This window comes from Bos taurus, chromosome 6, assembly GCF_002263795.3.
Source record: "Bos taurus isolate L1 Dominette 01449 registration number 42190680 breed Hereford chromosome 6, ARS-UCD2.0, whole genome shotgun sequence".
Lineage (NCBI taxonomy): Eukaryota > Metazoa > Chordata > Mammalia > Artiodactyla > Bovidae > Bos > Bos taurus.
Genome location: NC_037333.1, coordinates 70560883 through 70632971, shown reverse-complemented (window position 1 = coordinate 70632971; position 72089 = coordinate 70560883). Strand labels below are relative to the sequence as shown.

Sequence of the window (72089 nt, the reverse complement as noted above, 5' to 3'; positions counted from 1 at the left end):
AAGCCAACTTTTTCACTCTCCTCTTTCACTTTCATCAAGAGACTCTTTAGTTCTTCTTCACTTTCTGCCATAAGGGTGGTGTCATCCGCATGTCTGAGGTTATTGATATTTCTCCCAGCAATCTTTATTCCAGCTTATGCTTCATCCAGTCCAGCATGTCTCACTATGTACTCTGCATATAAGTTAAATAAGCAGGGTGACAATATACAGCCTTGATGTACTTCTTTTTCTATTTGGAACCAGTCTATTGTTCCATGTCCAGTTCTAACTGTTGCTTCCTGATCGCATACAGATTTCTCAAGAGGCAGATCAGGTGATCTGGTATTCCCATCTCTTTCAGAATTTTCCACAGTTTATTCTGATCCACCCAGTCTTTGGCATAGTCAATAAAGCAGAAATAGATGTTTTTCTGGAACTCTCTTGCTTTTTCCATGATCCAGCGGATGTTGGCAATTTGATCTCTGGTTCCTCTGCCTTTTCTAAAACCAGCTTGAACATCTGGAAGTTCACGGTTCATGTATTGCTGAAACCTGGCTTGGAGAATTTTGAGCATTACTTTACTAGCATGTAAGATGAGTGCAACTGTGTGGTAGTTTGAGCATTCTTTGGTATTGCCTTTCTTTGGGATTGGAATGAAAACTGATCTTTCCCAGTTCTGTGGCCACTGCTGAGTTTTCCAAATTTGCTGGCATATTGAGTGCAGCACTTTCACAGCATCATCTTTTAGGATTTGAAACAGCTCCACTGGAATTCCATCACCTCCACTAGCTTTGTTCATAGTGAGGCTTTCTAAGGCCCACTTGACTTCACATTCCAGGATACTGGACTATAAAATTTCAATGGCAAGGCCAATGCATTAATATGTATCCTTGTATCTCCAGAGGCTAGCAAAAGACCTGGTACATGGTTAATATTCAAAGTTTGCCAAAACAGAACAAACAAAATTTAGAGTCATTGAAGCTTTGATCTAAATAATATTCTACTTGGATTGGACTCAGGGTTTAAACTGTGAGAAAATTGGAATTGCTTAAATCTGAGGCTTTATATTAAAGGAGAAGTTCTTTTGTGGTTGTTGGGTCAACATCATCATTATCACCCGGGAACTTGTTAGAAATGTAGATTTGGGGGCTCTCCCCCACATCTATTGCATGAAAAGTTCTGAGGATAGAGTCTAACAACCTGTGTTTTTGTTGTTGGTTTTTAATTAGACTCTAAGATTCACCACAAAATTGGGCAGAAAATACAGAGAGTTGCTATAAAGAGTTGGACACAACTGAGCGACTGATCTGATCTGATCTGATCCAGCCTACTCCCCTATCAATAGCCCCCACCAGAGTGGTACATGTATTATAGTCAATGAAACTGCATTGACACATCATTACCACCCAAGGTCCCTAGTTTACATTAGTCTCATTCTTGGTGCTGTATAGTCCATGGTTTTTGACAAATGTATGACATGGATCCACCATGCCAGTATCACAAGAATAGTTTCACTGCCTTAAACAATCTGTGTTTTAAGAAGCCCTCTAGGTGATTCTCATGTACATTAGATTTTGAAACCATTGAGTTACAGAATAGAATTTTTCAAAGCTAAATGGGAGAAACAGCCAAGAAATTAAGACTTTTAAATCCTACGTCTAAACTGAAGCTGTAATTGATTTATCCTACTCTCCTCTTAGTGCACATTTGGGTGTTCATGATCAGTGCAGTCTTTAAAAGGACCTGGAAACTCTCAGTGTCTGAGCTTCTGCTTCACTTTTTGCTGAAACTGTGGGGCACCCTTTTGTCTAGCATAGTCATTGGAAAGTAGGGGAGAGCTGTGGAAAGGACACATTTATTTCTAAGAGAAAATATTTTATTATCGAAAATTTCAAACATATACAGAGGAGCAAAGTTTAGTAAATCCTTACATACCCATTGCTAAGCTTCAGTAATTATCAACTCCTGGCCTACCTCACTTCATCCATATTCACATTCATCCCTCCCTTCCTTCCAAATTACTTTTAAGCAAATCCAAGATAATGGTATCATTTCACCTGTAAATATATATGGTCCAGGAAAATAGAAGAGAAGGGAACACTTTTCAACTAATTTTATGAAGCTACTATTACCATGATTAAAAAAACAAAAAAAATACTCAGAAACTGTCATTACAAGCAAAGTAAATTATAGACAAATATCCCTCCTAAAATTGGGTTTTAAGCATCCTTATTATCAAACCAAATCTAGCAAAATATGGAAAAGGTAACATCATGTCCAAGTGAATGCAAGGAACTGCATTTTTATCCAAGGAATGCAAGTTTGGGTCAACATTCAAAAAAATCCATAAATGCGATTTACCAGAATAACCATAGGATTGTCTCAACAGATTCAGAAAAAGCATTTGACAGCATTCAGCATTCATATTAACTTCTAATAAATTAGGACTAGAAGGAAACGTCTTCAGCCTGATGAAAGGAATCTATGCAAAACTTACAATTTCACAGTAATGTGACTGTGCTTTCTGCTTGCTTTCTTCTCAAGCATGGACTTGAGGCAAGGATGTCTACCCTCATCACTTCTATTTGACAGTATATTGGAGATTCTAGCCTATATGAGAAGCCAACAAATTAAAAACATACAGATTAAAAAGGAAAAAAACAAAATTGTTTTTACTCACAGAAATATTATCTACTAGGAAAAAGAAAATCCCAAAGAATCTACCAAAAAGCTACTTAGAACTTCTGTGTGAGTCTAGCAAGGGCAGAGGTTACTAGGACAATACAATTAATTGTATTTTTATATAATGGTGAAAACCGATTGGAAGTTAGAACTTAAAATGGCATCAATGAACATGAAAAGCTTTGGGGAAAATCTGTTAAAATATGGTCAAGATTTGAATGCTGAAAACGATGCAACACTAATAGAAATTATAGCCAAATCCTTAATGATCCCCAGTGACCCCTGTCTACTGTATTTAATCCCTGTATTAATGGCCTCAGACTGTGAATAGGGTTGAACTGCTTAATAGAATATTGTGGACGTGATCATGTATGACTTTCAGTTCCAGGTCACGGTAGACTCTGGGGCTTCCACCTTGCTATCTTGGATCACTTGCTCTAGGAAAGCCAGCCTCCTTGTCTGAGGACACAAGTAGCCCTATGGAGACTCCCAACTTTCAGTGAGGATCTGACTCCTTCGCTGTAGTCATGTGAGTTTTTTTTTATCCCCAGTCAAGCCTTCACATGACTGCATCCCAGGCCGACATCTTGCCTGTAACCTTATGAGCGACCTGAAACTGGAACAACTGAGCTAAATTGCTCCCACGCTCCAGAACCACAGAAACTCTGCAACAATAAATGCCTATTGTTTGAAGCCATTAGCCTTTGGAATAATTGGTTATGTGGTAACAGAAAACTAGCATAGCTTTTGGTACCTGGAAGTGAGGTGTTGCCACAACAAACATTTAAAAATGTGGGAGTGGCTTTCAAATGCGGCAGCTGGAAGAGGCTGTCAGGATTTTGAGAAGCTTGTTAGTGAAAACCTAAGGGATATTGAAGAGATGATCTTGTGATTTTCATCCTTCATTCTGTCAATATGGTGTATCACATTAATTGATTTTCATATGTTGAGCCACCCATGCATCTGAGGGATAAATCCCACTTGGTTCTGGTGTATGATCCTTTTGATGTGCTGTTGAGTTGAGTTTCCTAGTATTTTGTTGAGGATTTGTGTATCAATGTTCATCAGGGATATGGTCCTTCAGTTTTCTTTTTTTGTCTGACTTTGGTATCAGAGTTAGGCTGACTTCACAAAAGAAGTTTGGAAATGTTCCCTCCTCTACATCTTTTGGGGAAAAGTTTAGTGTTAATGCTGCTGTAAGTGTTTGGCAGAATTAAGTTTAAGTTATGCAAGATGAATAAATTCTAGAGATCTGCGGTACAACATGGTGCCTGTAGATAATAGTACTATATTTTATTATGAAGAGGATAGAGCTCATGTTAAGTGTTCTTACCACAATAACATTTTTAAAGTAGAATAAAATTTAAAAAAGAAAACTGGGGTTGAGCACAGTTAAAATTGCTCACGTAGCAGAGCTGAGATTATAATCTTGGTTCATCTGGCGCCAAAGCTCCCACTCCTCCACTACATCATTGTACTTCCCCTTCAAACAAATATGGGAAACTGCAAGAGGGAAATATCTTTAGAACAAGCCCTTTGAAACTAAATACAGTATGTTACTCCATAGGAAATCGATGAAAAGAAACAATGGCAGCCTTTACACATAAGGTATTATTATATATATTATATATATGTTCATGAAAAATCACCTATTGTATTTTAAGGAGTCTCCCCCCTTCACAGTTATGGGAGATGTATTTTGAAGGATTTCCCCCTTTTCAGTCATGAGGATCATTATTTAGGAGCTTATTATGAGGAAAGGACCTAGGCTGAAGAATTGAACAGGGATCAAAACTTGCAATCAGTCAATGTAAAAGTTTTAAAAAGTAATATGGACCAAACCTAGTATCTTGAAACTTCTCTACAAAAAAAATTTTTTAACTGTTACAATATGTATGTGTGGGAGGAATTATATATGTAAAAAATAATATTGAAGTTGCTAGCAAAAGCATGATGACATTTGAGAAGCCTGCTGGTGAGGGCTAGAAGGAAAATATCACTGAACACTGGAGGCAGCAAGTTTAGCAGAAAGACCGAAGGTATTCGGGATTATTCAGTCAAACAGTTGAGTTTCTAAGAAACTTGGGGCCGTTGTCCCCCAGCCTTGTCAGCAGAAGCCCAAGGTAGAGAGACACTTGCCTCAAAGAGATTTATGGTTGTGGACTTTGACTCATGGAGTCAAGAAGAGTTGTAGGAGAACTACAAAGTTTTAAGGAGGGTTATAGTAACAGAAATGTTACCAACTTAGGCAGATATCCACTTACTGTTCAAATTTCCTCATTGTCTCACAATTCTAATTTCTCTCTATTTTAGGACACTGGTTTGTGAAGCCAGAAAGATGTAGATGTACACTTTTTATTTATTTATTCACTTTATTATTATTATTTTTGGCTGCACTGGGTCTCTGTTGCTGCACAGGCTTTTCTGTAGTTGTGAACAGCAGGGGCTACTCTCCAGTTGCAGTGCATGGGTTTCTCATTGCGGTGGCTTCTCTTGTTGCGGAGCATGGACTCTAGGGTGTGTGGGCTTTAGCAGTTGTGGTTCTCAGGCTCTAGAGCACAGGTTTAATAGTTGTGGTGCATGGGCTTAGTTGCTCCGCAGCATGTGGGATCTTCCCGGACCAGGGATCAAACTCATGTCTCTTGCATTGGCAGGAAGATTCTTTACCACTGAGCTACCAGGAAGGCCCATAAAGATAGAGATTTAAATCCTGGCTCTTCCATTTACTATTGGTGTGGGCTGTCAAAGATACCTAAAATTTCTGAGTCTCATAGGATTGTTTTGAAGAGAAAATGAGATAATGTGTAAGAAACATTTTGTATAGCAGGTACTTAATACATTTGAGCTCTTAATTATTATCGATAAGTTAGGGCTTTTCTGAGATCAAGCTCCTGCTTTGGCACCTCCATGAAACCCACGAGGAAGCAGGGAGTATTCCAGGAGAATTGCTCCATGCTCTCTAAGCAGGAGAGAGAAGTGCAAGCACTTCTGTTCACATCCTCTTATCCACATGGGCAAATGAGATGCTAACAAAGACACTTATAAATTACAGAGGATGAGGATTGCCTTTAAGAGCTTTCTGAGAACTCAACACTTGTTGTGTTTATTATTATTTAAATTATGATTCTAAATTATCAATGAAAATACTAAAAAACACAAAAGAGGATAAAGTAATACATGTAACTGCTTCTATCTACCATTCCCATCCTTGTCCTCAGGAGTTATTATTTTTAAGTTTCATATGTGTCCTTCATCAGTTTTCTTTTCTGCATATATGAGTAAAAAGTACTCTGTGATTCCTGAAGATCATTTAAGTTCTCCATATTTTTTATTGAATAACCTCTGTTAAACTCAGAGGTTATTCAAGTTTTCAGTCTGTTTTCTGTATGCAAACACACACATACATTTTCCAACTTTTTGAGTTTGTTAAGAATAATTTTGTTCTCCTAAAGCACAAGCTGGAATCAAGATTGCAGGGAAAATTATCAATAACCTCAGATATGGAGATAACACCTCCCTTATGGCAGAAAGGGAAGAGGAACTAAAGAGGCTTTTGATCAAAGTGAAAGAGGCGAGTGAAAAAGCTGGCTTAAAACTCAACATTCAAAAACCTAAGACCATGGCATCTGGTCCCATCATTTCATGACAAATAGATGGGGAAACAATGGAAACAGTGGCTGACTTTATTTTGGGGGGCTCCAAAATCACTGCAGATGGTGACTGCAGCCATGAAATTAAAAGATGCTTGCTCCTTGGAAGAAAAGCCATGACCAACCTAGATAGCATATTAAAAAGCAGAGACATTACTTTGCCAACAAAGATCCATATAGTCAAAGCTATGGTTTTTCCAGTAGTCATGTATGGATGTGAGAGTTGGACTATAAAGAAAGCTGAGTGCCGAAGAATTGATGCTTTTGAACTGTGGTGTTGGAGAAGACTCTTGAGAATCCCTTGGACTGCAAGGAGATCCAACCAGTCCATTCTAAAGGAGATCAGTCCTGAATATTCATTGGAAGGATTGATGTTGCAGCTGAAACTCCAATACTTTGGCCACCTGATGCGAAGAGCTGACTCATTGGAAAAGACCCTGATGCTGGGAAAGATTGAAGGCGGGAGAAGAAGGGGATGACAGAGAATGAGATGGTTGGATGGCATCACCGACTTGATGGACATGAGTTTGAGCAAGCTCTGGGAGTTGGTGATGGACAGGGAACCCTGGTGTGCTGCAGTCCATGGGGTCGCAAAGAGTCAGACACAACTGAGTGAGTGAACTGAACTGAACTGAAAGCTCCTGAAGAATCTGAGAGATGTTTGTAGTCCAGTGTCCTCATTTTAGACCCTGAAGAATTCTTGTAACTGGTTATCAGAACTAGTGCTCCGTAGTACTCCAGTTCTTTGGAATCTAACTTTTGATTTTAGGAGTTAAAGAAGAGTGAAAAATGACATCACAAACTGCATTGTGTTCAACAGTGTTTCTAGATCAGAGAAAGTGATTTAGATAATTCATCTTTCTTGAAACTCCATTTTGGTGTCTTCCTCCTTTACAACCTCCCCCAAGCAGTTCTTTGTCTCAGAATACCACTTATCAAAAAACATAACTCAGAAAGAATGGAAGAATTGCCTCAATAAACATAAAAATCTTATCTTCTGTTTAAAGCTATTATTCTTTGTATCAAAATGAATGGTTGTTACCATACTGTTGACTTCAGACTCTTTTACTTCCTTGATATTTTCTTCAGCAGTAGATAAGAACATTTCAAGCTCTAAATACTGAATTCTAATTTGAAATACTCTATTAAGGAGGATTTAAGGTCTCTTTATGTTGTAAATGCTCTTACTTTTGGAAGATGCACCAAATCTGGAATCATGGCAAATACATTCAAAGGTACTGCCATCTCACATTAGATTTTTTTGGTTGAAAAATATTTAAAAGTCTTAATAATTTTGAGTTTGCTAAGAATAATTTCATTCTTATGAGTTATACTGTTAAAATTTCTCACAAATTTTTGTACCCTTTGGAAAGCTCACTATGACTGTAGTATCCAGTGCATGAAATAGTCCTGGAGCTATAATGTGCTAATTTCAGAGTTTTGGGGTCTTTTCTGTTCTCATGAACAAGAGTTTAACATGATGTTTCTCTACTCTGGTTACATATTAGAATCACATTAAAACATACAAAAAATCGGTTGGTCAGGTTTTATTCCCAGAGATTCTGACTGAACTGATGTAAGATGATTCTAGGTACTGGTAGTTTTTCAAAGCTCCCCAGACCCAGGATATTCTAATGTGTAGTCAGGATTGAGAACCACTGTTTTGTTGTTAATAAATGAATTTTCTAATAAATAAAAATGTAATTTAAATAATGTAATTTAAAAACAAATGTAAGAACTATACAATAAAGCCTCTAATAAAAAACATGAACTGTATATGTAGTTCAATTACTTTTAAAAAGTCTAAAATTCCGGTGTTTACATATATATGTCATAATTCCCTTGCTATGAAAAAGGAAATGAATAATTTGCTGAATGAATAGGGATTGCCCAGAAGTCTGCCATCTGTACTCAAGGAGCAGACCTCTGGTACTAAAGTGGGTTTCTGGGTACAGAGTGTGAGGTGAGACCTTATGGTGTTGACGTCTTGGGAAGACTCTGTCGCTGTCACATGATAGAGAAGGTTCTGTGCTGCTGAGTGTGGTGATAGAGAATCTTTTCAATACTTCTTCAAGAGGGAACTAATCAAGACCTGTCTTGAGTGGCTAATGGCTGTTGACTGAAGACAGGAGACTGAGTTAAGTAATCTAATAAGGGCCCCTATAATTCTGAGTTCCATTTCATGGGAGGGACAGCATCAAGGAGTTAGTTGATAGGCAGTCTCATAAGAATTATTGTCAGAAGCAACTCCAAATATAACCCAACATCAGTTCCTTACGCTACATGATTATGAGGTAGCATGCTACCTACATGATTATGAGGTAGCACTACATGCTACATGATAATGAGAAAAATATTAGCTATTTGATATTGGAGATCAAGTCAGAAAGAAGAGTGTAAAGACTAGGAGGATAGTTTGGGGTCAACATACGAGATTGATTTTCAAATATATTATTCTAAAAGTTGAGGCAAGATATGGTTAGAACTTGATGGTCAGCTTAATATAAGAGTAAGTTACAAAGAACCAATATGTTAGGAAAGAAGAATTGGCAATATTGAGTGATGCTTGGAATGGGAGGGCTGAAAGACAAGAAATAGCTTTTTAGTGACTGTTTTATCAAGAGGTGTATTTTACTGAGAGATGAACTAGCACAAATCTGCGTTATTAACTTTTGAAAAAATATTTATTTATTTGACGGCGTCAGGTCTGAGTTGCGTCTTGTGCAGTCTTTCCTTGCAGTGCACGGGCTCTCTAGTTGTGGCTTGCAGCCTTGGTAGTTACAGCCTGCTCCAGCTTAGTTGCTCCATGGCTTAGTTCTCCAGGTTCTTAGTTCTCAGTTCTCCAAACAGTGATCGAACTCAATTCCACTGCATTGCAAAGTAGATTCTTAACCACTGGACCATCCCATGAATCTGCTTTAGAGTACAGCTTTAGATTCATCCTGCCTTGGCTCATATCCTGGCTCCACCACATGCAAACTACGTGGCAATGGGCAAGTTACTTAACCTCTCTGAGTCTTAGTTTCCACATCTATGAAGTGAAGATAATAATAGTACCTACTTTGTAAGACACTAGTGACGATTAAGGGAGTCAACACATATAAAGTGTACACAAGAAGACCTGATTTAATAAATTTTAATTAGTTATATTTATGATGCATTTTGATGATAACATTGGAAGACAGTGGAATATTTCAGAGGAAGACTAAAAAAGCTTGTGTTCAATTAATTGGAAGGTTAGAGAAAATAGCTATGAAAACTACATTAAACTTGTCCTCAGTCTCACGATTAAATGAAAACAAATACGGACCCAATAAATAGATATAAAGCAGAGTATCATATGTGCTACAACAGATATAGAATAATGGAGTATGGAAAATATAATAATAATATATTATTATAAATAATAATTGGAGTATGGAGAATATAGTAGTTCTTGGTTGGTTGTCCCCTTAACATTCATATCCCCTTACTTTCTACAAAAACCTTTAGATTTTTCTTTGAGAAATAGTCCCTACCCCATTTCAGAGTTGTGGTTTTGATGTTATCAACCCCACTCTTAATTGCATGGGCTTCCCTGGTGTCTCAGATGGTAAAGAATCTGCCTGCAATGCAGGAGACCCAGGTTTGATTCCTGGATTGGGAAGATCCCCTGGAGAAGGGAATGGTTACCCAATCCAGTATTCTTGTCTGGAAAATTTCATAGACAGAGGAGCTTGGTGGGCTACAGTCCTTGGGGTTGCAAAGAATCAGACATGACCGAGTGACTAACACACTACCACTACCAGGCTCTGATTAACCTCACCCTATTGGCATCCTTCCTGGTCTGAATGTTTGTGACCTCCCCAAAGGGATTAATATTAAATGATTAATATTTTGAAGTCATAACCCCCAAAGATGATGTATGAGTAGATGGAGCCTTTGATAGGTGCTTAGGTCATGAGAGTAGAGCCCTCATGAATGGGATTGAAAGTGAAAGTGAAGTCGCTCAGTCGTGTCCGACTCTTTGCGACCCCGTAGACTGTAGCCTACCAGGGATTTTCCAGGCAAGACTACTGGAGTGGTTGCCATTTCCCTCTCCAAGAGATCTTCCCAACCCAGGGACTGAACCCAGGTCTCCCACATTGTAGGCAGAGGCTTTACCATCTGAGCCACCAGGCAAATCTAGTGTTCTTTTAAAAGAAACCTCACAGAACCCCCCAGCCTTTTCTGCCCTGTGAGGACACAGTGAGAAACCCCCAAAAGGGTCCTCACCCTTATCTCAGACCTCTAGCCTCCAGAATTGTAAGAAACAAATTTCTGTTGTTGGAATGCTCCCCAGCCTTTGGTGTCTTATTATAGAAATCCAAATGGACTAAGACACTGCCTCCTTGTAAGTGCTATAGGGATGAGCAAATGAGATGCAAAAGATTTTTGCTGAAGACAAAGAGTCTTTCTCATTTTTTTTTTTCTCAAGAGATCCTGGCAAAGAATTTTTTGTGTATACTGTGGTATGGAGATGTACAGCTATTTTCTTTTAACAGTAAGGAGAGCCTGATGACAGAATTGAGCAAATTATACAGAAAAATAGCAGGATGACACACTGAGATTCTAGATAAAATTATCTGAAGTCAGCCCATAACTTATAGCAACATGATCTGATACATTTAATCCAGATTGAGTTGGTTTATTTCTTTTTTTTTTAATTTTATTTTTAAACTTTACGTAATTGTATTAGTTTTGCCAAATATCAAAATGAATCCATCACAGGTATACATGTGCTATTGCTCACAATCCAAGGGGGCTTCCCTGGTGGCCAGCCATAAAGAACCCGCCTGCTAGAGAAGACATGGGTTCGATCCCTGGGTGAAGAAGATCCCCTGGAGGAGGAAAAGGCAACTGACTCTAGTATCATTGCCTGGGAAATCTCAGGGACAGAGGGACCCGGTAGACTACATCCACGGGGATGGAAAGAGTTGGACACGACTTAGCGACTCATCAACAATGTACATACAATCCAAGGACTTCTGACTATTGCAGGTAGGGATCGAATAATTTAGTTGGATGGGGGTGCAGCAGTAGGAGTTGAGGAGACTTCTTAGTGCCTGGTTTTGAAGGGAGGCCAGCCTCCTATAGGCAGACTTTGAAACAAAGTATATTCTAAGCAAAGAGAACTAACATTGGGCAAAAGCCTGGAGACCAGAGAGTATATTGCATTTCTTTGTAAGTGATCAGTGGACTCTGTATTGCTGGATATAGAGTATGTCTATGGTATACTAGAAGATAAGCTGGAAAAACAGGAAGCAGACAAAGAATGAAGCTTTGAGCACCAGGCTTAGTATTTGGGACTTTATGTTGAATGCAAGTGCCAACAGTCAAAGATAAAGGACAGATGAACCTGGTGTTTTAGGAAGATAACTTTGGCAGCAGAGTGATGGATGGATTGGAAAATTCCAGAACAAAGGCAAATGGTCATGAATCAGGGCAGTTTGTGAAGCAAAATAGGGGTTAGATATGAGAGATATAAAGAAAGTAGACAAGATTGGTTTGGGTGGAAGAAAAAAGGCAGGGGGGTAGCAAGGCTGAAGGTATGGAGTACAAGCATTTAGATGGACTCTGCGCTTGAGAAGCCTGCACGAGGCAGTGCAGGAGTGCAGAGACAAGTGTTCAGTTTTGTATACTTTGAATTTAAAAGACTGGTGGGACATACACGTGGATATATCCAGGACAGATTGGAATTAGAGTCTGGATCTAGAGTAGATGTCAGAGTTGGAAAGCACAACTTTGCATGTTATCCCCATAAAGAAGAGAGTTGAAAGCACAAGGGAAAATGAGATTCCTGAGAAATTCACGGGAGAGGAAAAGGGATGACAGCCAAGAATGATTTGGGGATTCCCTATGTCTAGAGTCGGAGAAGGCAATGGCACCCCACTCCAGTACTCTTGCCTGGAAAATCCCATGGACGGAGGAGCCTGGTGGGCTGCAGTCCATTGGGTCACTAAGAGTCGGACACGACTGAGCAACTTCATTTTCACTTTTCATTTTACTGCATTGGAGAAAGAAATGGCAACCCACTCCAGTGTTCTTGCCTGGAGAATCCCAGGGACGGGGGAGCCTGGTGGGCTGCCGTCTATGGGGTCGCACAGAGTCGGACACGACTGAAGCGATTTAGCAGCAGCAGCAGTAGCAGTATGTCTAGAGTTGAGCAAGGGCTTCCCTCGTATCTCAGTCGGTAAAGAATCTGCCAGCAGTGCAGGAGACCCAGATTCAATCCCTGGTTTGGGAAGATCCCCTGAAGAAGGAAATGGCAACCCACCCCAGTAACCTTGCCTAAAAAATCCCATGGACAAAGGAGCCAGCTGGGCTGCAGTCCATGGGGTCGCAAAGAGTCAGGCATGACTGAGCAACTAACACTTCACTTCAGAGTTGAGCAAAGGAGCTTAAGCTGATGAAAGGCATGGGCTGGAGAGGTAGGCACATACAGTGTAATGAGGCTCAAGCAAACACAGAGCTTCAAGATGGGCTTGACAATGAATAGATGTGCTCGAGGTGCTGCTGCTGCTGCTAAGTTGCTTCAGTCGTGTCCGACTCTGTGCGACCCCAGAGATGGCAGCCCATCAGGCTCCCCCATCCCTGGGAATCTCCAGGCAAGAATATTGGAGTGGGTCACCATTTCCTTCTCCAATGCATGATAGTGAAAAGTGAAAGTGAAGTCGCTCAGTTGTGTCCGACTCTTTGCGCCCCATGGACTGTAGCCTACCAGGCAGCTGGGCAGAGTCAAGTCTGAGAAGAAGCTACTGTGTTTGAGAAGAGAAGATGAGGGATGGCCTTTCTCTTTCCAGAAGTTTTAGATGAGGAAAGGTTAAAGTAACCAACAACCAAGTAGCCTTAGGGAGACTCAAGGTCACAGTCCTTATTCCTTAGGATAAGGAAATGTAAGTGTTTTTGTATACAATCCAAAGATCATTTTGTCTAATATTTTCGATGTGTTGCTTTGTTACTAGACTCATTTTCTCCACATCTGGAACTTCTATTTATATTATGTGGTCAGATGCGTGAAATGACTCCCTTATGGCCTTTCATCTGCCTATAACCAGCCTGACCAATTTGGGGATGATTATCAGTTAGATCTGAAGTTATACTTTTTATTTTATTTAAAACTTTCCCTCTGTGTGAGGTGTTCCTTGCTGAGTTGTTCCACTTGGTTTTATTACGTATACCAAACAGTGACATGTGAGAAATGAATGTTCAGAAACACACGGAAAGAAAATTTTTATTTGTGCCTCAAGGGATTCCTCACCAGTGTTTTGGAAACTCTGGGGACTAAATTTATATACAAAGAACGTAAAACTTTTCTGCTTTCATTGATTAGCTCTCATTGCTGGTGAAGCAACATTACTGGGAAACGCTGTCTTTATTCTGTAGAAATGTGAAAAGCACTGAAAACTAATACAACTAACCTGGAAGTGGGTATATTCTTCCTGTGAGGGATGAGTGACTTATAATTATTCTCTAGGAGACAAAGCAATTGTTTTTGCGCTATTTAGTTCTTTGAAAGCTTGATAAGCTTTTAAGGGGAGATGGCATTAATTCACTGGAAAATGGTTACAATCTGCAAAGGGCACAGACATGAGATTTGGGGCACACATTTTTTGTATAGCACATGCAAATCTTATAATGCTTTTTTTGTTACTCAAAAAACAAAACTCCAATATTCACTGATTAATAAATTGAGAACTTTTTCACTCTGTGTCTGTTGATGTTGTGTAGTTCTATTTATTCCAGGAAGTTGCTTTCTGTAAAGGTAATTGTGATGGATACCCAAGAGACACATAATTCTGAGGAGGGAAAAAAGTGAAGAAACAAAGAAGAGCAGAAAACAAAATAATAAAAATAGTTTGAGCTTCATCAGTGTATTAAGGAAGGATACACAGAGATTGTGCTAGGCATCGAAAATGCAAAATAGATTTGACTTGATTCCTGCTTTTGAGGGAGAAACATTCACATGAACATAGTCATATTATCATACATTGTGTAAGTGCTATGTGTATATAAGAAAAAGAAAGTAATTTCTTAGCTCTGTGCATAACAAAATAGTCCAAACTAACTTGTTCTAGGGTAAAGTATAAATTCAGTATAGCTTTGGATATATTTATATTTTTATATGACTATTTTATAAATGTGAATTTAAGAATGATTTGTAAGGTACATTTTATATAGCTAGCACATATAATTTGAACCCCACAGTATTTTTGACAATAGCTCTATTTAATCGGACATAACATGATAAGTATGTAATGTACAGGGTACATTTTATTAAATAAGCATCAACATCATGCATTTCATCATCCTTATTATTCCTTAATAACCATCCTGCTAAACTCAGCTACCTGCTCAGGTAAGATTTAACCTCCGCCTATTTCTTTGGGGAAGATCTCAGTTGAAGAAGGCAGTTGAATAAAGAACTAAACCATTACTTGGGAAGGTCATTTGAACTGGGTATTGAAGGACAAATAGAAGTCCTGGAGACTAAAGAACCCCTCCAAAACCATGGTAGAGAACAAATGCTCCAAATGCACAAGTAATTATGTATACAGGAGTACCTGCTTTTACCTGAAGGGTAAAGTGAAGATCCAGTTGGGATGGGGTTTCTGGAATGGGAGGTGGAGAGATCTAGTGATGTGTCCTTATTCTGCCTTGACCGTTCACCCAGAGTGATTCTCCTAGTCACCCTTGGCCTTCCATCCACCCAGCAAAACGGAAGCCATCATCATGGAGAGGCTGAGGAAGCCAATGACACCTACTGACTCAGCCTCATCCCCTGAAGGAGACCAGTCCTTCAAGAAACTGTATGTATTTGGAAGAGTGCTTCTTGTATATTTACTGCCTCTCTGCTTTGAAGTCCTGATTCTACCACTTATAGTTGTGGGACTTTGGAAAATTTCTTAAACATGCAAATCTCTTGCCCCTACTCCCATATGAAAATAATTATCGTATCTTCTCCACTGAGTTATTGTAAACATTACAATAAGATAATTCAAGGAAAATACCTAGCACATATAAAGTGCTCCAAAAATTGACTTACTGTTATTATTTTTATTTTTAAAAAGCAACGAGTCTCTTGGCCTTTAGCCAATCATTAACTAATTGTAAGAAAACTATGCATGGATTGTTTGCAGAGAGATGAAACAACTTCTTTTCTGTTTTGGAAAACTTTGAGGAAGGCAAAGGAACATTTATTTAAGGATGGTGATTTTTTGTCACTTCTTCACTGAGAATTGCTAACAGTGCCTGCTGCCTTCATGGGATGTTGCAGCAATGAAGTGAGAGATGCAGTGAAGCATTCACAACAGTACCTGCTCACAGAGTGTACTCAGTGAATGTTGGCTGCTATTATTATTTTCTAACATCCTCTGGTGCCATGTGGATTTTCAGTTGATTATTTAAATTCTCTGCATGCTTTCCACTTTTTAAAATTGTTACATTGATCCTTGTGTGATATAACAAGAAACTATATGGGTGAGCTTGGGGAAGGCACATAGGCATGCATATTTATAGTAATTGAGATTTTTCCTATGCAGGTGGCAAGTAGTGAAGTCTGTTTCATAAATATATTGCAAACTCCCCAAAAGGATAGGGGACTTTATGAATGAAACCAAACACTGATAGAAATATCCAAGGCAAGCCTGGCTTTGTGGTGAAAATCTTCTTTTTCTTGAACATACAAATATGTTTTAAATTTAAGTTAAAAATAAGTCACACAGAGAGTAAAATACACATGGGTGTGTAAGGAAGATGGATAAGGAGAGATAAAGGGTGCTCGTGATCTCCCAGTGCATAAGTGTCATGAGTACAATGGGCTGTGAAGTGCAGCCAACATCTGGCAAGGTAGTCAGGGCTCTGGTAGGTTAGAGCAAAAACAAATATTGGAAACAAATTAAGTGAAGTAAACAGGGGAAAGTGACATGCAAATATGTAATCAACAAATGGCGATAGCTGAAAAATATAACAGCTGCTAGAAGAGAGAGCTGATCTTGATTTATATATTTTATTTGTACAAGTCACACGTTCTCATTTTGACAAAATGTTGTAGAAATATATGAATTAAAAAGTGCAAGTTCCCATCCATCTGCTTCTCTGCTCCAACCTTTTCCCAGAGGTAAAGTCAAGATAACTGACTGTGGAAAAGTCAGTGGTATTATACAAGACCAGGCAGCACTTTGATTATAGTTAATTAAAACATTTTTTTTTAATCGTGGGAAATTTAAAATGTGTAAATGTAGAGAGAATAGTAAAATGAACCCTTTTTTACTCATCATCCAGCTTCCAGTTATTAATCTTTTGCTAGCCTTCATACTTTTTAAGACATCAAGTCCAAAATACTGGTGGTGATGGAACCAACGTTGGCCCCATGGAATGTAACTGATGCATTATGCTTTGGTGATATGAACCATTTATATTCTTTGTGCACAAAGCCCAGTGAAACAGCTGGACATGCAGAGCACACTGTGATTAAGTTAAATTTGGGTGGAGCTAGTGTGAGGACTGCTCATTTCTGTTCATGTTGTCTATATTTTTACCTTCTATACCCTAGTTCCTCATGTAGTATCTGGCACATAGTAGGGGATGAGAAATTGTTGTTGAAGAAATGAGCCTGATTTGCCATTCAGATCTTAGCAACATGAAAGAAACTGGGCATTGTAGTGTAATTAATCTTTGCAGAATGCTTTCTAATGGGCATTGGTGCTTATTATGTGCTAGGTGCTTGTACTTACCAGTTGTTAAGTCATGCTTTATGTACAGTAACTTATTCAATTCCTGCAAAAACCCTTGGCAAAAGATACTATTATCATCTTTTAGTTTCTGATATGCAACCAGTAAGTTGGTCAAGATCATGTGGATAGTAAGAGGTAGACCTGGGAGGTAAGCCGGTAGCCTGTGTGTACTTAGCACCACTCTTGGTTCCTAAAGATGTCTGAATACCATTTATGGGAAGCTGAACACACTTGCATACTTTGAAAGGTAGTGATCTTACCTGTACTGCCTGATTAACTCACAAATCACTCCTTTGCAGCGGTGCCAGATAATGGGAGGGTATTGCATGTGGAACAGAGTTAAAAAAGAAAAAAACACACTTTGTCATTTTTCATGAACACAAGGCACTTCTTTGTGCTGTGTGGGAGGGAATGTGGTAGACTGATTTCATTGAGATCCTGCCAAATTCTGGTCTTGTGGCCATCAAAGACGCATCATTTCCTCTAAGACTTCTAAGGGGGCTATTACCACGGGCCTGCAGGTTCTGGTTTGCATTCAGAGGAGACACTATCTTCTTAAGTGAGACGTGGAAAAGGAAGTGTCACGAATTGTAAATAAAGTTGAGAGAGAAGAATTGTTTGGAGATGGAGAAAAATTGCCTGCTCCAAACCAGGTTCCATCTCCCTCCCCCTTATCCAACTTTGCCAGAGTGCATCCTGTTTTCCTTGCTAAGTTTACTTGCAGGAAGAGAAGAGTTTCTTTTAAGTATACCCCTGGCCCTGACAAATAGCTCCTAGATTAAATATTAGTGTATTTATATAGTGCAACACCATGCCACTATTAAAAAGAACAAGATGGAGCCCTAAGACTTGATGTAGAATGATCTCCAAGTGTTTTTTTTTTTTTTAAGTGAAAAAAGCCAACACTCAAATGGTATTTATACCAAGGCTACCCTTTGGAAGGAGGATCATGATATACCTTTATTTGCTTGGAAAAATAGGAAAGGTAAAAATGTTTGCCTCTGGGACTTCCCTGGTGGCTCTGTGGTAATGAGTCCGCCTACCAATGCAGGAGACAAGGGTTCAATCCTTGGGCCAAGAAGATCCCACATGCCTGGAGCAACTAAGCCTGTGTGCCACAACTTCTGATCCTGTGTTCTAGAGCCAGGGAGCCACAGCTGCTGAGCCCGCATGCCACAGCTACTGCAACCTTTGTGTCCTAGAGCCTGTGCTCTGCAACAAGGGAAGCCACTGCAATGAGGAACCTGCACACTGCAACTAGAGAGCAGTCTTTCTACGCTCTGCTCACCGCAACTAGAGGAAGCCCACACTCAGTAGCCAAGATCCAGTGCTGCCAAAAATAAATAAATAAATATTTTAAAAATATGCTTGCCTCTGCTGGAGGAAAGACTTTTCATTCTAAAACTTTCCATACGGTTTCCATATGGTTAAAAAATAATTTTAACCATATACATGCATTACATTTCAAAGTTAAAGTATTTCAATTGTCAACCTGGCAAAGTAGAAGAGTAGATACAGTAAGGGCTTCCCTGGTGGCTCAGACAGTTGGATCCCTGGGTTGGAAGATCCCATGGAGGAGGGCATGGCAACCCACTCCAGTATTCTTGCCTGGAGAATCCCATGGACTGAGGAGCCTGGAGGGCTACAGTCCCTGGTGTCGCAAAGAGTGGGACATGACTGAGCAACTAAGCACAACACAGCACAGATATAGTCAGCTTAAAAAAAAAAAAGAAGAAAAGGAAGACTTTACATTGATTGTGTATTTCAAGGAGGAGGAGTTTGGATTAGATGTAGAAATGAAATATTTCTAGCTCTCCATCTTCCTGAAAGATGGTCCTTTAAGTTTTCATTTAAAAGCACCAGGGAAGTGAGAAGTTGCTGTGCAGCACTGGGAGCCCAGTCTAGCTCTCTTTGATGACCTGGAGGGATGTGATGGGGGGAGGGGAGGGAGACTAGGGAGGGAGGCAATGTATGTATATTCACCACTGATTTGCACTGTTGTATGGCAGAAACCAACACAATATTGTAAAAAAAATTTTTTTAATAGAAAAAATAGGAAAAAGAAAAAAGCTCCTGGAAAGTAAGAGATGGATCTAGAAGATCCTACTTAATGAAGTTAGAGGACATGTGCTGTCACTTCCCAGGTTTGGGGAGAAATGGAGAGAAAATAATACATGTGGTTAGAAAGGAATCCGAGTTCTCCTCTAACAGAGCCACCAAGAGTCTACACCTGCCGAGAAAGTCGAGAGGTTTGGCACAGACCGTTCCGGGTGCCCAGGGTCGGGAGCTTTGCTTCATTGCCCCTCCAGTGAAGCCCGCCGCTGCAGGCCTCCTTCCCCTCCGCCTAAGGGGATCCTGTCTGGAAGCTGTGCTCTTGAGAAGGCCCAGGAAGCGTCACGCTAGGGACTCCTGGTCAGGCCACACGGTGGACAAAAGCTCCTTTTCAAGGAGACACTCACACACGAACAAGGTACGCCAGAGCCCTGGGTACCTCCAGCTCCTGGGAGGCCCGAGATAGGTTTTTGGTGAAAGGTAGGTACAGGGGGAGGGTCTCAGATTTAAATGCTTTAGGGGGCGAGACAGGTAACTTGAGAACGTTCGAAGCCATCAGGTATAAGAGGAAATAGTGGGAACTTTGGAGAACTGGGCAAGTGAATATTCGGACTAAAGGCATTCAGATTCAGATTTTTAAACTACAACTGTGCTGGCCAAGCAAAACACTCGAGTCTGGCTGGAGTCACCACCAGGTTGCGATCCTGCGTTCGCTTCGGCTCAGTATCCGATTCTCCCGGGTTGCTTCAACCTGCCGCTGAGCCTCGGCCCGTCCCCCAGTCACTTCGGGCGCGCGCGGAGCCAAGACTGTCCCAAACTTTGGCGCGCCTCCTGACGGCGCAGTGTCCCTCGCCGGTCTCCCGGTGTTGCTCCCCAATATCTCGGGGGTTTGGAGGAGGCAGTGACCAACTAAATCTTGGAGTACCTCAGAACCCGTTGCGGGCTACATTTTCTTTCTGCCAGATATGGGGTTGTTGCACCCGGGACGTTCTCCCTTGGGCCACTCTGGGCCAGACGCAGTTGTGGGCAAGTGGGGGAGATGCAGAGATGGAGTGGGCGTGGGAAAGCACCGGATCCACGCACCGAACCCGGCTGAGAGGCGGGGCTGGTCTCGAAGGGAAGCCCCGCCCTGCATAGCCCCGCCCCCGCGCTCTAGAGTTTCGGCTCTGGCTCCCACCCAGCACTGAGTCCCAGGACTCCGAGAAAGCCGGAGGTGTATGGTTGCGTTTCCTCTGCCCGCGCGAGGCATCACTTGCGCGCCACGGAAAGCCAGGAGCTGTCCGGCAGCCGGGATCATCCTTTCCCACTGGCACCGCAGGCGCTCCTGCAGCCGCGGCCGGAGCTGGGGCACCCTCGCCCTGAGCGCCCCGAAGCCCTGCGCGGCTGCGCACGGTCCATCTCCGCGCCTTTTTGGCGGAGCAGGACCAGAAAGAGAACGGGCGCCTGATTTCTGGGCTTTGCGCCCGGCGCGAGGTGCGGGATGGAGAGCAAGGCGCTGCTGGCCCTTGCTCTGTGGCTCTGCGTGGAGACCCGGGCTGCCTCTGTGGGTAAGGAGCCCACTCCCTAGAGAGAAAACGGAGAGATCGGGTGCGGGCGGAGAGATAGGGATGAGGAGAGGACCTGGAAGCTGGACCTAATCGGGACTGGTAAAGCTGGAGAGGTGAAAGTGACTTGACACTTTGTGTTCTTTCTTTTACCAAAGAGGGAACTGAACTAGCCCAAGTTTACCCAGAAAGTTGGTAGTCTCTTGAGCCTAGTTCCATTTCCACGACTCTGTTTTCCGACGGGGACCTGGGCTGGAGAGTGTCCTGCAGAAGCCGATACACCCTCCGGCTCTTGGGAGGCGGGAGTGGGAAGGCGCCCCGGGCTGGCAGGCAGGAGGTGCCCCCGCAGGCGGGAACAGGCGGTGAAACCTTGTCCGGTTGCGCGCATCCTTGCCCGAGCGCGGGGAAGGAAGCCCTCTGGGAGCCGGGAGCCAGCTTGGCCGGAGGGCACCGTGCGCTCAGCTCTGCCTCTGTAGTAGTCGAAGCGGGACCCCTGTCTGATGGTCGGATGTTCCTTTTTGGTTCGAGCTCATCTATACACACCCACTGTATGAAGTGGGGTCCAGAGGAGAGCGAAACGTTTTCTTCTTCCTGGTGCAGGACAGCACTCTCTTCGAGGAGAGAAAGGGGAATGGGGCCTTGGACCCGGGGCTGTGACAGCTTCCGAAACTGTCTCCAAGTAATAGACACCTTATTGTAAAACAGTTTTAGTTTAACATCTTTCAGAACGCTTTGGTCTTTTGGGTAAGCACACGGTCAGAAGTTCACGTTCTGAAAACTCTGAGCGATTTGGTACCTAGATTGGGTGCCACTCGTCACTCTCCTTGCCGTCTAAAATTTCTGTCCTTCAAGATTAGGAACACACATGCCCTTGTTGCAATAAATTTCCTTTCTCTCTCTCCCTTCTCCCCCTTTCCCTCTACCCCGCCTTTCTCTCTCATCTCTCTGTAGCCAGTTTGCTGGTTTCCAGATTTCCACTCTTCCGAGGGCCAGAAGGAAGAGGGTGAAAAAGCAAAAAAAAAAAAAAGGCATAATTCAGGGGAAACTTCTTATAAAATTAAAATTCCTTATAAATTAAAGAATCACCTGTCTTTTTTTTTTTTTTTTTTTTAAGGACACTCACATGCATATACAGTAACAGGGTTATCTGTCTGTAGTTACTGAATTTTCCTAATAATGACTTGGTTCATCCATGCCAGCTCTACCAGGGACACTCATTTGTCCCTGACAAGATCTCTCTCTGTCTCCCTTTAGGGGTAGAGAGTGAAGTTCTGGAACTTGCGGTTTGTTCTGTATTTCCCAAAGATGTGAGTTGCTTTTAAGCCCAGGGTGTTCCATAGCACAGCAGTAGGAACTGTAATCTGGTTGCCCTGAATATGATGATGAGGTTGCCCTTTTGGAGTGTGTGACATGCTTAATTGGATCGGGCTATAATTGATGCCATCAGATTTTAGAGACAGAGGCACTGTTGTTTCTCCTTCCTGTCTTTGAGCTGGAAGGGTAATAGTGCACAAATGAATTAATTTTGGTTATGGGATTTGAACATAGAAGAGCTTTTTATTGAGTAGCAGTGTATGTACTTCTTAGAGTTATTTCTTTAGAACTTTCTGAAAAGCAGAACTCAAACTTGCCAATGAAAATGAATGAAGCTTATTGGAGCAAAAAGAAATTGAGCGTTGGTCTACATGTATGAATTTGAAGTTATCATTATTGATAGCCTTGTAGAATAGTTTTTTGTTGGAGATACATCTCTAGAGTAGTATGATGTTGTTTTCGTTCCCTATGAATGGATAACTTTTTTTTTTTTTTTTAACATAGGAAAGAGTGTCCAAAGCGTGTGATAATCTGTGGAGGTGATTTACCAGAGATTTTCAGGAATGTTTTATTTTGGTGATGGTGGGAGCATAGCTTATTTAGAGCTTAGTCTTTACTACCATTTTTTTTCTCTTGTGAATATGCACAAATAATGGATTGTTTCTCATTTGGGTCATCATGTGAATTGTATTAAGTTACTGTTTTTGACACGTTTCTCAACTGAGCATGTCTCAGTCACACTTGATATCTGTGCTCATCCAAATGAATTGTTTTCGTTTTCCTTTCCTTAAATGCAGGAGGGCTCGATTATTGGAAGACTTTTCTTTAGCTTCTAAACATTTTGCTTTACTGTTTGTCTACTTTGAGGGTGGTTATTTCCTTCATGTTGAAAAGTGCTCTGCTGAATAACTGAGCATTACCCCCCAGACCACAGCTATCCAAGAGTGGCCCATCAACCATTTTTGCCTGCCTCACCTGAAATGCTTGTTAAAAGGCAGATTTGTAGGCCTAGTCATATTGTGATACATGCTAAGGTTTAAGACTGCTGTCCCCGAAACATGTCAGGTCCAATGCCTATTAGCTTCTGAGATTTATTGATAGAACAATTTCCAGTTTTTAAAATAAAATTTGATATTAAGCAACAAATCTACTAGCAATGTATTTTGCACATCTGAATGAGTGTGTGAGAACACGTGTGATCAGTTGTTTGTTTTGCCTGCAGATGTTCACGCTGGGGTCCACAGAGTCAGTGCTCTGCACATTTACACTAAATATTTGCTCATACTTGTTTATTCATACATTTTCATATTTGCTAATACTCTTTTATTTGCTCAACAATGTGAATCCCAGTTTAGGCCTATAGAGTCATTTGTTCTTAGTGGATGTGAGTTAAGGGTCTTATGAAACTTGGGTGCTTACCTAGCATCAATCACTTTTTAAGGTGGTGTTTTGAAAATCTGGATATCAATTAAGACCCTAGCATGGTGGACAGTTTTTCTTTCTCTGATGGTTTTTTAACACCTGGTAGCTCTTTGCATTTAGTTGGCAGAGATCTCAGTTTTCTTGCTGTGGAGTGACCCATGGCAAGGAAACTGTGTGGTATATTTAGGTAGACACTTTTCCTGTGTTCCACGCTTGGTGTCAGAACAAGCTCAACACTTTGATCAATAAGTTGAGATTCCCCACTTGCAATTCATTAGCATTATCCTTTTTAAAGTCCTGTTCTCTGAGGAAAAGCACATGCATATTATATGACATTGGAAAATGTTTCTTTTCTCAATTCCTCTCACCTAGTTTTAATGTACGATCGTTCAACCTTGGCAGTTCAGTTACCAGAGTAAGTGCATTAGAAAATTGATAAAGGAAAATAAGGTCATGGACATTTCCCACCAAAGTACATCGATGAACTATGTAGAAGTTGCTCTACGTAGTACTCAGTAATCAGCGGTTTGATCAACTAATGTGCGTCCTATGTTTTATAAAAAATGTCAGCGGGTCCTTTCCCAAAGGAGTGAGGTCATCAGATGAAGGTTCATTTGGTTTCAATGTCCCATATCCTTTTGTAAGACCTTGAAGTTGGCAGTGCAGGAAAACAGGAACTCCACCCTCGCTCCATGAATTGCAGAACTGTTGTGTTGGTTTATGACCATCTGCCCATTCTTCCTGTTATGACACAGTTTATGAACTTTTACTGGGAATGGTGAAAAGTAAATTCACAAGTTTTACACAATGAACTGCTGAAGAGGACTTTTAAAGTATAGAGTGTGTAATGTTTATGGAAGGTGTTTCCTATTGGCCCTGACTCAGTGGTAATTGCATTCATTTATTTAATTTGTTTCTAGGTTTTTCTAGTGTTTCCCTTGATCCCCCCAGGCTCAGCATCCAAAAAGACATACTTAGAGTTATGGCTAACACAACGCTTCAGATTACTTGCAGGTAAGGATTCCTTTTAGATTCAGATTTCCTGTGTCAAATATCTTATTGTTTATTAAAGAAAAAATAATTTTCATACAGCAGAATTATAATAGAGTCATTGTAATTGTTTATAAGTAGTGAGGTTTCTAAGAACTAAGGTAATAATGAAAACATGAGAAAGGTCTTCTCCCCAAAATTCTGTGCAATTTTACTGATATTTTTTTCCCCTACAGTCCTTTACCAGCACACATACAACCTGCTAACCATTATTGGTAGCACCTAGCATGTGGTATGTTATATATACTCTATCAATGTTGAATAAATAAATGTTATCAAGGATGTACCCCAAGAGTTAAAGAAGTTTGGGGACATATTTGTTATTCTCAGCATGGCTTTTGGACATCTGTTTAACATTTTTCAAGAACTTTATTTTATGATAAAATTCTGACTGTAGTAGCAATTTAATATTCAGTCATTAATATTACTGAGTGAATCTCATGCTCTGGCTTGAGGTTCTGACATGTCTGTCACTCACCAGCTAGCAAGAAGTCATGCTCTTGATTCTTGCTCACTGGGGAAATAGGTCGTCTTGACAAGAAAAAGAGGCTTTAAAATTTTGCCTTCCAGCCCCTACCGCAGGAAGAAAAGGAAGAGACCTTAGGGTTTAATGTAGTGATTATGCTTGTCAGACCCAGAGGCTTCTTGGGACCAGTGTGGCTTTGGTATGAAATGATGGGTGGAGGCAACCTTGCCCTCTGAGAAGAGTGCTGAGGGTCCACAAAGAACCTTGGGGCGCTTGTTGCCATTGTTTCTGCGTGATGAATGCGAAGTGTTCAGCACAGTGACACCTATCTATTTTAGCTTGCCGAGTGTAAAGGATACTCTAGTCCCCTTATCAAGGGTAGGTCACCAATACCCAGCCCTTGGGGAAGAAACATAGGAAGAGGTGCTGTTGGCTTAGCTTTCCTATTTCAAGATGCATTTCTCCATAGATTTTCCTCTTAACCACCCTTGACAAGATAGGTTATTTAAACCCCCTGAGATTCTGTACTCCTTTTATGTCGTGAAAAAAATGATAGAGTATGTTAAAAGTAACTTCATTAATGTCGCTGCAACTTGATGTCAAGTTCGCTAAAGAAGGGTCAGTAATGTTACATTTGTCTTCACGTTGACCGTCTTCTTTGGGGCTTTGCAGAGAAATTCTTCAGTGAAAGCAGTCTGTGTTTTAATGCTGTCCTTTCAACGTCCTGTGAGGCCCTTAGACAGTTGCATTGCCTTCTACCCTAACCTCACCTCTTACTCTCCCGACTGCCCATTCTTCTGTAGCTACTCTGGATTCCTTGCCATTCTCCTAACACTCCAGATAGGAATCCACCCCAGGGCCTTGATATCGCTGTTCCCTTTGCCTGAAGCTCTGTCCCCCTCAATATACATACGGCCCACTTCACCAAGTTGCCTCCCTCCAGAACTAGCTCTTCACTTGTTTCTTTGCATCTTCTAAATTTTCTTCATAGGACTTATCACTACCTTTTATACAATATATTTTATTCACTTTTTGAACACTTCACCTTCATTGAAGTTTATTTACTTTTTTTTTTTGCCTGTGTCTTCCAGTTAGACTGAGGTTCCATGAAGGCATTGATTTTAGTTTGGTTTGTTCGCTGCTGTATTCTCAGTCTTTACCAATGTTTGGCACATAGCACATGCTTAATAAATATTTGTTGAATGAATGAATGAGTTAATTTCTGAAATTAAGACTCTGCCTTTTTGTCATATTGTCCATAATATCCTGTAATCACAGGTAAAAAGGCTGTGAATCTGTCTGTTGAGGAGTTTGTATAATTTGGAGAACTAAACCTTCTATTTTCTTAGAAACAGCCTCATAGGCATTTCACTTAAATACTTGCTTGGAATGAATTTTTCAGGGGTCAGAGGGACTTGCAGTGGCTCTGGCCCAACAATCAGAGCAGCTCTGAGAAAAGAGTGGAGGTCACAGACTGCAGTGATGGCGTCTTCTGTAAGATGCTCACAATTTCAGAAGTGATTGGAAATGATACTGGAGCCTACAAGTGCTTCTACCAGGACACTGACATGGGCTCCGTTCTTTATGTGTATGTTCAAGGTGAGTGGTTAAATGCAGTTCGCTTCTCAAGTTGGTTTACCAGTTACAAAGCACAATAGGTGCACAGAAGAATTGAGGACAACAAAGGCTCGCTCTGAAGGCTGTCGGCCAACAGGAATCCACAGAATTCCTCACTCCTAAGCCCTCCTCTGAGGACAAGATTCAGTGATTTGTTCTGCAGCTTGGGCCCTGTTACACCTCTTTTACCCAATTAGTTCGGTTCTGATCTTTGTTTCTAAGGGAAGTCTGTGTTTGCAGCTGGCAATGGAGATTTATAAGAAGCCTTCTGATGTTTGAGGAAAAAAACCCTGAAATCCTTGAAAAGGAAGATTCAGGAATGAATTATGGAGCAGTTTCTGTGGGGAGATAGGTTATCTACAGCAGATTCAGAGATTTCCCCAAGAATGCACAGGGAATCAGCCAAGGGCTCTGGAGCTTTTTTGTTCATAAGAGCTTTTTTCCCCCCCTCTTACACTTTATGAAAAACAAGTTTCCATACACTCACGCAAATGAAGACACTGACTCAAAGAGCCTTTTGAAGACAGGATTTCTTTCCTTTGCTTGTGTGGTCTGAGATATTGGATGATGTGCCCTGTTATCCTAGAGCTTGCAATTTGGAATTTACACTGTGGAGGCCAGCTTACCATCCACATAGGGTGCAATACATGTCACGTGTATTTAGTATTTATTTATTTATTTATATAAATTTATGTTTTTTAATTGGAGGTTATTTACTTTACAATATTGTATTTGTTTTGCCATACATCAACACAAATCCACCATAGGTATACACATGTATTTAGTATTTATAATCTGAATTATTCTTTCCTTTGTGTTTCAAAAGTCTTATATTAACTTAATTTTCCTAGGAAAACTGACTTAACTAGTGAGATACCAATCATGTAACTTTGGTGGGTGTTAACTGGATAGTATAGTATTTTGCTTAGATATACTGAATATTTTTCTTTTCAGTAAAGATGAGCTAAATTTTGTTTATACATTTGTATACCTCTATACATCCCAGAGAATCTGAGGCAGATGAGGATGGCTTAGACTTTTTTCCAGAAGCATCTTTTACAGATCAGGGATTTCATCAGCTTTGGGAAGCACGCTTGCATATTGCCATCTACATTTCAGTAATGCAATATGGTCAGTGCAGTGGAGGACCGTCAAATAATGTATGTCACTCCTGGATTGCACAATATTTGAGAATTACTTTTGTGCAGGGTAAGCACAACCCAGGATAGATTCTGTGTCCTCCTCCCTTCTGCAGAAGTTGAAAGAGACAAGGCTCAGATCTTTGAGAATTTCTGGCTCCTTTTGATCTGGCAGTCTTGGGAGATCAGGCTTTCTCAGAAGATTGCAAGGATTTCCTGCTTTCGGGCTGTCTGGAAATACTACTGGGATGAACCTCTCCCATAATATCTCGTTATTTCCTTCTTCCCAAGTCAGGAAACCTGGAGACATGCGAAAATTCATTTCATGATTTCCAGTAAATATTTTATTTTGAGAGGATGGGTGGTTGTTTGGGTTTCTTTTGTTTATTTCCTTTTTGGGGGGTACTGAAATAGAATTGATTTACTGAATAGCTTTAGTCTTACGTCAAGGGGTTAATTTAGCTTCCAAACACTTGCTCTATAAGCAAGCTATGTAATATTTCATAGCATGTAGCTGAAAGATAGGTAATACTAAGAAGTAGCCATCTCCTGCACTGTTTATTTGTACACTGCCTGTCTTTGAGAATACCATCAAATTCTACTTCCTGTCTAAGCCTAGTGTTCTAGGAGGTGAGTTGTCCAAGATTTTGGTCATGAAGTTTAACAATGGAAAAGAAAACATTGAAGTATTCCCTGTGGATAGTCCTTTAATATCCCCTCTGGTCCCCACCTTACTTCCTTAGTCTTCTGACCCCATTCCCTCCAGCAATGATGGAGCCAGGAAGTGGGTCTTGGCCTCGTAAGATAATGGCTGTGGCATGTGGTGGCCTGGATTGGCTGCCTTTCTGTGTTTTCCAGCTGGGAAGGAAATCAAACTTCTGCTGTTGCAGGGAATTAGCTGCTTTTACCCTTTTGGTTTAATTAACTCTTTCTTCACTTGGACCAGTGACCTTGAAGAGCTGTGAAAATGCTTGGTCAGGTGTGTTGGGGGTATTGGTATGACCCATTATCTCTCAGAGATTTCAAGCATGATTTTACCCCAACTCTGTCTCTGGGGAAAGGAGTGGTTTCCCAGCACCATATTAACATCATATGATCAATGTTTGAACAGCATTAAAATCTCTTTTGTTTTTTTCTCAGTCTTTGCCATGATGTTTTTTCATGTTTTGGTCACTGAAAATATTAATGACTACCGAATCTTAAGCTAAATGCAGTGACTATTAAACATTACCTTATATAGAATCTTATATTTACTCTTCACAATTTTAAAATACATAAGCTTTCTCTTGAATTGAATTAAAAATGGTCAGTTATTTCTTTATTTTAAAGATCCTTTGCAAGCCATTAATCTGCTTTCATGACACATTATTTGCTTAAAGAGAAAGAATGTGAATTTTTAAAAATATTAATAAAATTCGATAGGCAAACTATACAGATTTAACTTTAAATTTACTTTAAAATTTATGTATATGAGAGATGTATAATGTATATGAAAATGTTTATGAAAATAAAGACATGCGCTCTTTCACTTTGAGAACTGTAGTGATCAATCTGCCAGATTTCTACCAGATGACCTACCTCCAGATTCCCTTGCCTAGTGAGAAATATCTTTCCCAGTCATTCACTTCTCTGGTTAGGGTTTATGAACCTGAAAGATGACCAGCTTTTCTAGTAAATGCCATTAATGAATGAAATTACATTCTCATCTAGATTACAGGTCTCCGTTTATTGCTTCTGTTAGCGACCAGCATGAAGTTGTGTACATCACTGAGAACAAAAACAAAACTGTGGTGATTCCGTGTTTGGGGACTGTTTCAGACCTCAATGTGTCACTCTGTGCAGTAAGTTACATCTTCTTCCATCATCTCTTACCTTTAATTTTTAGCTAATATTAAGATGGTTAGCCTGTTTATATTGTAATTATATATATTATATATTGTATATATTATATAACATTAAAATCAACATGAATTTTAAAGGAAACTTTAGAAAGGGTCAATATGACAATAAATAAAACCAATTTGTAATCTTAAGATGAATTCTTTAGTGTTCATGGTTTTCACTTTTGGATAACGCAATTAAATATTTGATATTTCTTTTTCTACCCAGAGGTATCCAGAAAAAAGATTTGTACCTGATGGTAACAGAATTTCCTGGGACAGCCAGAAAGGCTTCAGTATTCCCAGCTATATGATCAGTTATGCTGGCGTGGTCTTCTGCGAAGCAAAAATCAATGATGAAAGTTACCAGTCTATTATGTACATAATTGTGGTTATAGGTAAGAGGACAATTCCTTTTTAATCTTTAATATTAGATAATAAAAACTGGCTTTTATATTAAGATCCTGGAAGACAAAAGATATTGAGAAATATATTAATTCAAGATTTAGTGTTAAGCAGTTCATTACATCCCCTCTTTCTCCATCCAATAAACCTATGTGCTGCTGCTGCTAAGTCGCTTCAGTCGTGTTCGACTCTGTGTGACCCCATGGACGGCTGCCCACCAGGCTCCCCGGTCCCTGGGATTCTCCAGGCAAGAACACTGGAGTGGGTTGCCATTTCCTTCTCCAAACCTGTGTGCAATTGAGGTTTTTCTCCTTTCTTATCAGGAGCAAGGATAAATAAGAGTTCTATTATAGGAGTATATTTTATGAAAAATTCAATGTTCCAAGCATTGCTTGGCATCAGTTCTTTTAAGTATACCTATTTTATGGGAAGTTCAGTAACTTTCTAAAGCTGGCCCCAGTGACTACTGACTTCTCATATTTTACTGCTTTTCTGTCCACTGGGCTACAACACATTGGAAATCCCTTTAGAGCTGCTTTGTGAATCTCTGTAGGCCATTTTTCCTGGGAGTTCCCAAGGTTTGGGGAGGCCCTCAGGGGAAAATGATGTGATAAATTTTGAAGTTGCTTCATTTCTGAAAAATGTGAGCCAAGTTATAGATTTGGTTTCCCTCTCACTTTCTCTTTTTCCAATTTACTTGCTCCAGGGTACAAGATTTATGATGTGGTTCTGAGCCCCCCTCACGGAGTCGAGCTGTCTGTTGGAGAGAAGCTCATCTTAAACTGTACGGCAAGAACTGAGCTAAATGTGGGGATCGACTTCCACTGGGAATACCCTTCTTTGAAGGTAACACTAACAACTCAAAGCCAGACCTCCAAATACTTTGATAATAAGCTCCACCGAAGTTTGATTGAGAGAGACAGGGACCTCTTTAGCCAGATAAAGTTGAAGGGCCTTAGCTCACACTAACACACACACGCATATACATACATTTTAAAAGAACTACAGGACATACAGCACCCATAGAAAGAAAGAGGCAAAATCAAGAACTCTGTCCAAACTGTGAAGATTAGTTTTCTTTTGGTGATTACGTCTTTCCAGTTTGCATTATTCCTCCATTCTCCAAAGTCCTTGATCTATTTTCCCTTTAAGGAAATTTTTTGCAAGAAGTGGCATGAGACATTGTTCTCCGTAGACTGTGGTCATATTTCCTTGTGTTTCTGCAGTTTATATTTCTCTCATTCCTGTTATGTGAGGTTTTAAAATTCCTAATTCAGTTGATTCTATTTATTTCTCCTGAAACCAAATGTAATTGTCATCTGCATAATGTTAAAAGTTCAGAAGTCTCTACTATTAGCATTAAATAGTGTTCACCAAGGGCCAAGACTTTTGTCCATATCTAGAAGCTATTGGGGAATGTTATGCTGGCCTTTGAAAGTTCAGTAACCTCTTTTTCAGCATCAGCATAAAAAACTTATAAACCGGGACCTAAAAACCCAGTCTGGGACTGAAATGAAGAAGTTTTTGAGCACCTTGACTATAGATGGTGTAACCCGGAGTGACCAGGGGTGGTATATCTGTGCAGCTTCCAGTGGGCTGATGACCAAGAAGAACAGCACGTTTGTCCGGGTACATGGTAAGCGAAGATTGCCTTCGGAATTATGCTCTGCCTTGAAAAGTGAGATAATTCAAATACGTTTAGGTCAGCTAGTGAATCCTATTTTGTTCATTCAGAAGATGTTTTTGAGCTCTTGTTAGGACCTCAGGGTCAAGAACATAGCTTAGGTTCAGAGCCCAGCTTTAGAGCTGAAATGAGCTGATGTAGTTAGTGCTCACTAAATATTACTTGTTGTTGCTGCTATTCTTATTATCACTATAATAAGCAGAGGGCTTTTATCTAAGATCATTTTACAAGTTTTGCTCAATTACAAGCCTGAGAGGCTTCCTTGAATTGCAAGCATAAGCCTTGCAATTGATGAAAGCTATATTTAGTTAGTTTCTGTGGGGCTTTGAGAAAATAACTTAATTTCCCATTTATTCTCTATCACTCACATAAATGTCTCAGTTTAGATGATAATTTGTATGGCATCTAACTTACAGGCCTTCATAAGAGTTTGGATTTTATAGTATGGGAATGCAAGATGGGTTTTGAGCAGAGAGAGACATGCTCTGGCTTATGTTTTTTATAGGATTACTATATAAGTTTTTTTTCCTAATGTGAAATACTTTAGAGAAGTAAGGGCAGAAGTAGAGATGGGCTAATTGCAGTCATCCAGGTGAGAGATGGATGGGTGGCCTGGACAAGGTTGGTGGAAGTAGAGGTGGTGAGAAGTGAACTGATTCTGAATATAACTTTGAAGATAGAGCCAATAGCATCTGCCTGTTGATTCCCTGCCTGTGGAATGTACAGAAAAGAATTAGAAGATGACCTCTGAGTTTTTAGTGTGAGCAACTGAGTGAATGATAGTTTTCTTAACCGAGATAAAGAAGGTAAGGAGGGGAGTAAGATTTGGGTACCCAGGGTTTGGTGGCTTCATTTGGTGGCTTCATTAAACATCCAAGTGAAAACTTTAATATATTAGCCTAGATTCCAGAGAAGCTGGGGCAGGAGATGTAAATTTAGGAGGAATGTAATTGACAAGAGGCGGTGTCGATAGAGAGAAGAGGTCTGAGGCCCGAGTCCTGGTGCACATGGAGTTATGTATAGGGTGTGAAGGGACCAGAGGAGAAGGAGCACCCAAGGGCTCCCGGGGGACATAGAGAAAGCTTCACAGAGAAGCAAATGCTTGGACTGAGTGAGATTGGAGTGCTCAGTAGGCTTGCAGAGCAGACTGGGGGAGAGACAAAAGCTAGAGACCAGCGGTGAGAGAGAAGCTGGAATGGGACCTGTAGGAGTGTGGGAACCGCAGCGACTCAGAGCCATAGTTTTTAACTCTTCACTGGAAACTCTTCTTAGAAATGGCCATTTCTAAGAAGTTGCCATCTATGAGAAAAAATTATCTTTATTTTCTTCCAGAAAAGCCTTTTGTTGCTTTCGGTAGTGGCATGGAATCCTTGGTGGAAGCCACCGTGGGGGAACGTGTGAGAGTCCCTGTCAAGTACCTTGGTTACCCTCCTCCAGAAATAAAATGGTAACGACTGGAAATAAATGCAGAGCCTTGTGCCACATGAAAGCAAAGCCTCAGATTGGACTAATTCCTGGAATTTTTTCCCCATAGGTATAAAAATGGAAGACCCATTGAGTCCAATCACACAGTTAAAGTGGGACATGTGCTGACTATTATGGAAGTGAGTGAGAAAGATACAGGAAATTACACTGTCATTCTTACCAATCCCATTTCAAAGGAGAAACAGAGCCACATGGTATCTCTGGTGGTGAATGGTAAGTCCGTTCAGTTTTCCTTCTCTGCCCCCGTTCTATTACAAATAATTTGATGATGTCCTCCTGAGCAGCTGGGCACCTCTGCCTCACTGGCATCATGAGTAGGCTCCTGTGTATAAAAATGATCCAGAACAGTGTGGCTTGAAACGAGGTGGCAGCAGTGTGCTTTGGACACGTTTGCTTATGAGGCCAGATGATCGAACCTTGGTCAAATGTGAGACTAAAGTAGGTGGTTTAGCCCACGGCTAAATACTGTGGAATAAAAGTGCCAGCAGGGACAGTCCTCAGGCTCAATTGCAGTACCTTTGAATTGTGCTTCTGGCATGCAAAAGTTGAAGATTCTTCTTGAATTTTGTGGGAAAGTTTTAGTTTGATTCGGGGTTGATGTATCAGTGATGCACAGGTAGCTCCAATGCAGAAAGCTTTTCTAGGTCGACATTGCTTGGACATGTTTTAATCTTTTTTTCAACAGAAGTCTGGGACCTGACTCTGAGGCTGTAAAGGGGAGATATTAAATTTTGGATTTAAGGATAATTTGAACTTTATTTTTCCAACCTGAAAGATGCTTATTTATAATAAGTCTTCTGGGTGGGAGAAGAAGGTCATCAGGGTTAAGCCAATGCAAGAGATGCTAAGTTGATGGACACTGTGTATTGCCATCTTCCAGTGGTAGAGGGCAGACAGACAGAGTAGCCGAGGTCTAACAAACATTTGACTAGTGCACCCCTCCCCCGTACATCCATTAATATCTTGCTCCAGACACAGGTTGGGAAATACCTGTCTGTTGTAATTCTTTATGCTTTCTACTGGCATAGCAGATTAAAACTTCAGAACCTTCTCATGTGATATTAAAGTGCTTCCTTATATATCCTGCCATGCTCTGTATGTCTACTGAGCTTGGCTTCATTTCTTTTCTGGGACATCAGCTTCAAGGAGTATTTTAAAGAAAACAGGTTCCAGAAATGTCATTTAGGAGCCAGTTGGATATAGGGGTTTGGGAGAGGAGAGAAGCTGAGAAGCTGGTAGGAAGGGTGGGAAGAAGGAAATGAACAAGAAATAAAGATGTAAGAATGGACAGTGAATAACCATCTCATTTATCCAGGAAGTCATTCCACATTTGATTCACCCCAGCATTTACCCTCCTCTCTAAAACAAGCATTAAAAAGAAGTCAAGTTTTGAAAGTATAATCTTGGGCCTTAAGTTGGAAGTGATGAGAAGATAGTTTCACATTAATGACTTTGGAGCCAAAAACAGAAAAAAGGGAAAGAAGGAGGTCAGGCAGGGAAGGAATGGAGGGAGGAAGGCAAGAAGATAAGAAAGGACAGGAGAGAGGAAGGAAGGCAGGAAGGTGAAGAAGGAGGGAGAGATGAAGAGGGAGGCAGGGTAGGTGCCCTTGTCAAGTCATTTCACTTTTAAATTTTTCTCATGTGTAAAGTGGAGAACAATAATAGTGGCTGTGAGGATTAAGTGAATAAATTGGTGTAAAGCACTTAGAACAATGCTCAGCACATAATACATCTGCTTACAGTATTGTTCACAACTACAGTATTTTCTTTCTGGAGGCTTGCCCAGTCTTGTGAAATTGGAAGGGCGAGGAGAGCTCTCCCGCTGATGCAGATGAGAAAAGCGAGTCATAGGGCAGTGAGACTGGCACAAAGTCACCCAACTTACTAGTTTATTATTATTATCATGAGTATCACTAGAAGTCAGGTGTCCTGTTTCCAAGTCTAAATGTTCTTTGAAAAAGCAAATGGGGGCAAAAATCCTATGCTTGGCAAAACATAGGCTTTGGGTGCTGAAAACTGCAACTTTCCACTCCTCCAAGCTGACTGACAGTTCAAAAGTCGTCTTTCCCATCTCCAGTCCCACCTCAGATTGGTGAGAAATCTCTGCTGTCTCCCGTGGACTCTTACCAGTACGGCACTTCCCAAACGCTGACGTGCACGGTCTACGCCGTTCCTCCCCCAAGTCACATTCGCTGGTACTGGCAGCTGGAGACGGAGTGCACCTACCAGCCCACGTGAGTAGGACCACGCCCTTTGCCCCTGCTGTTTTGCACTTAAAAAAAAAATTTATTTGTTTTATTCTTTAGATTCCATGTGTAAGTGATAACAGACAGTGTTTGTTTTTGTCTGGCTGACCTCACTTACTATGATAATCTCTGGATCCATCCGTGTTGCTGCAAATGGCATCATTTCATTCTTTTATATGGCAGAGTAGTACTCTGTTGCAAATATGTACCACAACTTCTTTATCCACTCCTCTGTTGGTGGACATAGCCATGCTATGATATGATTCTATTCTAAGCCAAGGAGGCTATCTCTAAGGTTATTCCTTAAGCAGTACTCGTCATCTCCTTCCATCTTTCTCTGTGCTGTGTCCTTAGGAGATGTCATTCCTTGGGGTATCCTCCTTTGAGATTAGCGCTCTCTAATTAGCCCTTATGTCTGCCTCTCTGAATGCAGTTTCTTTGCCACTTTGTTAATTGCCAGGCCTTGGTTTTTCTTCCTACGCCAGTCAGCTGGTGAATACCCCAATCTCCTTATCTGTGAGAAGGTCCATCTCAGAGGAAGTGCTGATGCTTGCAAGGGAGTGATATACCTCAGAGTCTCAGGCCCGGCTTATCAGGTCCTAACACACAAGTCCAGACATCCTTAGGAAAAACAGCAACAACAAGTCACCCACCACCACCCTAAGCAGTGCACTTCCTGTTGTTGTTTTCGAGATGGCCTCTCTAGTTTCTTCCTCAGATGCTGACCGTTTCCTACACAGGCTACAGTCCCAGGGAAATTACTTTAAGAAGCCCAATGGCTTCTTAGTTTCCTTGCCTTCCTTTGAACTAAATTAACTTGAATTGTCTTGTCGATCCGATTTATGAATGGAGGTTTGTTCCCAGAATAGCTGCTTCCCTCCTGTATCCTGAATGAATCTACCTAGAACCTTTTCCTCCATTGCCGAGGCCTATTTTTAATTGGCGCCAAGTCTTGTAACTCGGCGGAGTGCATTCGAAGTTATTTCTAAGAACGTAATAACCAAAGTCTGACTCCTTTCCTTGATATTGATTTAAATTAAAGGAAAATTAAGTCATGACATCACCTGTTACCTCTGTCTTACAGCCTCACTGCCTTAACGACAAACCCATACACTTGTAAGGAATGGAGAAACGTGGAGGACTTCCAGGGGGGAAACAAAATCGAAGTCAACAAAAATCAGATTGCCCTAATTGAAGGAAGAAACAAAGTGAGTTTTAAGTTTTTAAATTTGAAAATCTGTCTCTCTTTTAAGGACGGATGGACTGGAAGCAGGGTAAAATAATAGGTGAAGAATATTGGAGATTGACTGTCAGATAAGTGGAATGATAAAATACTAGCATATTAAGCCAGTTTGAAAACACCATTGACTTTTAGAAGCACTATTGACTTGCTATTACTGTATCAGAGAAACATAAAATACATATGCCATTAACTGTACATCAGCTGTATGGTAATTCTGATTTTATAAACATGAAAGTGAGAAAAGGTATGTAATGTTGTATTAAAACATTTAAAACTTTATGGTTCCAAAGCTCATTTTGTAGAATGTGTGAGTAGCATCAGCATAATTATAATTGCACGGATTTGAGTGCAGTCAGTACTGGAGTATGAATGGAGTAGGCAGGTCGCAGCAGTGGCGGGGAGGATACTGAGTTTTGGTCTGAGTGCATGTGCATAAACATAGGCTCCATTGTTTATGGCCTGGGATTTATTTTTTTCACAGACTGTAAGTACTCTTGTTATCCAAGCGGCCAATGTGTCTGCTTTGTATAAATGTGAAGCAGTGAACAAAGCTGGAAGAGGAGAGAGGGTTATCTCCTTCCATGTGACCAGTAAGTGCTCTCCAGGGGCTGGGCTGGCTGATAGATACTCTGTTGTCCTGACTGCTCCCATGAGGGGCAGTGGGTTTAGGTAGGGAACGTGGGTGGATAATCGATGCTTTTGTTCATAGATGAGAACTCCTCAGGTAGCTCCTGGACTCATGGGAAGTCAGTGCATTTGACCTCACAGGAGAGAGAACAGCTGACTTTGACCCTCAAGTCCTGCGCCATGGTTTTTGTGTCTGTCATCAGTCTTAGCACAGTGCTTGGCTTAGCGAGATTCAATCAATATTTATGGGCTGGCTGTTGAACATTTGACAAGTTGGGTCTTGGGGAGACAGTTGTAATGACATTGGAGCAGTGCCATCCCAATGCTGCCGATTTTGTCTGTTCATCTTAATTTACGGTTTGGCTTTAGCTGACTGGGATAAAATATTGCGGTCTGGGCCAATTCATGGTAATAAACATAGCTTTCCTGTCGGAGGGTGTTACATATCAATGAGGAATTAAGTTTGTAAATCTCATATTATAATTATCCTCTTTCAATTTGCATTTTTTAATCTTAAAACCACACTTAGACTCCAAGTGGAGATTTTATAAAAACCTGAGGAATTCATTTACATTTCCAAATAATGTGTTTTAGCAAAACACTACGTTTTGAAACCACATTGTCCAGTTTGGTTGTCTCCTTGTATCTGTTGTCTGGGAATGCCAGGGCTTCACTTTTCTTGGTGCTTCATTGCAGACTGAAGGCAACACGAAAGCAGTAGCAGAAAGCCCAAGGTAAATCACTATCTTCTAACCATGGGTTTTACATTTCAGGGGGTCCTGAAATCACACTGCAACCTGGCATCCAGCCCACCGAGCAGGAGAATGTGTCTCTGTGGTGCTCTGCGGACAGAACTATGTTTGAGAACCTCACGTGGTACAAACTCGGCCCACAGGCCCTGCCCATCCACATGGGCGATTTACCCACACCTGTCTGCAAGAACTTGGATGCTCTTTGGAAAATGAATGCCACCATGAACTCTAACGGCACAAATGACATCTTGATCTTGGAGCTGCAGAATGCATCCTTGCAGGACCAAGGAGACTATGTCTGCTTTGCTCAGGACAGGAAGACTAAGAAAAGACATTGTGTGGCCAGGCAGCTCACAGTCCTAGGTAGGGCAGTCACTCTGGACCATCCAGAGGCAGTTGGGTTGCCTTCAATGTAATGCTTTCAGGGCCCATGAGAAGATTGTCTTCTATGTGCTTATATATTAGACAGATGAGCTCATATCTGACTCACCAAAACTCCTCAAGGCAGAAGGAAGCTAATCATGCTGAAGTGATGTATTGAAAAGAGAAAATAATCCTATTCTTTCCAACCCTGATGGTGGGATCACTCACTGCTGTCTTCAGGGGATTACCCTAAACCAGGGACATTTCTGCCTCATTCTTGGGCATTCATTTTTTTAAATAGACGTGTATGTGTGAATGCCCACCATGAGCTTGGAGGGTTCTGGAAGGTCACAGTGGTGACTCGGTGGGTAGGATGAGAACACAGACAGCCTGTCGTAGTCCAGTAAATGCTCTGTGTCCATGAAGACTGGGATTGTTTTCTGCTTTACTCCTTGCTGAGCTCTAAACATAGAACATAGTGGCGCATACTGCTTGATAAGACATTTGCTGCCTGGAGAGTGTGGTGATGGGTTGTTTAAGACCTGTGAGAGCCCCTGGGAGGGCGAACTCAGTGTGCGTACCTCTGTGGTACAGCTCAAAGTCATGAGTTGATCATTCTAATGAGCAAAAGGCTTTGTAAGTTCCACATGAAGCCACTCTCTACACCTCCTCTAACATTTCACCTTGCACAAAATCTGTGCAGCCTCTGTCTCTGGGGAAATCAGGCAAATTTAGAGAGTTTCTTTGTGCCCTCTCTTCTCATTTTCTCATCTCCTTAGTGTCCCTTCCTAGTTCCTAGGATGCATATGTTCTGTTTTTTTAAGGAGAACTGCCCAGATAAGTTAATTTAGACTGCAGTTTCAGACGAATAACATTTCAAAGGCCTTGGCATATTTTCAGGCGGGAACTAGGATCGATTTTGCTAGTGTTAAGACTCTGGTGTCAAAAGAAGAGGTTTTTTGAGTGTAGTCATCCCAAGGCTCTTCAGATCACAGCCCATATATGAACATGGTTTTTCTGTTCATCTTGGTGACTGGTCTTGTTTCAAGCTAATGAAAAACTTCAGGAAGAGATGTAAAGGAGGCTTCCGGCTTGCCATGCCCAGGAAACACTTGCTCACGGTGGGCTGGTTTGCTTCCCTAAGGACTCCCAGGTTGCTTTCCAAAAATTATTCTTGGAAATAGACTAGAGTCTATTTGCTTAAGCCCTAGTGCAGTTCACTGTTGAGGTACTGTCGTTTTGCCAAATGTTGAAGTGGATTCTTTCAACAAAATTCCTTTTGATATTCAGTTAGTTTGGACAAATTATTTCCATAGCATTTTGCTGATTTGTAGGAAAGGTTAAATCTAAAGTTGTCCTGTACATTTAAACAAGTACCCATGGGCTTCATTTAAAAATAAAAATCTTTGACTTTTGTTAGAGTATTATTATTTTGTCTATGTTTTAGTGGAAATAGTGCTGAACTAACCTTTTGGCCAGCTAGATTCTGAACTCAGCTGTTAACTTAGTTACAGGGACTTGGACAAGTTGTTTAACCCATTTCATCTTCAAAATAAGACTATTACTCCCATCACAGAGTTGACAGTGAGCAACAGAAGTAGGACAAATGAGTTTTGTAAAAAACACCAAATACGTATAAGGTGTTCTTTGTTGAATTGCACTGAAGTTATATACTTTCCAAGAGAAACAACATGGCAGAATTCTTGGGTATCAGTGGCTAGAATTTATCTATCTATCTATCTGTTTGATAGGAGGGAAGTCAATAAGAATGACAACTTTAATTTTGTGTTGACTACCAGGTCACATCACTAGTATGAATGTTCAGAGATGCAGTAATCTGTCTGAACTGACTTGTTTCATTTAACTTTGCTCAGTGAACAACATTCCTGTTGTCCACCTCTGTGTATTTTCAGCTTAGTAAATTAATAGTTTACTAAATGGTTTAATAGTTTACTGATATGAAAACCATTTCAAAAGTCATAACTAAATGTCCTGTGATTTGTGTGTGTGTGTGTGTGTGTGTTGTGTGTGTACACAGAGCGCATGGCACCCATGATCACAGGAAACCTGGAGAATCAGACGACAAGTATTGGTGAAACCATCGAAGTTTCCTGCACAGCATCTGGGAATCCCTCTCCACAGATTACGTGGTTTAAAGATAATGAGACGCTTGTGGAGGACTCAGGTGAACAGAGCATGTCTATCTCACCTTGGCTGCATAATTTTCCTATAGATATTACCTAAAGTCCATATTATATCTTTTTAAAAAAATTAGTTACTTACTCATTTATTTTTATTAAGGTATAGTTGATGTACAATATTATTTAAGTTTCAGGTGGACAACATAGTGATTCTCAACTTTTCAAAATTATTACTCTGTTTATCATTATTGCATAATATGGGCTATATTCCCTGCACTATGCAATATATCCTTGTAGCTTATTTATTTTATACATAGCAGTTTGTTCCTCTTAATCCCGTACCCTATGGTATCTTCCCCTACCCGCTCCCCTCTTCCCACTGGTCATCACTGGTTTGTTCTCTGTGAGTCTGCTTCTTATTTGTTATATTCACTAGCTTGTTTTCTTTTTTAGATTCCACATAGAAGGGTCATATAGTATAACATCTATGTTGTTAATTGATTTGTTTTAGGCAGAACAAAAAGCAGTATTAGTGTCCGTGGTCTGACTCATTTTGTAGACTCAGAGCTCAAGTATCCAGAGCCTGCTGAATTCTCATGGAAGCCACGGGTACTGAGATAGCAGTTGACCCTGACTCCTTGGAGTCAGACACTAGCCCAAGATAAAGGGAAATATGTATATTAATTTTTTTTTCCTGGAAAGCTCCACCAGACCACATCATAAAATAAAAACCCTCCTGTATAGCATGGCTTCCCAGATGACTCAATGGTAAAGAATCCGTCTGTCAATTTAGGAGACATGGGTTCAAACCCTGAGTTGGAAAGATCCCCTGGAGAAGGAAATGGCAATCCTCTCCAGTAATTCTTGTCTGGGAAACCCCATGGACAGAGGAGCCTGGCTGGCTACAGTCCATGGGGCTGCAAAATAATCAGGCACACCCCAGCATCTAAACAACAGTTGTACAGCACAGGGAACTCTATACAATGCTCTGTGGTGACTTAAATGTGAAGGAAATCCAAAAAAAGAGCAGATATATGTATGCATATAGCTGATTCACTTTGCTGTACAGTAGAAACGAACACAACATTATAAAGCAACTATATTCAAATAAAAATTTAAGAATAAAACAAAAACTGCATTTTCTCCCTTTCTCAGGCATTGTGCTAAAGGATGGGAACCGAAACCTAACTATCCGCAGGGTGAGGAAGGAGGATGAAGGCCTGTACACCTGCCAGGCATGCAGTGTTCTTGGGTGTGCAAAAGTGGAGGCATTTTTCATAGTAGAAGGTCAGTGGGAATTCATAGACAATCAGATTGCTTTTAAAAATTAGCTTGTATCTGTACTCAAGTACTTTGGGTAGGAGGATTATGGCTGGTTTTTAATATCCTTTGTACTTTGTAAGTTTTCTACTATAAATATATATTTATTTTAACCAGAAAACATAATTAATGTTATTTTAATTCTGCTTGCATCACATTTCTATCTCTGCAGTTCTCATTGCAGAAAAAATTCTTAGCCCGGCAGGTAGAATGTCTTTCTTTCCTTGATTCTTTCTTCATATGTCTGGCTCAATTAACTAGTTATGAAAATTAAGCCCCTATATTTATTGGGTAGAATTACTGCCTAGTCATGAAAATCAGTGCTATCTAGAGAGTCACAGAGGTTCATAGTTTTTATTGGACTGGAGATACTTAAGATTCAATTGTGAACAATGGACCATTGCTTCTCTGAAATGGAAAATTTGGGGTTCTTATCTAAATGAATATGCAGGAATGATGTGAAATCTAGCATTTTTCTCAGATGGGAAAGGTAATTTGTGACAGAATATTTTATCTTCAAAAGTGTGTCCCTATCTTAAAAAAAAAATAAGCCACGAACAGGACAATGAAACTGTATTATGTGGGTGAAGGAATGGTATGCAGGGGGAAAGGAGAGGAGTGTTGATAGATGGAGGAATTGACAGATTTCTCTGAACTCATCCTAATTTGTCTCTCAGGGTCTAGATTTTAGTCCCTTTAATCTGTCTAATCTATGATGCCAAGTGTTACATCTCAATACTTTGACTTCGTTTTGAATCTGTAGGCTTACTGCCATTTTATAACCTGCACTTGCAAATAAAGATTTCGAGTGGCATGGCAGTTGGTCACATTCAAACTGCTTTATGCTTTAGGGCAAATCCTAAGGGAGATTTCCAGTTCTCTCCCATGCCCTGCCTCAGCTCTGTTAGCTTTCTGCAGCTGGTTTCAAGGAGGCCTAACTAGGTAACATTGGCACTGAGATTATGTTTACTTTTCACCAGCAGAGAATATTAAGAAAGGATGAGGTACGTATTTAATGCTCCTGCTGGTTTCCCAAATGTTCATATGGGAGTATTAATGCTCCAACTTATATAGACAGTTGTATCTTTGCACCTCCTACTCTGAACAAACAGATGTTTCAATCTCTGTGTATAAACAAAGAAATCCTTCAGTAAGACCACCAGAAAAACAAAGTCTGCTTGCTTCCAAGCGGACTTGATGCTTGTCTCTCAACTGTAACTCTTATTTTGCTAACTAATGAATTACTTGTCTTCCTGTCTTCTTGAGGCTGCCTGAGCCGCGCTCACAGCTTGTGGCCCAGTCTGATTCACATTGCACTCCTCCAACAGGCAGGTGACCCTAAGTGATAATTGCTTCCTTATCACCACTTTGCTAATCACTCTAGTTGAAAGCCTCCTCTGGGCTTAATTTTCCCCCCTCAGAGCTGTCCTCTGGAGTCCTGAGCATCTGCAGCTTCCTTGCTGACCTTCAGCTTTTTCTCTTCTCTGTCCTTTCATGAGTGATTGTGCACTCATGCACTCACTTAAGCTCTCTCTCTTTCCTCACTGAGGCTGCTACCACATGAGGATGGGGTAATGTAATGTTAGCTGATGTTAAACAGACCTTATTCAACTCTTGACCATTCCAGCAACTTGTTGTGTGCCCTTGATGAAATAGCTTAATTCTCTCTGAGCGTCTTCTCCATCTGAAAACTGAGGGTTATTGAGAAGACTTAAGTGGCATGACATATTTAAAGTGATGTGCACCTGGTTAGTAGGTGCATGGTCACCAATAGTTCTCTGGCCAAAGGAATACATTTATTTCCCTGCTTGTTTTCTTAAACAGTCCTCCTCAAACTCCATACAGATCAAAATATAGACTAGCAGCACAAAATCATACATTTTCTCCAAATACGATACTTTTCTTTTCTATAGAACATGATCTGTTTTCTTTCCATCAAAGTCTGCTCTTCTTACAAACACCTTGTTTCCCTTTTAAGATATTAATATTTCTCTCCTTAATTACTTTAGAATTTTAGTGTTGGAAGTTTTCATGAGCAATGTTTTGCAAACTGTAAATTATCCATTAAGAATATTATAAGCTCCATCCAAGTTAGAGATTGTGACTATTAATGCCTAGGATTTTTCTGAGTTCATAAGATTGAAATTTTGCTTTAGTGATTGAACTTTGTTGTTTTATGTCAAAAGGTATGAGTTTCCAGTTGTTGATGTTCATTCATTTGTGTATTGCCAGGTGCCCAGGAAAAGACAAACTTGGAAGTCATTATTCTAGTAGGCACTGCAGTGATTGCTATGTTCTTCTGGCTACTTCTTGTCATCGTTCTACGGACCGTTAAGCGGGTAACAGAATAATTTTCCTTCTGTCCCATTCACATTGGTTTTCATGATTAATGAAAGCTGACTGGAGTTCTTTGAGTTGATTCTTTCCATTGTTATTGGCTCAATAGGCACAATTTTATTTCTATACAATAACATTCTTACCCACTTACTTTTGGCTGGACCACTGGGCTTTAATTGATAGAAGCAACTGGAGAAGAAATGGGCTTGGACTGTCTAGTGTAATTAAGATTTGAGAATTAAACTCTGAGCTCATTTGCGGGTTGAGGGGACACTGGGAACAGAATTATACTAGGACAGCCCTCACACTCCATGAGCCATTTAGAAAATGAGACACCAAGAATGGGGCTTCTATAAAACAACAATAACAAGCACACAAAACAACAGCCAAACAACAGAGTGTGTGTGACCGGGAAGAGTAATGCTTTCCAGGCCAATGGAGGGGAACTGAAGACGGGCTACTTATCCATCGTCATGGATCCAGACGAGCTCCCCTTGGATGAGCACTGTGAACGCCTGCCTTACGATGCCAGCAAATGGGAATTCCCCAGAGACCGGCTGAAACTAGGTGTGTTTTCAATCGATATTGATTTGCTATTGGGTTTACCAGGCCGTCTCATCCTCGTTTAGGCTGATGACAGATCTAGTCTATTCAAATGTTCGATTCTGGTTTAGAAAATTCATTTCATCTCTTGAATTCAAGTAATCATCCATTTAGTCACTGAGAAGTATGCTGCTTGTATAATTGCTCAGAGCAGGACATTTGGAGAGTGAAGATAATGAGGAACTGGGAGAAGCCCAGTGAAGTGAAAGTCTCAGTTGTGTCTGACTCTTTGCCCTCCACATGGACTGTAGCCTGCTAGGCAACTCTGTCCATGGAATTCTCCAGGCCAGAATACTGGAGTGGGTATCCATTTGCTTCTCCAGGGGAAATTCTCAACGCAGGATCGAACCCAGGTCTCCCACATTGCAGGCAGATTCTTTACCATCAGAGCCACCAGGGAAGAGGGAGGTATTAAATTACTAAGCCAGGATGAGGGGGTCAACAGGACCGTCCCTGAAACTAGGATGTATGGTCATCCCATCAAGTCAGAATCTCTGCCTGTGGTTTCAATAGTGATAAAGTCGACGTCTGTTTTGTTGTTGACTCTAGGTAAGCCTCTTGGTCGTGGTGCCTTTGGACAAGTGATTGAAGCCGATGCCTTTGGAATTGACAAGACAGCAACCTGCAAGACAGTGGCTGTCAAAATGTTGAAAGGTAAAAGCAAAACTATGTGGTGATATGTCCCTCCATCTGTTTCATCCCATCCTTTAAACATGATGAAAGGCTTGTATCAGTGGCTTTGTGGCTAGATGGCCCCACTAGCCAAACTTGCAGCCAGACTCTGTAATGCCTTTGGGCAAACTGGATAAAAAGTTCCTCTCATGCCAGGGTCCATGGCCTGGTGGGCAAAGTTGGGATAGATTTCAGCTACCCTACTGCCCCACCTTGCCTGAGAGCCCTCATACAAGAAACAGCTTTTACAACTATATATATATTTAGTTGTTGGGCCATAGGAAAATAAAAGCTTGGTCACTTCAAAATTGTTTCTTAGTGTACTGTGGTGCATTAGCAAGATAACTATAGACAATCAAGAAGCAGAAAAAGAAATTTGATCTAAGAAGTAAAAATACTAGCCATGTTCCCTAGAATTGGAGTATATAAATGATAATATGCAAAAGAATGGTTGTGTTGGGGTAAAAAGGATTATGGGTGACATTTTAAGAATTAAAAGTTTAATAAACAGTTGTTAGGGGCTTCCCTGGTAGCTTAGAGGTAAAGGATCCACCTGCTAATGCAGGAGACACGGGTTTGATTCCTGGGTCAGGAAGGTCCCCTGGAGAAGGAAATGGGAATCCAATCCAGTATTCTTGCCTGGGAAATCCCATGGACAGAGGAGCCTGGCGGGCTACAGTCCATGGGATCGCAAAAGAGTTGGACATGACTTAGCAACTAAACAATAAGAGCAAACAACTGTTAAGCCTAATAGTAATGGTATTCTGGTCTTCCCATTTTAATTGGGGGAGGTCATGCCTATAAAGCTCTGTGCTATAATTGTGATGTGCTTTCACTAATGGAGACAGTGCTGCTGATCCTTTGCCAATAGGTCTTGTGCATCTTGAAGCCATCTCTCTCCTTTTGCCTCTTCTCCCTTGTGGACAAGGGAGTGTGTAATTTTGAGGTGGCTCATCAGGGTCTGAGGTGTGGACCAGGTCTGTGAATCACAGTGAAGTGTACCCATCTGGACAGGATCAAACTCACAGTCTTAGCCTCATCAGCCTCATGTGCCAACTGGCTTTGCCAGCTGGCCCTTGTTAAGTTTCCTGCTCGGCACAGATTGATGGGAACTTCAGCAGAGCCCATAACACATGAGGATATTTAATACATGATGTTGCTTCCTTATGAGGAAGCACTGAAATAATCAAGCCCTAAGAAGCATGGTAAACCTGATATGTGAAAATCCACTTTTGTAAAAGAAGAAAATCTGGGCATGATTTCATTTGCAGATGTATTTCTCCACTTTGCAAGAAGACCTCACAATGGCTTCCTTCTAATATCAAGCATTTAAAGAATCTGATCTAGAATTATAAAATATAACTTATATTTGTCTTTTAATGTAGCTCGTCTGTAAATTGGCTCGTAGTTATATTATCCCTGGAGGGAAAGTTGCACAGATGCATGCAGTGTGGCATTCACCCTCCTAAGGTAATGCCCTCATGTTCGATTGCCTTCTTCGTTCTGTATCTGTAGAAGGAGCAACACACGGTGAACACCGAGCCCTCATGTCCGAACTCAAGATCCTTATTCATATTGGCCACCATCTCAACGTGGTCAATCTTCTTGGTGCCTGTACCAAGCCAGGGGGTAAGTGTCTGTGGATAGCTCTGGTTGTGGGATTTCAGCATATACTTTTCTGCTGGTATTTGAGGGAACCACCCAACTCCCATGGCCTTGGTTTCCTTAAATTAGGAAACTTTGGCAGATTCCTAGATATAAATATATTTCATGGAGATTTAATGGGAACTATAGATTATTCTAGAACTTCCTATGAATTAAAAAATGCCATATCACTATAATAAAGTTTGCTTCCTATGTAAAAGGTGTTCAGAGGAGAAAAGTAAACTTCTTCCCAAATTTGAGAGCAAAGGAATTTAAGAGTAGTTCCCCCTAAAATGAAATCAGCTCACATGGTTGTATGGAAAAGCAAGTGGGTGGATTTTCTTCTGAAATTTTGACTAATCTTTTATGGAAAGGCCTGTTAGAAAAAGAAAAAAATTACAATGGAAGGGAATGGCAAGCAGCTGGTTTCTATGATCCTGCTTCCAGTGAAAGGTTGTAGCCTTGTCTGTGATGTTTTCTGACTCATTGATGTATTAAACACTTGGTGAGAAACATGAGTGAAAATACATTTTCCTTGGCATGCTGTGCTGTCTGCAGGGCCACTCATGGTGATTGTGGAGTTCTGCAAGTTTGGAAACCTGTCAACTTACTTAAGAAGCAAGAGAAATGAATTTGTCCCCTACAAGGTATGTCATTTTCTACCTCACCTGTGGCCACATCGTAAAGCAGAGGAAAACTCAAAATGGTACAGATGAATTGTTTTGGTAAAATTCTGCGAGGAACTTGTGAGGAATCTTTTCATGTTACTTTCTTGGCTGTTGTATTTTTCTCTTTTACCTTCTGGAGGACACATCTCGTGTTTTGTTTTTGGGAGTGTAATCTACTGACCCATTACAGGTGATGCTGAGTAGGGGAAGGTGGGTGATTAAAGAAAAAGAATGAGAAGGGGAGAACAGCTCAGGATTATTCTGTCTCTTCCTTGGCCATATTTGGCCCTATTGAGTATCAATCTCACTGTCAAAATGCCCTAATGTTGGGAGCGTGTCTGAGGGAAACTGGAAGCAAGGCCTTTATCTCTAAGTTAAAAAGGAACCAGGCTTTATGGAAGAAAATATATTATTTAGCACACCTGCCCAAAATTTCAGCCCAGAGATTTCATGATCCTGAAATTGATGTCCCTCATCTTCTTCTAATAGTTACAATTGCTTCTATAGTTTATATCTTAGAGATTTTCTGGTATTCAAGGAGTTTGTTCATCTGTTTCTTTATAGACCAAAGGGGCACAATTCCGGCAAGGGAAAGAATACGTTGGGGAGATCACCATGGATCCTAAACGCCGCTTAGACAGCATCACCAGCAGCCAGAGCTCAGCCAGCTCTGGGTTTGTTGAGGAGAAGTCCCTCAGTGACGTGGAGGAGGAGGAAGGTACCTGCCATTGCTTCCTCCATGCCCAATACATGCTCTGTGGGAACAGACCAGGTGACGGGATGTGACAAAGAATTTTGTCCTGGAAAAGTCTTACCTAGTATTTGGAAGAGACCTAAATTTCTAGAAGGCTTCCATTCAGTTTCTCCAAAAGTGAAGGGCAGAAGGTCTAAAGAAGCAGTGGGCTAGGTTGTGAGTAGAGCATGGCTAGCCTGAGAAACCTTGGTGTTCCTGGAGAGCTAAGCAATTGGCAACACTCAAACCATTGCTCTTCAAGAGTTGGTTCAACATGTATCAGCAGGAGAAGCTCAGTGTGAAGGAGACTCCCTAGTGGTTGATCAGCCTCCCCATTGTCCACAGGGGTTCAGCCCCACCTTGTTTGCTGTAGCGGCACAACAGAAGTCCTTCAGTTAATCATACCCAACCTTTTCCAAGGCAGTGTAGGCCTTGGAAAAGGCCTCTATTGTCTCTACCCCATCCCAAGTGGCTTATCAAGTCTTCCATACTTCTTCAGAGGAGTCTTGGAAAATACCTGTTTCCTTATCCACTTATGCTTCCACTGATATTTTGGTGCTCTTTATGAGTGGGGTTGTGCTCCCAGCCTAACTTCCAGAACCTCTTCATCTTCAGGATACCCTGTATATCTGCTTCCCTCAGAAGGAGCAGAGACAGCCCCGTGGAGGAAGAGATGGGGCTTCTTGACATCTGGCTCTTCTTGAGGCATAAGCATAGAAGAGTTCTGTTATGAAATAGTGGAAGAAACCCACTTCTGTTCCCTTTGACATGAGGCCACAGAACATAAAACTAACCTCTTTCCCAGAGAAGCCAAGCAGGCGGTGTGAGGTAGAACGTGGTCTAGAAAAGCATGGTGGGGTTGTCTAGAGCTCATATAACCCAGCGCACACTGAGTGCAGCAGTCTCTGCCCCATCTTCTCTCTCACAAAATGGTGGCCAGTAAGCGGGAAACCCAAGAGCTTGAGGGAACCATTGGAGTAGAGGGGGTGTTGGCCTGGAATTTTGCCTTCGTTTTTTTAGAAAAGGAAGAAGTTTCACTAATTTTTCATGGACAGGCCTCCAGCCCTAAGCATAGAAAGTCACTGAGAAAAAGATTCAAGTGTTTTTATTACTTACAAGGCTAGTATTACATCTGAGTTTTCATTTACTCTGGTATTTGTCTCCAAGAGAGAAGCCATGTCTTATCTTATCTGACCAAAGTTAAGAGATCATGTTGAAACACCCAGTAATGTCTTAGTGTTTATTTGTACCACTTGCCCGGAAGTAAATACCATGAGTTTACATAAGTTTATCTTTCTTTCGATGTTCCTGTCATCTCTGGTTCATATCCTTGAAGGAAAAGAAGTATCCTCACAGGCCTGATTTAATGTGTTTACAGCATTTTCTCAGCTTGAAAGTGAGAGAAGTAAATATATTTTTGGTATTTTTAGTTATCCGTTGTAGATTATAATTTGACCTTTGGCCTTTATCCTAGGACAAAGCTTGTAGAGAAAAGATTCAATGACCCTGGAGATTGTTGTTTTATTTTTAGAGTTCTTGATATGAAACTATTGTTTATCCCTCTGGGTACATGAAAAAAACAAGTTTAAAACAGCAAATTTGTAAAAGCCCTCTTTTACCTCCCTGTTATCTATGCCAGTTTCACCTCCATTTTGCCTCCTGGATTTGTTCACCCAATTTGGCTAAAATGGAAAAAACCAATATTTTGCTAAAAGGTTTGATGAGGGCTAATAATATACCATGATTCAGCATACTTACAGAAGAGAGAAGCATTTTTTGTTTGTTTCTATTTCCTGAAATTTAACTCCCAGTTTTTAAAATGAAGATTACTCTATTAAGCTTAGAAACAAATACTCTCTGACTGAAATACCAATCTCTGTGCTCCTGTATCTTCTGACAGTTTCTGAAGATCTGTACAAGAACTTCCTGACCTTGGAGCATCTCATCTGTTACAGCTTCCAAGTGGCTAAGGGCATGGAGTTTTTGGCATCACGGAAGGTGAGACAGAGTATCTCTTTACATTACAAATTTGGAAATGAGATGTCCAGTGCCAGCCATTCGTGTTTTTCTGGAACTGTAGTTCATTCACCACTCCTGGGACTGTTAAGAGAGTCTATTGGGGAGGTTCCATTTCTACTCATTAAAGAGATATTATGAGCTCATGAAATTAATTCATGTGATAAATAGCTTCCAAGTGTCAGCAGTCTTCTAGGCCAGGGGTCCCCACCCTCTGGGATCTAATACCTAATGATCTGAGGTGGAGCTGATATAATAAAAATAAAGTGCCCAATAAATGTAATGCTCTTGAATCATCCCCAAACCGTCCCCCACTCCCAGTCCATGGAAAAATTGTCTTCCCCGAAAGTGATCCCTGGTGTCAGAAAGTTTGGGGACCACTGTTCTAAGCACTAAGGACACCATGTGGGCGAGTAAGCAGACTGTCTACCTGCATGGAGATTATTTTCCAGTGGGTGGAACAAACAATAGAAACAAGTGGTTTAGATGGGAGCAGGTACTGTGTAGAAAAATAAGCAAGAAAGAGTTATAGTCTGTAGGAGCTGTATGTTTGTATGTACAACTGCCTCTCTCTGTACACTGATTTTAAACTGAGTGTTTCCCATGGCTTGAGGGAAACATGGAATTTGAGCAATGGCCTGGAAGAGGTGAGGGGCTGAGCCTTGCAGATATCTTGGCGTAAGAGAGCCTATTTTTCATTTCTTTTACATTCATCACCATCCATCAAAAAGTATTTGTTAGTAGTATAATTAGAAACCAGGAAGGACAGCCTTTAGAGAGCGCAATTGAAAGAGCTAAAATTAGAAAAATAGGCTGAACAAAGGCTGAGGTGGGTACGTGACAAGTCACAAACATTCCAAAGGTTGTAAACATTGTGGAGGGAGTGAGGTTGAAGTCACCACCCTGGCAAGAGTAAAGTGGCTGGTTTTACATGGAACAAGACAAATTCAAATCAAGTTTCAGGAAAAATGATCATTTGACAGAATGCAATTGCTGCAGCCTACTTGGAGAAGAAGGACTTAACATTTTTATTTTGTTGTTTGTTTCTAAATTAGAGTGAAATCCCTCAGCCGTGTCTTTTTTCTGGAGTTTAAAGCTTGTCACAGCTTTCAGAGCCTCAGGATCCCAGAGGTTTCTGCCTGGGAACTCTTGTCTTCTTGCTCCCAAGGAGAAGGGAGAGAAGTGGAATCTTAGAGGATTTTCCCAAAGAGAAAGGCTTTCTGCCCTTCCTGACGATTTTATTTTATTATGTTTTAAAGGTCAGAGCCTGCCAGTTAGTTAGGGCTCCTTTCACAGGGAAGGGAATGGAGGAGAGGATCCTTTCATTTCCCTGCATATACCAGCTGATTCTTGAATAACACCTGGTTGCTTCAAAAAAGGAAGCTCTTTGGTAGGGCTTGGAGAAGGAAGTAGGAAGGACTGTGTTTTTTGGAGTCTCCTGGTTTGCTTAATCATACTATACAAAGTGCTTTGTAAAAAACTTCTTTGAAATTTGTATAGAATTTTTTTCTCCATTTACAGTTATTACAAAATACTGGCTATACTCCCCGTGTTATACAATATATCCCTGTGCCTTGCTTGTTCAGAGGAAAAGTGCTATAGAGATGCAAGGTGTGGGGTCCCTCATGCTTGGCTCACACATCACTGTTCCACAGACCTAAGAGTGTCTCATCTGAGCCTTTCATTCATTTCTAAATGTTCCCCAAGGCTCTTGTTCCGTCACAGATCTGTCCAGTGGAGATAGAACTGCTTAGTGTAGGAAGTTACATGAAGTTAGGCGATGCAGAGAAGAGAGAAACTGAGGGACAGAACAGAGTAGAAAGAAAGCCAAGGAGAACTAGCTTTTCCTTTTGTGTGCATCAGAGAATCTCCTTGATGGGCAAGAGGCTGAGAGTGCCTTCACTGGCCTCTGTGATAAGCCAGCACTTTGAAAACAGGGTGAGCCCCACTCAGAATTGTTTCTCAGAGCTGGTCCAGCTTCGGTTACATATGAAATGGAGAAACCAACAAAGGGCACCAAACCAAGGAGAGCCCCTTGTTTCTGACTTCCGTGCATTCATTCATTCGAGGGCCTCCTTAGAATAACACATTTTAACCCGATATGGTGCCAGGCAAAAGGGATGTGTGGATGTGACCAGAAACACATTCTTAATTGTGCCCAAGAGAAGTCTATTTATGACTCCATCATTATGCTATAACTTAATTATTTAGTTTCAGAGTCTGAGGCTGTTTATGAAATAAGCAGATGTGTGTCTTAGTGAACCTCACAGACTTCTTTTTTCCCGAAGTGTTGATAAAAGATGTTAACCCAGTGCTTGTTAATCAGTTGGTTTTCTGATGTGGGTTTTTTTTTTTTTTTTTCTAAAGCATGAGGTCACAACAGATGTAGAAGAGATCAGCCAGGCTGAACTCTAATGCACACAATTCTTTTTGCAGTGTATCCACAGGGACCTGGCAGCGCGAAACATCCTCTTGTCGGAAAAGAACGTGGTTAAAATCTGTGACTTTGGCTTGGCCCGGGATATTTATAAAGACCCAGATTATGTCAGAAAAGGAGATGTAAGTTTCAAAGATGCACCCTGCGATCTATTAAGTTGCAGAATCCAAACTCTCCTGGGCCAGCCTGAGAAGCTGTGTGCAGGGATAATGGAAGTTTTTTCTTCAGGTTTTTGCCAAGTTGGGTTTTCATTCTTTGTCTTCTACCCTTACAGGCTCGCCTCCCTTTGAAGTGGATGGCCCCAGAAACGATTTTTGACCGAGTGTACACAATTCAGAGTGACGTGTGGTCTTTTGGTGTCCTGCTCTGGGAAATATTTTCCTTAGGTAAGTCCCTTCTCCTTGTTCCTCCATCCATGCTGCAAAGAAAATGATAAAAGTCAGTTACTCCTGTATCTCACCTTCATTGGATGAAACTTACTTGGAAGCTTTGGGTTATAAGAATCTTAAAAAAAGAGAGAGAAAGAAAGGGGGAAAAAGGTATACATGTGAAGAAGGTGTGAGTCAGGCTCATATATATGTGAATTAGACTCAGGGATTTCTGTAAGAGAAAATCTAATCAATTGTGTCCCATTCCTGTTTTCTTTCAGGTGCTTCTCCGTATCCTGGAGTCAAGATTGATGAGGAATTTTGTAGGCGACTGAAAGAAGGAACTAGAATGAGAGCCCCTGATTACACCACACCAGAAATGTAAGATTTTACACATATTTCTCTATCCTCCTTCTTTACTCACAAATATTCTCCCTGCCTAGAAGACTTTCCATTCTGTGTACCTCCTTTGTGACCCAGTGTGTGTCTTACTTCTCCCTTGAAGTCTTCCTTGATAATCTCAACCACAGAGTCATCCTTCTTGAAATGACAGCAGTTTATCTGTACGAACCAGTCAGTTTTTACTAGATGTTGATTTATGATGTTTCCTTTTCTGTACACACTTCATGTTCCAAGTGTAGGGCTCTATGTCTTACATAGTTTCATATCCCTATTTAGCATCTTGGCTCATGGTGGACTCTTTATAAATGTTTACTCATTCAAGTGCTTATTTTCAGCATCAGATCAGGAGGAAAGAGGCAGTTGATGACATCAGTGTTTTGCTTCCCTAGGTACCAGACCATGCTTGACTGCTGGCATGGGGATCCCAATCAGAGACCCACGTTTTCAGAGCTGGTGGAGCATCTGGGAAATCTGTTACAAGCTAACGCTCAACAGGTTTGTGACCTCCATGCAAGAAGCTTCTGCAGAGAGTACGTAGCTGTCCAGGGCCCTCTTGCTGCCTTCTCATGGCCACCACGCTGTCCTCTCAGCCACTGAATAAGGAGCCACATTCCAGATCTGAGCAGTAATGCTTTTCTAAAAGTCTTAGTTGCCTCTTTAAACAGATGAGATCCTAATTCATAACCTGGCAGCTGATCACATTTATTTTTACTGATGTATATTTTGGTGTCTTCGGGTACTCTTATGAAGTAAAAAAAAGCAAACAAAAACAACAAATAAAACCCCCAAATTGAAAAAAACAAAACCTCGTTGATTAAGTGAATATCAGTAGTGGGTGAATATCAACAGTGGACAGAATTTCAAGGAATTTTAAATACATTCTTCAGACAAAAAATATCTGAATCCTGCAAAATAAATGTTCTGGTTTTTTCCCCCTCCATGAAATCCCAGGCCCCCATAACTTCCATCAGAGGATTTTATTGTAGTCTTTACCCTTAGAAAGTTATTTACTCTCCAGTCAACACCTCTTACCACAGTGAATGGAAGCCAATTTCCTCCTGGTTTTCTTCTGAACAGCTGGGGGACAATGTGTCAAATCTGTCTTTATCAATAAACCTCCCAAACACTGAGAAGTATCAAATTGCCCTTTATTTCTTTCTCTCCATGAACTAATGTTAAGTTGCATAACCTTTTCTCAGAAGACCCATTTTCCTGCACATATATTGCTTTTCTTTAGACTGTCATCAGTTTTTCCGTTGCTTTGAAGTGTAGAGGCTAAAATTGGATGACATGCCCTTTAAAGGACCTGGCTGGTGTAGATAGGATTTTGTGAAGAAATGATTTCTAAGCCCTGCGGAGCTCTGCCTGTTCTGTTGCTCCAGCTGTAACTACAGCCTGCGTACTCCTCTGTGTTTTGCCCATCTCGTGTTTTGTTCGTTCCTAAAGTATACTCTCATATACACATCCCTTTCAAGTGCCCTTGTGTTTTTGACAAGCCATTTTTAAAGTTGTCTTAAAGTTTCACCTTCAGATATGAAAGCCACGTTCCCCATAAACAAGAAGCCCCCGTGGGCTTTGTTTTTCATGTAAAGGCTCTTGAAGGACTGAAGCCATAACAATAGCACTCTATGTTTATTGTTTCAGGATGGCAAAGACTACATTGTTCTTCCCATATCAGAGACTTTGAGCATGGAAGAGGATTCGGGACTCTCTCTGCCTACCTCACCTGTTTCCTGTATGGAGGAAGAGGAAGTATGTGACCCCAAATTCCATTATGACAACACAGCAGGAATCAGGTACGGTCTAAGGTCAACATCCCCTGGGGGGAAGGGGCTTCAAGGTCATCCTGGGGAGGCGGGTGGAGGAAGGACATTGTATGAAGTTGCTGCATTCACTTGCACGTTCACCCTTGGCCCTGAGAGGTCCTCCTTGGAGGGTGCCTGGGTAGGTGAATCTCTTCCCATCTGTGGTCCACATTGCGGCCGAAGCTCTTCCTTTCAGAATCCTAAGCCCTGCAGCTGCAAATAGCTGGAATGCCATAGTTTGTTAATCTCCAGAAAAAGAGACCGATTTTACAAAGACATCTGTATTTAAATTATCCCCATGTACTCTTTTATTAATGTGAATTAAACAGCTTAGGAAAGATTCAGGAAGGAAGAGTTCTGTGCGTTTATGAAAGCACACTTTTGCCTCTCTGGCTGGGATACAGTTGCCGTGGGGATGTGTCCTGAATTAGACCGGACAGCACATCTTCAGAAGCCCCTCCCAAGTCTGATTTTCAGCATTTTATTTGCATAATGGGACTTCTGGGCTTATTTAAAACACATGCACTGCAGTATTTTCCTGATTTGTAGAAGGGTTCTAAAGGCAGCTTTCTTTTTATTCTCTCCCAGCACCTGTGCATAAGGAAAGAGTTGATATGGTTTCTACAATATGATATTAAAATTGTCTTTTCCTAAGCCTGGGACTACTTCACTTCACTTTGTTCCCATTCCCACCCCTTTGGGTGTTTTCCTCCTGTAACCGCACCCCTGACCATATAGGCCCAGCCTTCCCCCTTGAGTGTGCACAGGCTGCAGGGAGCACCTTGAAGCTCAGGGTTGGGGGGGAATGGAGCTCTAGCCTGTGGCCAGCGTGCCAGATGGCAGGTGGGGAGTCACCCTGGTCAGTGTGCCCTGTGGACTTGCACAGGGAGGGCAGCAGGAGTGCTGCCATGGGAGAGAGGAAAGCTCAGAGTGGGTAGAAGCCAGCTAGTAAGCTGTCCATTCCATCTGTGTCAAGAACTTTTGGCATTTTTGAAAGAACGTTTTCTTACCAGGTTTTGCCAGAGTTAGGCAAAGTAGATACTATTATCTTTTGATGTAAGTGTTGAATATGAGACTCAGAGCAATTACCTGGGAGAATATGATATTGTGGTTAAAGATCCAGATTTTAAAGTCAGATAGAATTGGGTTTCCCTGGTGGCTCAGATGATAAAGAATCTGCCTACAGTGTAGGAGGTCTGGGTTCGATCCCTGGGTTGGGAAGATTCCCTGGAGGAACGCATGGCAACCCACTCCAATATTCTTGCCTGGAGAATCCCCATGGATAGAAGAGTCTGGAGGGCTACAGTCCAGGGGGTCACAAAGAGTCAGACACGACTGAGTGACTAACACTTTGACTTCATAACTGGGTTGGATTCCCAAGTCTGCTCTTTGCAGCTCTGATCTGGGGCAAATTTTCAGTGTGACCTAGGCCAGGACACTGGTGTTGTACAAAAATGATGACTTTGAGAATTACATGACATAATGAGTTTCTAACTGCTTGGTATCTGGAGAATACCCAATAAATAATAGCTATTGTGTGAGCTGCTTAAAACACATCCTGGGGATGAATCTTGTTCTTCCGATATCTAACTCAGGACTGTTTTCTCCCAAACCAAGGAAGGGGCCTCAAATAGAAGGAGGAATGAAATGAAAATCTGAAAATCCATAGTTCCACCCTCATATTTAAAAAGTCCTAGTTCAAGTTTAACTGGCCTTCTGGTGTGGTAATTATTCCTGCAACACTGTTGCCTTCTGCTTGATCAGAAAGCCATTTGATCATGAGCTGTGTTCCTTGGGTTTTCTGTGACGAGGTGGGGTGAGGACCCAGCCGGCAGCCTCTTGGCTCGCTTGGGCGCTTTGCATATGGTGCTGAGAGTTGATGAAGTCATGCATGTGTGATGGAAGTGCCAAATGCAATGCTGGATCTGAAGCAGGGCTGCTAACATTTATCCCCAGAAGCATGGACAAATGTGACACCACACTCCCAGTGCAGGCCTGGCTGCTATTTGCTGTCTGTGCTTTTTGAATTGGTCTTTGCAGTCCAGTTTGTCTTTTATCCAGCCATAATTTGAAAAATAAAACGGAAATTGGAATCTCTCGTCTGCATCCCCACTCAATCCCCTCCACTTTTTTCCCTTTTCTAAAAATAAGACACCACGCTCACATTTTAATCATTTAGGTTAAAAGAGAGGCAGAGTCCAGGCGTCTCCACACAGCACACTTCATTTTGATGCTCTCCTGTGGTTCTGCTTCCCTGAGGAGCAAGAGGAGAGGTTGGGGTCCCTTCAGGGGACTTGTTCCCTTATCTTCATGTTGCCAGTCAAGGAGGAGAGCAGAGGTGTCTTTCTCACTTTCTTCCTGCTTATAATTTTCAATTTCATTGTGTTATAAATAGAGCAGGACAGAGACATCCCTGTGGGAGCCAACCTCCTGATTTTTTGCCCCATTAACTATTTTAAAAAATATTTGTTCAGCATTTATTTAGAGAAGACGCTGAGAGGTGTGTAGGGGAGGGGTGAGGAGGCAGGACCACTAGTGTCTAGACTCTGCTTTGTCTCTAATTTCCCTATGAATCAGCTCCGGCCCCCAGTTTGCATGCTTCCTGCAAGAAAACACATCTTAATTGGGCTCATCTTCCTTACAGGGTAGTTTGGGGACCATCTGCAGTTGGTCCACTGTTTCCCCTGGGAGTTTCACCCCCCACTCCAAGCAGCTTATCAAAGACTTCTTTTCAGTTCTCTCCCAGAGAAAGGTTCTGGCACATACTTTTTTTTTTTTTTTTTCTCATTTTGGTTAATTGCTAGTGATGATTTAAATGCTCCTTGTAGATTGATGCCAGGGACAGCCTGCTGGCTAGATGCTCCTGGATTTGGCTCTGATATTAGACTGCTTGAAATGAACCTGTTCTTTCTTCACCTTTTGTCTGTCTCATAGCCCACATTCCCCCTCCTCCACTCCGTATCACTGCACGCTCAGTGCACACATGGGAGCGTGCAGGGCTGCATGCATATCAGGTGCTTAATAAAGAACTGAACAATCATATCCAGTGCCCTCTTCTCCCTTCTCCTTCCTAATGCTATTCCAAGGGCATCAATGTGGAGTGAGGTAAAAACAAACAAAAACAACCCTACATGGCCTCTAAAAACCTAAGTTTGAGCTCCAGTTCTAGTTATTACCCCCCTAAGCCATCACTTCCTCTTTTCCAAATAAGAAATAAGAAAAACCTACTGTGTAGATTTGTTAAGAACAGATGCAACAATGTGTATGAAAATGCCTTGCCAACTGAGACTGGCTGAACAATGTTTGGAATTATTGGGCTCAGAAACCAAGAAAGTGGCCTTTCAAAGGAAGCTCACCAACTCTACTTGATGCTACAACCCAAATACCTCTGGAATCTGTCTACTTCTCCAGACCTGGAGGCATCACCTTTTGGTCAAGCTGCCCTTCCTTCTCCTAGATAAGTGGAACAGCTCCCTAATTGATCTCATGATTTTGGGTCTTACCTTCCTGAACCCAGAGTCATCTTTCTAAAAGGTGTATCTGACTTTGTCAATCTCATGCTTAAAATTCTTCAGTGGCTGCTCATTGCCCTCAGGATGATAATCCAGGTAGTCTAGTTATGTGATTTTGGACAAGTTCCTTAACCTTTCTATGTCTTAGTTCCACATCTGTAGTTGGGCTAAGGAAACCCACCTAGAGAGGTACCATGGAGATGCCATGAGATAGTAGTTGAGGATCATTTGACACAGTGCCTGGCACATGGGAGGGTTCCTGAATGAGTGAATGAATGAATGATTGACTATGGTACCAGTAATTTGGTAGAACTATCACTTTTGGGGACTGGATTTAGGAGAAGTAGGGTTTTCAATCTCCTTATTTTTAATACATTGTGTCCTCTTTCCCATGGGGTTTCCTGAGTGTGGATGTCACTGGTGAGCCTCATTCTCTCTTTGTAGAGGAAAAACCAGCCTCCTCGGGCAGGGGAGGAAGACTTGGTTTCCATTATCCTCCTTTGCCCAAATGAGTCCTCTCTTCACTTGGTCACAGAAAACACAAGGAATATGCAATATATCTGGAAGGCTCCTCAGGTGGGAAGTACAGTGGGGTTCAAGTGAAGAGTGAATTTGCTATCCCTTCCTATGAAAACAACTTTGCTTCTCTCCACTTGGGCTGATTTTCACAAAACCACTCCCACTCACCCAAAGTCACATGGCAGGGAAAAAGCACCCCTAAGGAACAGGTGATGTGCTATCTGACATGTCCTGTCCTCTGGACTCCTGAAAGAAACTGGTAGTCTTTGAAATTCAAAGGAGGAAAACGAGCTTTGGTTGATGGATCATCACTGTTTCTAAGATCCTTTATCACCCACCACTGATCACCTCATTCATCCTCCAGATATCTTTGTGAGTGAGGGAAGGAAAGCTTTGGCCTGTACATCTTAAAGATGGGGAAACAGGGACATAGAAATATATTCGTGGCTTTCCCAAGTCTGTGTAATCCATGGTAAACTTGGAAATAGACGGAATATCTCATGATTCTCAAACTACAGCCCCAGCTCTGTGGGCCAAAAATAGAAGATTGTGAGATTCAGCCCACCTCGACCCGTTAAGCCTCTATTACATATAGCAGGAGAAGGTGCTTTCCAGAGTCTGCTGGGTTCAGCATCTTTTACTGAACCCAGTGAAATCTGGGAGTGTTTCCTCTGCCCATCTTTCGTGGAATGGTTGCTCTGTGGACGTTGTCTAGATAATTTGCCTAGTAGATGGCCAGAAAGATGTGAAACACTCGGCGATATGCTGAGAGCTTAGTGGAGGAATCGCAGGTAATCAAGAAGCCAAGTAGTAGGCAGACCACTGAGCCTTCCGTCCAGCCCTGGACCTCAGAAGCAAGATTCAAAGGAAAGGTGGCTCATCTAGGCCCCTCCGTTATATTATACTTTTAAATGGACTTAACAGGAAATTAAGCCTTCGGTGTGTGCTAGCAGAAATATTTGTTTTGTTTTTCTTTTTCCAGAGGATGTTTTGCAGGTCGCTATTAAACTTGTGGTTCAAAGATAATGAACTTAGGTATCACTTGTGGAATCTGCAGTCAATATATACCACTACTAAAATATAAATATTTGTTTTTTTGCAGTCAGTATCTGCAGAACAGTAAGCGAAAGAGCCGGCCCGTCAGTGTAAAAACGTTTGAAGATATCCCGTTGGAAGAACCAGAAGTAAAAGTCATCCCAGATGTAAGTACATCTTTTAAAAATAGTCTTAGAAATAATACCAAAGATGAAACATTAGCTAGATAAATATTAGCCTAAGCATTGGAGTCTTGGAGCCTCATTATGAGGCTTCCCTTGTGGGTATGTGTCTTGGGATCATTATAGCGATGGAACTTATTGGGCTGCCTTGTTTTTTCCATAAGTGAAACCCCTAGTTAAGGCTCAAGACAATTGAGCTTCATGCCCAATTCCATTGAAGTGTAAATAATATTGTGGAAAGAGGGATAGAAACGGGTCTCCTTAGCTTCTTCCTAAATTCCTCTCTTCTTCCAGGCCTGGGTCTATTGTGGAAGCAGTTGCTTCCTCTCATAGCCGGTACAGTTTCTGGCTATAATACCTTTACCTCTCTCTGCAGAACATGAAAATGCTGTCTCAGAGATGGGTTAGGAAATCAGTTTGATTAAGTGATTGGTCAGTATATACACTCAATCAACTGTGCCATCTCATTGTCTCTTAAAAAGGACAGCCAGACGGACAGTGGTATGGTTCTTGCATCTGAAGAGCTGAAAACCCTGGAAGACAGAACCAAGTTAGCCCCATCTTTTAGGTAAGGTTCAGCCAACTAGAAAAGACAAATTTCAAGGGGAATTTTTGGAAGGAACTTAGGACTTTGAGCATAAGCGCAGAGTTTTCTTTTTTTTGTATCTTTATTGGTTAGGCAAATTTGCATCAACCTAACTAATAAAGAACAGAAACAAACACATTACCTGGCAAGTCTAAAAAGAATCTGAAATAAGAGGATTTGGTTGGTTTTTACCAGATTTTATGTATACTAAGGAATTTCTGAGCATATTTGCTTTGGTCAGTGGTTTGTGTGATATTGGCTAAGTGACAAAGAGATCACTGGCTTAATCTTTAATAAAACTCTTGAGATAGTTAAAATCTTTGTGGACTCTACAGTGAAGAATTTTCAAACCTGAACAGAAATGGGTGCCCCTGTCTTTAAGTAAACCATTGTCTACTTGCTTTAAATACTATTGGCTGAATTATTGAGTATTTAATTGTGGGGAAAACAGTGAATTTGGTTTTGAATATAATATCTTCCACATGGTTCTATAGGAATTTGTAGTTGTTTTGAATAGACGTACCTGCCTTTACAGTTGGCTTCCTGTATCTTCTCTGGTAGTTCAATCAGTAAAGAATTTGCTTACAGTGCAGGAGACCTGGGTTTGATCCCTGGGTCAGGAAGATACCCTGGAGAAGGAAATGGCAATCCACTCCGGTATTCTTGCCTAGAAAATCTCATGGACAGAAGAGCCTGGCAGGCTCTTTGGGGTTGCAAGAGCTGGACATGACTTAACGACTAAACCACCACCACCTGCTTTTAACTTAATAAATAAATAAGAAACTCTGTATTTACAACAATAGTGGGATGTAGAATGGTTATTTATTTGCTGGAAGTTTCACTCAAGGTATGAATTGAGAAGATTTTGATCTACCTATAATCTAACTGTTGGATAAAATGGGAGCCCCCTTGCATTATTGAGTGATGCTCATGTTAAGAAAAAAAAATTAAAATGTGCCATTGTGCAATTTTATCATTTGTCCTAGGCCCATGATGAGAAATTGTGAGAGCCAATTATATGTTTTATTCACCGATTTAAAGTATTTTATTTGCTTAGCAATGACTATATACCATTCCATTGTCTGAGACACCAAGTCCATTGTATTGAGGTTAGATTGAAAGAAAAGATGCATTTCTAGTTATTTGAAATAACTTTTAAACCATATATGAACACAGAGTTAATAAAATCCTTTTTTTTTTTTTTTGGTTTGTAACATGCATAGATTGATAAAACACCTAGTAAGGTGGGAAATCACTATACTTCAGAATGACTTAAGCTCCACACAGCCTACACCCAGCTATAAAAGGCCTTTTTAAGCTTTTTTCTAAGCTTTGACATGATTACCGTCTACCACAGTTCCACACCATTGAAAACATTTTCTGGTTGCTGCTGAGTGATCCAGTCCTCCATGCTTCCAAAGAATGTGGTTTTGATGAGTAAAAAGCAGTTTTTGACATGTCTAGCTTGATTGTACACACACACTTCAGGCTTATTAAAGTCTAAAGTTGCTCAAGAATTTTATTAACACCATACACGGGCCTTGTGATCCCCTACTTGGCAGTGTGTGACAAGTACCATTGGACTTTCAGAACATCCCAGTTTCCTCCCACGTCATGAAAGAGTCCCTTTGGCTCCTATTCTTGTACACAAACTTGTCAGTCTGCAAGGCCATAAAAAGGTTCCATTGGTTGGAGCCTTTGCATAATCCAAAAGAACTGCCTTTCATCTCATCTCAGGCTTGAAAGATTTGGACCTGAATAAGAGGACTTATCTGAAACTCAGATTTCATCCTAGTACCTGAAAATAGACGTTGTCTGAGTAAACCTGCTATGTTGATTAACAAGTGGGAGGGATGAGCTGTGTCTGCAGGAAACTGACAGCCCACACGGGGTAGGGAATGGGGTTAGGATAAGATGCACAAGAACTGCCTTCTCTCTGCCAACTTATTTGGTTGCCATCTCTTCCGCAGTGGACTGATGCCCAGCAAAAGCAAGGAGTCTGTGGCATCCGAAGGCTCAAACCAGACGAGCGGCTACCAGTCGGGATACCATTCTGACGACACGGACACCACTGTGTACTCCAGCGAGGAGGCTGAACTTTTAAAGCTGATGGAGATTGGGCCGCAGGTCGGCAGTGCAGCTCCGATTCTCCAGCCTGACTCTGGGACCACACTGAGCTCTCCTCCGATTTAAAAGGAGGCACCTGCATCCCCCAGTCCTGGAAATCACACGAGAGGTGCTGCTCCGATTTTCAAGTGTTGTTCTTTCCACCACCAGGAAGTAGCCACATTTGATTTTCATTTCAAAAAAAGGACCTCAGACTGCAGGGAGCCAGTCCCCTAGGCATTTCCTGAGATGCTTGTGACCCAAGAATGTGTTTGTGTCTTCTCCCCGTGTTGACCTTATTCCTTTTTTCATTCATTTAAAAAGCATGGTGGATGCACCCTACCCTGGGTTGCCCCAAGGGTTGCAGCAAAAGAAGTTCAAGAAATGACTTCACTCTCAGAGAAGTAGCGGTGCCCGGGGAGCGGACACCTCGTAAAACTAGAAGATAAACCAGACAATGGAAGTGCTTTAGGTGTTGAAGATGGGAAAGACCTTTAGAGCTAAATCCATCTAGGAAGCTTTGCTTGTTGGAGCCATGTCTTACCTCTGGGGTTTGGATTGATGGAAAGGAAGACGCTGACTTGCTTTGGGAGCGCCCTGGAATCTGCGCATGCGTTGTGTTGGCTCTGGTGTGGAGGTGGTGGATGTAGGGTTGGTGAGGAAATGTAAAGGCTTCAGACAAGGTGACTGGTTTTAGAAGGTTGCGTGCTCTTCTCATTTGGGCTAAATGAGAGTTCCTTGTGCTGTTTCCGACTCCTAATGAGAGTTCCTTCCGTTCTCTTACGTGTCTCCTGGCCAAGCCCCAGGAAGGAAATGATGCAGCTCTGGCTTCTTGTCTCCAGACTGATCCTTTGCTCAAGATGCCACAGAAAAGGACACTCAGACGGAGGCTCCGTGTCACGTTGAGGATTTCTGACTGTGTGAACCAGCTTCTGGTTTCTTCTGGATGGACACCTACCTATCTGTCCTGATGTGATATGTCTGAGCCTGAACGCAGTAGATTCGGTGTGGAGCTGTGGTGTCAAAGCTTCAGGAAGGATTTTACTCTTATTCCTTCTCCCTTCTCCGTGTCTTTCCCCTTCCCTTCAGTATTTTCCTGACTGTCCCTTCCCCACCTCCCCACTCCCAGCCAGTCAGTATTCTAGTCATTTGACCTGTATGCCCTAGTAAAATATGATTTGGTTTGTTCACTCTCTGAGTAATTCTTAGCCAGATTTCAAAATTACCTTGTAGCTCAAGTTATAACAATACCTATTGTATTATTTAGACTTTTAACACGTAAAGCTCTTTCTACTGGTTCTGCCCTTATTCTTTTCTTTTTAAAAAAGATGTATTTTCTGTTTGGTGCCATAGTATGAGAGGCTGGGAGCAATGACTATAAAACTATAAAATGCTATGGCACATATATTTATAGTCTGTTTATGTAGAAACAAATGTAATATATTAAAACCTTATATTATATATAATGAACTTTGTACTATTCACATTTTGTATCAGTATTATGTAGCATAACAAAGGTCATAATGCTTTTAGCAATTGATGCCATTTTATTAAAAAAAAAAAAGCGAAAAACTTGAAGGAATCCTTTGCAAGGTTGCATCACTATACCCATCATTTCTCTCACTTCTGAAATGGAGGAGGGAGATTCTGACAGCGTTTCCTGTGGCTGTTTTTTATTTTCGCTTGTTCTCTTATTCTTCTTATAAAGGATATTTTCATAAAATGCTTATATACTTTATAAACAAATGTATTATTAGTTTAAAAAAATACAATGGTATAATACTATCACAGCTGTCTTGAGGGTGAATATTTCTGGCTTGAGGTGTAATTGCTTCTTCCCCTCTTCTTCATAGCACAAATAATTCACACACACACAAACTCTTGTTAAATTCCGAGCACTTTTGAGATTCTTAAAACATGGACTGAGAGATATGTGATAAGTACTCTAACAGTATTTCTGGCTCTCTAGTAACCCCCATGCCTCTCAGAACAGCCAACCATGAAAATCAGGGACCAAGATATCTGAGAAAGGTGACCAGACCCAGCAGTGCAGGGAAGCATGGAGCATATTTATAGTTTTCAATAACGCTTTACTCTATCCTTATGGGGCTTCCCTGGTGGCTCAGGCAGTAAAAATCTGCCTGCAATGCAGGAGACATGGGGTTTGATCCCTGGGTCGGGAAGATCCCCTGGAGAAGGGAATGGCAACCCTCTCCAGTATTCTTGCCTGGAAATTCCATGGACAGAGAAGACTGGTGGACTACAGTCCATGGGGTCACAAAGAGTCGGACACTACAGAGTGACTAACACACACCATCCTTACAGTGTCAGAACCTCTGATCCAACATTGCCATTTTGAGTGATTACTTTTGCTTGAATTCAGTGAGTAGAGTTATCTAAAGATTATTGGCACTGAAGAGTAGTCCTATTCTTTGTGGGATTTTTTTCATAAAAGATTTTGAAATGTTTATATAGTCAAAAAATATGCCTGTGTATATTTTTAAATGTCTTCTAAGTTTTTAAAATCATATTGAGGAAGATCTTCCCAATTCTAAAATAATGCACAATTCTAAATTGTCTTTTTTCTTTTATTACATTGAAATCCTTTGGGGATTTGGGAGTGAGGATGAGATGGTTAGGTAGCATCATTGACTCAATGAACATGAATTTGAGCAAACTCCAGGAGACATGAAGGACAGGGGAGCCTGGCATGCTGCCATCCATGGGGTCACAAAGAGTTGGACCTGACTTAGCTACTGAACAGCAATGACGATGGACTGAGGTAGGGATCTAGCTTTGTTTTCTTCAAGCAGTTGTAGCAGCGTCATTTATTAAATATACCTCTTTTCCCCTGTGGTTGGGGAAATACACAGTGTACCATTTTTCATACCCTATCATTTCACTTAGACGTTCTGTACAACTTTATGATGGAAAAGAGGGCAGTTCCAGGTTTGTGTGGCTCCTGGGCACTGCACTTACAGGTTGAGCCATTGGCTGGAGTTAGTGAGGCAGGGTCTTCTGAGAGATGAGAAACTGTAGGTCAGGTCTGGTCTTGTCTTTCCTATTGTTACAATGTTGTCCAGTAAATGAATGGAAGGAGAGTCTAGGCTATTCAAGATGGAGAAGACTTCACAGAAAAACAGAATGTTCTTCATTTTAAGAAAAAGAGATTTTGTTTCTCATAAGTGGCCCCTGGCACTGTTTCCAATGCCAGGGGTTTGGATTCAGTTGAAACTTCGCACTTCATAAAGAAATGCTTTCAGCAACTCAGACAGAATAATTCAGAGGGGAGGTTTAGCCCTCCCCTTCCTTCTTCTGTTTCCCATGCCCCTTGTTCTTAGTTCCTTTTCTCTCCTCATTTGCCCCTGTGTTGAAAAGAACCTTGTAGCTTTTAAAAGTGCTTCCTGCAGGGCCTTATTTTCAGAATTTTCACTGGAGATGTTTGGTGTGTTTTAGGTGAGGCCACGCTGTCTCCCCTTGGCTCCTGGCCGCTCTCATTTTCTCCCTTGATTTACTTCGTTCTTCTCCCTCCTCTCAAACCCTCTGTCCTTTCACCTCCTGTTTCTCTCTTTCCATTAAACTTCCTCTCCTCTCAACCTCCCACCTCCCCCTCCACCAGCAGTCCTTCTCCCCACACACACCACAGGAGAGAGGAGAGTGGTGGGAGGTTTAAGTTCATTACCCACAGAGTAGCTTTTCTTATCAATGCATATTCCTTTGTTTCAATGAAAGAAGAAAAGGAAAAACTAAAACCCACCACTTTGTAGTTAGCCCAGTTTTCCTGTCTCCCCTAGTATGCCTTAGAAGTCTGACTCAGATATTTATCACCCTGATTGTAAAATATAGCAAACCCAGAAAGTGAATGCTTTTCAGAGAGTAGCTCTTTTTGAAAAACAAATTTCTCTATTTTTTTAAATTGGCATATAATCAGAGAGTAGCTCTTAATATACAACTTTTCACATTTGTGTGCCCTTGTCCCATAGGGGCAGTAGGCATATCATGCCCAGGCTTTCAGGTAAGGAGTGAGCACAGATTAAAGGGGCTTCCACTTTGTTTTTATAAAATTGTGTTTTCTACATGAGTCTCTCCCATAAAAGCGTTTAGACATAAGTGAAAATCTGGGCAGTCTTTGTGAAAGTAATTTTAGGCCTGATGTTTTGGGGGGGAAGTTACAGAATGCTCCCAGGTAATAGAGGTTAAAAAGGTAAACAAAAGACATTTACTCTGGTTTTGATCAGAAGGGAAAGAAGAAGGGAAATCTGAAGTAGCAACTTGGAGAGAAATATAACAGTCAAGTTAGCTTGAAGTTCTGGAGCTAAGGTGGTAGGACATAACAGACTCAGCTGAGGTCTGACTCAGAGATAAGAAAGAGCTCTGAGTTAGACTTATTCTAAGGAAGACTATTGATAAGAGCAGGATTACAGTAAACTGTGACAGATATGTGACGAGTGAATGTTAATGAGAAGACATCAGATTGGATCTTAGGTTTTTTTTTACACAACACAGTATATGACCTTTCTGTAATGTCTTGATTCTGTAGAACAGTATTACATTCAGCAGTTTCACTCATAGTTTTCGGTTTAAAAATAAAAGAATGAAAACACATGGTTTGATTTTTTTTTTTTTTTATGTTATGTTAGTCTCACATTTTGTTTATACTAAATACTTTAGAACCTATGACACCATACTTAGTAGGAACTGGCGACAGCATACCCCCATACTTGAATTGTTTGAAGGTCTCGACTTTTAGATGCGCTACAAAAAGAAAAAGGCGGGGAATGAGAAGCTGACCTCTGCTCCAGTTTGTCCCATTCTTTGTCCTCTCCCTTCTTCAAGGAGTAATATTTGGGGGGAATAAATCCAGGAAAGGGGGTTGAGTGCTTCAGTGGGAAGGATAGTAGCACTGACTGACTCTGATCCCATGTGCCTTTCACAGGATGTGGGGCAAGAAATGACTCATCAAGAAGCCTCTGAGCCATTGTTAGGCAAAGAGATTTCATGGGAGCCTGGTGCTTTACATAGGGAATCTCGTTAAGCCAAAATGACTTATCATGACAAAGGGGATTGAAAACATTCCGTTCATTGCCACAGAAAGAGCAGAAATGGACTTAGGAAAGCCCAGACCCAATGTTGAGAATTCAGGCTGGATGCACAGTGGGCAACAGCATTCCACATTCATTGCCTAAGCTAACGAGAAAACTGGCAGCCCGTAGTGCGAGAGCAGGCCTTCCAGAGAAATCAGGACCAAAGACTCAGCCTTTAATACTCAATTATAAGCAAGTAATATTGGTTTGTTTGTATTTAACTGTACTTTAAATATGCTACCTTGTGCCAGACACTCTTTTGAAAAGAGTTTATTAATATTAACCCATTTAATTAATAGAGACTCTAAAGCAAGATAGAGGCATCATAGTGTAGATCCGGCGACAAGCCCATGTAGAAGACAGTAAAGGAGCTCATTGATGGTTTCTACCAATGTTTGTTAGGCACTTACTATGTGCCAGGCACCTTAACAGTTAGTGGTCAGAACTGTCTTCTTAGCTGCTTGGGTTAAAAGTTAGCAGAACCCTGGAAAGGAGTAATTTCAATCTTATCCCAGAATTCTCTACATATTCTTAGGATATCCCTTTAACCAACTGAGCATATTTCTCATTATTGGCTCATTCTTCTTTCAGTCATTTTTGAACAAAGATCTGAGTTCAAGGACATTTCTAGGTATTACAATACATAGATTCTATTGTGGGGGAACTTAACCTGGGTCAGAATGCTCATGGCAAAAATCAGGTAAGAAGCTCTTTGACAGCAGGTTGGGGGAATGAGGCTTTTCTTGGTCTGGTTCACCTCATGTTGAAAAATTTGCATTTCACTTATATAGCAAAAGGAGATTCTGATAATGCATTCAGAAGAATTCCATGTTGGCAGGCATTTTATGGCAACACAGAAGGAATCTTTTGTTTTGTCATAAGTAACATTGTTTGACCTTTATAGTACTCGTCCACATTTTAAACTTTTCCAGTTAGTGAACATTCGAAGTAGAGAAGAGTAAATTCCATCACTGCCATTAGTTTTACTAGGAATTCTTCAGTAGGGATTGCTGTATACAATGACTTCCCTTTGGGTATTTCAAAATACTATCAGGTAAGGTGTAACATTTCATAAATATATCTGTTTTACAAATCAAAGTGTGCTCCTGTATAAACCAACTTGAGAATCTTTTAAGCAGCATATACCTGAAGTCAATAGAAACAGAATTTTCTTTTAGTTCAGTCACTGTGAATAGATCATGATATCTGTACCTTTCCCCCCACCTCTGCTGTCTAATATGGTTGGCAAATTGCCTTGAGGACCTGTCATGAAGACAGAAAAAAAGATCCTCATTCTTCCCTTATCACCTCATTTATCAGTAAATTTCAGTGTTCTGCCCAGCTTTCACTCTTGTAGTCTTCTGAACTGCAGGAGAGCTTATTGCTTCTCTGACTGATGAACAAGACAAGAAAATGTCATGCCAGGAACCATTCCTGAGTCAGAACTTACAGAATTGGCAATGTTCACTTTAAAAGGAAGTACCAATAAGTTTTAATTTCAGATGATATATATATTAGAGCAAGTTTAATAGTGTTTTTAGATAAACATATATTATGGATTGCACGTTCATTATGTTTCTCTGTTTCATGGTGATAAACATTTCAATTAGCTCTGCAGTCACTCAGACCCGAGTAGCCTGAAAGACAGAGAAATAACCTTGACCGTTGATTGTCTACCATATGCCAAGCATTGAACTATTCACTCCACATATACTATCTCATTAAATCCTTGTCATACCCCTTATGTTAGGTGCGATCATCACCAGGTTACAAGTGAAGACTGGCAGTTAAAATTTGAAGCCCCAGGAGGCAAGGTCATGCCAGGATTAGATCTTGTCTGCTTATATCTTGAGGACATGCTCATATTTGGGATGGGAATCAGGATGGAATCCTAATGGAAGGCAGTGCACTGACTTGTCTTCTGATAAATCAAAACCAAAGAAAAGATACATGTGAAGGTAGTCTGGTACCTTTAAGTGTCTTCGTTTTTTTAATATAATTTTATTTATTTTTGGCTGTGCTGGGTCTTTGTTGCTGCATGAGCTTTTCTCTAGTTGAGGTGCTTGGGCTTCTCATTGTAGTGACTTCTTCTGTTGCAGAGCACAGGCTCTTGGGCATGCGCGCTCTAATAGTTCAGCACCTGGGCTCAGTAGTTGCATTTCCCAGCCCTAGAGCACGGCTCAGTGGTTTTGGCTCACAGGCTTAGTTACTCCGCAGCATGTGGAATCTTCCTAGACCAGGGATTGAACCTGTGTCTGCCGTATTGGCAGACAGGTTTGTTACCACTGAGCCACCAGGAGAAGACTGTCTTAGTTAATATATGGTTGCCTTCAGGATTCCCATCTTTCAGGCAGCTTTATCTATAAATTAAAACCATTTTGACTAAATGTAAAAGCTTAGTGTAACAATAAACATCTGATTGCCAGAGGGAAGAAAGTGTGTTACTAGCTGTATGGTCTCATGAAAATTACTTAACTGCTTTGAGTCTTCCTTCCCTCAGCCTGATGAGGATTAAATGATGTATGTACATAAGACATCTACCATACTGCCTGATAAGTGGAAAGTATTCAATAAAGGTAATTATTTTCCTATGATGATGCTGGGGATAGGGAAGTTAAGTTTATAGCGTGTTGAATGATTCAAAGATTGCTAATTAACTTACCATTGACAAACTGGATGGAAGCCTCCAGTGGAATTTTCTGCCGTCCCTGATCCCTTGGATTTGAAGACTGGCATAAGGACTCAGCATGAGGAACAAATTGCTGGATGACAAGTGCCTGGGAAGACCGAAGTGTGACAGAGTCAGGATTCAGAAAAACTCACTGGTCAGAGACTCAAATAAATTAATTTGATTTTTCTGCACATATTTTGGGATGGGGCACCACAGTTTAGCAATAACTTTACATTGGTTTACAAATATCAGTTTGCCCCAAATCAGCTAGCCAGTGACCAATTTGCTAAGAATCAGTTTGTCAGATACTTGGTTTGCCTAATAATTAACTCATCAGGTACTAGGTATATGTATGACTGAGTCCCTTCACTCTTCACTTGAAACTATCACAACATTGTTTGTTAACCAGCTATACCACAGTAAAAAATAAAAAGTTAAAAAATTATTAAAAAATAATGGAAGAAACAGCACTGGGGGATGGGGTATAGAAGAACTCTGTTCTTTCTATGCAGTGTTCCTGTAAATCTAAAGCTGTTCTAAAAAATAAAATCTTGAAAAAGTGAAAAGAAATTATCAATAAGCCCCCAAATTTAAAAAATTATCTACAAAGTTTACATCCATTTGTACTGACAATTTCTGTGAAGTGGTAATGGATTGGTTTTCACTCTGTCTTCATAAAAGAATTTTATGGAAACTTCAATTTTTCAGAAATTGATGGACATAGGCTTACATTTCCCATGAATACATTTAATCATTTTCAATGATTCATTCAAGTTCATAAATTTTAGCATAAAATTATAATATTTATTTGCCATTTATATGTAAATTCTGTAAAGGGATCCAAACTAACCACACTGATGTGAAATGCTGAATTGTTCTTTCTGACTGCTAGAA

At 41.0% G+C, this 72089-nt stretch overlaps 1 protein-coding gene across 1 annotated transcript; it reads left to right on the top strand.

Annotated features, from left to right (window-relative positions):
• The first annotated feature begins 20564 nt into the window (after positions 1 to 20564).
• On the top strand, positions 20565 to 65421 carry KDR (kinase insert domain receptor). Its single transcript, NM_001110000.3, has 30 exons — positions 20565 to 20664; positions 24318 to 24411; positions 26316 to 26512; positions 29380 to 29510; positions 29779 to 29947; positions 30661 to 30800; positions 31413 to 31590; positions 32971 to 33085; positions 33173 to 33336; positions 35201 to 35357; positions 36454 to 36577; positions 37094 to 37202; positions 38013 to 38354; positions 40393 to 40539; positions 41651 to 41782; positions 44048 to 44154; positions 44584 to 44719; positions 45305 to 45409; positions 46943 to 47056; positions 47630 to 47718; positions 48304 to 48457; positions 50373 to 50470; positions 52925 to 53047; positions 53200 to 53311; positions 53575 to 53674; positions 54085 to 54190; positions 55340 to 55491; positions 60634 to 60733; positions 61231 to 61316; positions 63305 to 65421. Exons 1-30 carry the CDS (start codon positions 20598 to 20600, stop codon positions 63525 to 63527), a joined length of 4071 nt encoding a protein of 1356 aa, NP_001103470.1. The 5' UTR covers positions 20565 to 20597; the 3' UTR covers positions 63528 to 65421.
• The last annotated feature ends 6668 nt before the right edge of the window (positions 65422 to 72089 follow it).

Bases quoted from the DNA above. Each gene is read 5' to 3' on its own strand.
- KDR (NM_001110000.3), top strand. From the start codon at position 20,598: ATGGAGAGCAAGGCGCTGCTGGCCCTTGCTCTGTGGCTCTGCGTGGAG. The intron at 35,358-36,453 runs GTGAGTAGGACC...TCTGTCTTACAG, and splicing joins GAGTGCACCTACCAGCCCAC to CCTCACTGCCTTAACGACAA. The intron at 44,720-45,304 runs GTGTGTTTTCAA...TGTTGACTCTAG, and splicing joins CAGAGACCGGCTGAAACTAG to GTAAGCCTCTTGGTCGTGGT.